The 72,089-nt window shown below is 41.2% G+C and overlaps 2 protein-coding genes across 7 annotated transcripts in view; one reads left to right on the top strand and one right to left on the bottom strand.

Moving 5' to 3' along the window:
- The first annotated feature begins 21,950 nt into the window (after window positions 1-21,950).
- Window positions 21,951-43,630, top strand: MIOS (meiosis regulator for oocyte development). 4 transcript variants are annotated; one of them, XM_030550639.1, is made up of 11 exons: window positions 21,951-22,137; window positions 22,921-24,291; window positions 26,018-26,116; window positions 28,103-28,360; window positions 28,879-29,048; window positions 32,961-33,026; window positions 35,240-35,398; window positions 36,496-36,648; window positions 38,051-38,255; window positions 41,039-41,168; window positions 42,639-43,630. In XM_030550639.1, the coding sequence occupies exons 2-11, from the start codon at window positions 22,995-22,997 to the stop codon at window positions 42,733-42,735; spliced, it is 2,634 nt and encodes an 877-aa protein (XP_030406499.1). In that variant the 5' UTR covers window positions 21,951-22,137; window positions 22,921-22,994; the 3' UTR covers window positions 42,736-43,630. The 4 variants fall into 4 exon arrangements, with proteins under 4 accessions (XP_030406499.1, XP_030406500.1, XP_030406502.1 ...); XM_030550640.1 differs by having other exon boundaries at window positions 21,951-22,083; XM_030550641.1 differs by lacking the exon at window positions 21,951-22,137 and adding an exon at window positions 22,144-22,394.
- A 23,063-nt stretch (window positions 43,631-66,693) lies between these two features.
- The window catches only part of RPA3 (replication protein A3), an 11,055-nt gene continuing 5,659 nt past the window's right edge, over window positions 66,694-72,089 (bottom strand). The window contains exons 3-6 of one of the 3 annotated variants that reach the window (XM_030550650.1): window positions 71,999-72,028; window positions 70,598-70,672; window positions 69,267-69,375; window positions 66,694-67,374 (exon numbers count right to left, since the gene is read on the bottom strand). In XM_030550650.1, the coding sequence (XP_030406510.1) occupies window positions 67,292-67,374; window positions 69,267-69,375; window positions 70,598-70,672; window positions 71,999-72,028 (297 nt within the window). In that variant the 3' untranslated portion in view covers window positions 66,694-67,291. Of the gene's footprint in view, window positions 67,375-69,266; window positions 69,376-70,597; window positions 70,673-71,998; window positions 72,087-72,089 lie in introns of all 3 variants that reach the window. The other 2 variants (XM_030550649.1, XM_030550648.1) reach the window with 2 other exon arrangements.

A 72,089-nucleotide genomic window follows, 5' to 3' on the forward strand; every position in this document is an offset into this window, starting at 1 on the left:
ACCTCAGACAAACCAATGTCCCTATTGTTATTGCTGCTTGCTCTGTGCTCCACAATCTCTGTGAGAGTAAGGGAGAGACCTTTATGGCGGGCTGGGAGGCTGAGGCAAATCACTTGGCCACTGATTACGTGCAGCCAGACACCAGGGCGATTAGAAGAGCACACCAGGAAGCGGTGCGCATCAGAGAATCTTTGAAAACCAGTTTCATCACGGGCCAGGGTATGGTGTGACTGTTGTGTTTGTTTCTCCTTATGAAATCCCCCACCCCCTTGATTGACTCATTCTCTGTAAGCCACCCACCCTCCCCCTTCAATTACCGCTTGCTTCCTAAGGAAATAAAATCACTCTCGTTTAAAAATCATGTATTCTTTATTAATTAATTATAAAAAGAGGGTGAGAACTGACAAGGTAGCCCTGGTGGTGTTTGGGAGGAAGATAGGAGGGAAGGAAAAGGCCACTAAAAAAATTTCAAAATGATGACAGCCTTTTGGTTGGGCTGTCCACTGGGGTGGAATGGGCAGGTGCACAGAGCCTCCCTCCACGCGTTCTTTGTCGTCTGGTGGGTGAGGAGGCTAAGGAACATGGTGAGGGAGGAGGGCGGTTATACAGGGGCTGCAGCGGCACTCTGTGATCCTGCTGCCGTTCCTGAAGCTCCACCAGATGCCGGAGCATGTCCATTGGATCACACAGCAGCCCCAGAGTTGCATCCCGACACCTCAGATCTTCCTTCCGCCACCACTCATCTCAAGCATCTCTCTTCTCCTCACGTTCATCCCTCCTATCCTCACATTGGTCCCTCCTGTCCTCATGGTCACTGGCATCTTTCCTGTACTTTTATACTACGTCCTTCTGCTCATTCAGATGAGCTCTTTCATTACGGGTCACTTCCATGATTTCCGAGAACATTTTGTCTCGCGTCTTTTTTTTCCACCACCTTATCTGAGATAGCCTCCGGGATGGAGGAGGGAGACTTGAAAAATTTGCAGCTGCAGGAGGGAGGAAAAAAAGGGAGAGAAGTATTTAAAAAGATACATTTTACAGAACAATGGTTATACTCTTTCATGGTGAACAACACTATTCACCTTACATAGCACATGTGATCTCACTACAAGGTCGCATTTTGTATCTTAATATTGAGTGCCTGCGGATTTAGTTTTAGAGATCACAGACGCAGGTCCAGGCCTCAGAATTCGGCTTGCATGTGGCCATGGTAAGCCACTGTCTTTCAGCTTCTGCAGCCTTCATATATCCAGCGCCCTCCTTTCCCAAATAGCAAGCAAAGCCCGTTGAGTGCTGCTTCTTTCCTGTTAATGTGCAGCACCAGAACCGTCCCCATCCAATTCTCTGGGATGATCACTTTACTCGTCCCCACACCGCATGGCTCGTATCATGTAAGATCGCTGCTAGCCACCCTCCCCCACAACGCGTGGCTTGTAGCAGGGAAGATCCCAGCTAGCCAAACGCGAAAAAGCTCAGCGCCAATCACCCCCCCCCCCCGCTTGGCTAAATGCAGGGAAGGATTTCGTTTAAGCCACAGGCAAACAGCCCAACCATCTCTGTCCCCTTAATTAAATTCCTGAATTTCAACCATGTTACCATGAACGATATCACTCTCCTGAGGATATCACAGTGAGATAAAGAACGGATGTTGCTTGAATGTCAGCAAACACCCGGACCATACGCAGCTAGGCTTTGTCATGCAATGATACCAGATTACTTGCTACATGCATGGCGTGGTCAAGTGTCCTACCATGGAGAACGGAATAAGGCTGCCCTGCCCAGAAACCTTCTGCAAAGGCTTTTGGAGTACCTCCAGGAGAGCTTCATGGAGATGTCCCTGGAGGATTTCCACTCCATCCCCAGACATGTTAACAGACTTTTCCAGTAACTTTACTGGCTGCGAATGTATCCCAAGTCCTCAGGGCAAAATAATCATTAAAAAAAGCTTGCTTTTAAACCATGTTTTACATTTACAAAGGTACACTCACCAGAGGTCCCTTCCATGGCTTCATTGTCTGGGATAGCGGCGTGGGAGGGCTGGGAGGGTAATTCCGTCAGAGTGAGAAAAAGCTCCTGGCTGTTGGGGAGAACGGAGTACTGTGTGCTGTCTGCAAGCTTGTCCTCCTCATTTTCCCCATCCACAGAATCCTCAGGCATGGCTGAGATTACCACCCCCACCTCAGAATCCACGGACAGGAGTGGGGTAGTGGTGGCAGACCCCTCTAGAATTGCATGCAGCTCAGCGTAGAAGCGGCATGTTTTCGGCCCTGCTCTGGACCTTCCGTTTGCTTCTTTGGTTTTCTGGTAGGCTTGAGCGCCTTAACTTTCACACGGCACTGTACTGAGTCCCTGGTGTGGCCTCTCTACATCACGGCCTTGGAAATTTTTTCAAATGTTTTTTCATTTCATCTTTTGGAAAGGAGTTCTTTTAGCACGGAATCCTCTCCCCATACAGCGATCAGATCCAGTACCTCCCATGCAGTCCATGCTGGAGCCCTTTTTCGATTCTCAGGAGACTGCATTGTTACCTGTGCTGATGAGCTCTACGTCGTCACCTGTGCTGGTGAGCTCTCCACGCTGGCCAAACAGGAAATGAAATTCAAAAGTTCGCGTGGCTTTTCCTGTCTATCTGGCCAATGCAGCTGAGTTCAGATGGCTTTCCAGAGCGGTCACAATGGTGCACTGTGGGATACCGCCAGAAGGCCAATACTGTCGAATTGTGGCCACACTAACCCTAATCCGACATGGCAATACCGATTTGAGCGCTACTCCCCTCGTCGGGGAGGAGTACCGAAATCGGTTTTAAGAGCCCTTTATATCAATATAAAGGGCTTTGTTGTGTGGACGGGTGCAGGGTTATATCGGTTTAACGCTGCTAAATTCAGTATAAACGCGTAGTGTAGACCAGGCCTAGGAGAAGGGCATCTGAAAGAGACAAAAGGAAAAGAAAAGGGAATGAAAACAAACAAAAAAATCTATATGGACCTTTCCTGTCTTTTTTGGTCTTGAGACTTCTGGGTGTGGTTGGTTTATTTGGCTGAATCTGAATGAATCCTTTGCTTCTGTGAACAATATGTGTCATATATCTGCAGCAGAGAAGAGACTACGCAAGCACTTGCAGAATGTTGTAATGTCCTTCTAGTGATGGTTATTGATCTGAGGTACACATAACTACATTGTTAAAATGACAAGCGTTCCAAACGATGCTAAGGCAAATAAGCTTGATGCCTTTCACAACAATACCCTGCTTCAATTTTTAGGCCCCCTAGAATGCTGCCAGAGTGCTCCATTATAGTACACAAACTGATTACCAGTAAGAACATCCTAGTCACCTGATTAAAAAAATTCCTACACTTCCATTATTAAGGCTGGTTATTTGCCACAACAAAAATGGAAAACTGTCATGGCAAAAAAAGATCAAGTAATAATTTTAGATAAAAAGATAGAAATTATGGCACATTTTAAAATTAAGTTGTTTCTCATGAAAAACTTTACTATACTAGAATGCTAGTATACTACTACTATACTATACTTTATATATACTTTACTGAATAATAAAAAATGTGTAGAAAATTAAAAAATATATAACTGATAGTTTAAATCCACTTAAATACTTCTATTCAATGCACGCAACATATACAGAACTCTGTAAAAAATAATTGAGGAGTCTTGCTCAGTGGCAGGCTGACTGAGATGAGACATTGAGAAACCATGATTTTCTCTAAAAGTCTCATTTTTTGGTAGTAAAAGTAATGGCTGTGACAAACATAAAGCCTTACTTACTATGGACAAAAGTATTACTTTGTGCTTGAAAGAAAGAAAAATACTGTAAGTGGGGAGGGGAGAGAATCAATCCTTCTATTAGAGTAACACCATTTATAGAGTTCAGATTGTTCAGTATTCTTCAGTAGGAAAAACTGTGCAAAGAAAGGAAACAAATTACTTGGCCTTTTCCAGTCAAACACATAGCCTTCCTAGTAGTATCAAACATGAAAGATGAGGATTTAACTCAAAGAACAAAGATGAAACTTCTATACATGTTACCACTTGGGGCTTTTTCTAAATGTTAAACTATTACTCATGATTGTGTTTGACTTTCTTGGCAGCATGAACTGCAGCAGATGGTGTTTGACATGCTACCGCCTCTGTAATGTAGTATGGATAATCCTGTCTCACTGCCCCGTTTCTGGTTCCCTTTAAGAGAACTGTACAGCAATTGTATTGGATGGGGACCACCCAAATGTGCTTAAATTTTTTCCTCCAATGTTTAAACAATAGTCAAGGGACAGGCTAACTTGAAGCCTTTGCATAGCTAAAGTTCATTTCATGAATTTTTAATATAAACTTTGATGTGGGATATTTTGGGAGGAATTATGTACGTTATTAACCATAGAGCCAGACCACTGGTTATTTGCTATGAAATGTGTCATGGTGCTTACTTTCACCCTATGACATCATTAGTGAATTTTTTTATGACCTCTACTTGTCTACTGCCCTCGCCTGCGGGTAGCACCCCTGAAGGTCCCATTGGCTGCGGTTCCCCGTTCCCGACCAATGGGAGCTGTGGGGGGCAGTGCCTGCAGGTGAGGGCAGCACACGGAGCCCTCTGCCCTCCTCCCCTAGGGGCTGCAGGGATGTGATGCTGGCCACTTCCAGGAGCAGCGTAGGGCCAGGGCAGGTAGGGAGCCTGCCTTAGCCCCACTGTGCCATGGGCCTGGCAATTTCAGACCCGGCCTGTAGGCTGTAATTTGCTCTCCCCTGACTTAGAAAGGTAGGAATAGGGGCAGAAAACAACAAAATGAGATTTAGCATAGAAAAATATTTCAGGGAAATAATCCAAAACACATGTATTCAGTGAGAGGGAAAAATGTCAAAACCAGTTACGCTAAAAGACATCAACCAGTATGGGAAAAAGTAGACCACAAATTACACGAGTCTGTGTTATGTTTCCAGGTCAAAGGAAGCCAGACATGCCTTTTTAATGAACTACACTGAATTTAATTAGGTGAGAATAAGAACAACAAGAAAACATTTAACAAAAACAAATCAAGATGGACCACAGATTGGTACCATACTTTGAAACTTCATCCAGCCCACTGCATTCATAAGTCAGTCTCCAACAACACCAGCTGCAATTTACAAGTCTTTTAAAATGTGGCACACAGACTGTTCCAGACACCAGGGTTTGCTAGGTGATATAGTAGCCAAAAAGTCCAAATCTATCAAGTTGTGTAATAGTCTCCCAAGAAAAACAGTGTAAGCCCCATCACCTGAACCACTTAAAACTACTCAAGAGAGAGAACATTAAAAATGTATTGTAGGTAACAAACCTGCATTGGCAGGGAGCAGGCCGGGATAAACTTTTATCTGTCTCTGATTTATATGGTCTAAATGATTTTCCTGCCACCAATAATGAATGCACACAATGGACTTTTCTATGTTATATGTAGCATGGCCACTTAATCTTGCAATACTTTCTCCTCTTCTTTATACTTTGTTTCTTCCTCTTTCTTTCTACCTTTTCTGTTCTAAAGATTAATATTACATAGTAATACTATGTAGTATTAATTACTAATAGAGGCCAGCATCCAACATCTGTTGGGATAGTGATGATATTAGTGATGATTGAGATACAATCCATATAACTAAGTAGTATATATATCACCTACACCAGGGATTGGCCACTGCTGCTCCAGAGCCGCACGCGGCTCTTTGGCTGTCCCCTTGTGGCTCTCGGCCAGTGTCACAGCAGGGCTCTGGCCCCACACCACTCCTGGAAGCAGCTGGCTGCTGGCACATCTCTGTGAGCCCCTTGGGGGAAGGGAGGCAACAGGTTTCTGTGCGCTGCCTGCGCCCGCAAGCACCACCCCTACAGCTCCCAATGGCCGACTCCTGGCCAATGGGAGCTGTGAGGATGATGCTGGGGGTGGGGGCAGCATGTGGAGCCACCTCCCTTCCCACCAGGGGCCCGCAGAGACTTGCCAGCAGCCAGACATTTCTGGGAGCGGCGTGGGGCCAGAGATCTGCTGCACCACTGGCTGGGAGCCACCTGTGGTAAGTGCCTCCTGGCCAGAGCCTGCACTTCACACCCCCTTCCTGACCCCAATCCCCTACCCCAGATCAGAACCCCCTCCTGAACCCAAACTCCCTCCCAAACCCCGGACCCCCTCCTGCACCCCTATACCGTGCCACAGCTGCAGCCCGGAGCCCCCTCCTGTTCATATTCAAATTCAAACTCCAGAAGTCTCATTAAAAGTATTGGTGAGTAGTAATAACTTTAATATGTTCAATTATTATTAGTTGATACATTCTAACTTTACAAGTAGCTTTGTGTGTGATGCGGCTCTCGAAATATTTTGGTCAAAGACAAAAACAAAAAAATGGCTCTTCTTCTTTGAAAGGTTGCTCCTCCCTTGACCTTCTCTATCAACATATTTTGTAGTATGTAGTAGCATATCCATTCAATCAACTCAACCCTCGTAGAGAAAATCACTGTATACTTTTGACTGTGTTCAAGAGTTATCTTCACTGCCAGTAGAGTCAGAGGAGAGTTGATTTAATGGATTTTCAGCCCATCTCCAATAGTTTTTAGCTCATTTGGGGCACACAAATCTAATCCTTAACCACACAAAACTCAGGAAATATTAAAATTTACAATTCTTGGACATAATGTCCTCCAGTTGTCAGAGTGTTTGTAAAATCTGGCATCCGTCGCAAACATCTGATATTCTGGCAACGATGTCAGCATTGATTGTATTTGTGTATCTGTGGCTGGGCAGTCTGTAAATCTGTTTCACATATATGGGTCATCTTTGTAGTTCATGAAACCATTCTGTAAGGATAATCCCAGCTCTTGCCTTTCTTCTCAATTTGCTACTCCAATGAGCTATATATTTTAGACATTGATTTCCAAGGATAAGAGCTTTACAGTTCAGTACTTTATTTTCTTTAGCTACTCAGCCTGATCAGGTCTTTGCATTTAAAAAAAAATCAAATCTGATGTGAAGAGTGTCCATCTCCAGGTTTAAGATCTGGCTTTAATATTATTAATTCTGTTTACTACGCTATCAAGTGTAGCAACCATGTTTGCAATAGCTGTCTGCACCACATCAAATATTCTTTTTAATTCATCTAGCTAGGGCTCTCTGCATGCTCGCTCAGATTATATGATCCCACTAAGTATCTGTCATCCACACTGACCAGTGGGTTATACCTGTACCATATGTTGCTTCTCCTGTATCAAATGCACAATGTAACCTCTTGGTATGAAAAGTTAGTCTCTAAGTTTATTTCCCTTTACTTCTCACATTATTTGTTGTTTTGTTTTTCATAATCTATGTTTGGGTGAATGAACACTTGAATTACATTTTTGCAAATATAGGTTATGTGATAACATATTATATGCTGCTTGTAGCTATCTTCAAGCTCCTCTTCACTCAGAACCTTCTTTTTGTTCCAGCTAACTCATATGTGGATTAGATATCTGTAATGTATTGCCCTCCTTTCTTCCCTATTTCATTTCTAACCTGTAGTAAGCGACCCTGATACGGTTATTATGCTTTAGTATTTCAACCAAAATCTTCCTTTGTAAATCTTTAGTGGTAAATTCTATTATTCTACCTATTAAGAAAGTTCTAAGGATTTAAGTAATTGGATACTTAGATACTATTTGTCCACTAACTAGTGACTTTTACTTTTATATTTTGGCACAAATGACTCACTTCAGGATTGTTTTTTCCTTTATTTCATAGAGCAGATAAGATTATGTAGCTCTGTTGCATACAGATCTGTCTGACAGATGAAACTGAAATTGCTGATCACTTATTCAGGGCCCAATTTTGCTCCCAATTAAGTTGATGGTTAAACTCCCATTGACTTCAGTAAGACTAGGCTAAAATCCTTCCTTGAAAATATATCCTTTTGACTTCTCCTAGTTCCTGGCTAAATGGCAACTGAATCCTTGTTTACTTAGAGATTGTTTATGCTTTTTTAAACCTAGATTTGATTTTTTTCAATGCACTGTACTTGGGACTAAGCTATTGTCAATGTATGTTGGACCTCTAGTTCTTACAGTGGAAAGATATTATAATTTCCTGACCTGGACACAACTAAGACTTCTTCTCAGGTCACTCTGAGAATTACTGAAAGCATATATAAAAATTGGTCTGCTTTTCTTTTTTTGGCTTTCTGAAGCACATGTTAGCTTTAGAATGTAGTTTTAAATATAAAATGATATAAACCAAGAGGGATTTATTTAAGCAACTTCATCCATATTTGTTTATACTAATTGCTCTGTTCCACCTTATGTGACTGTACTAGGCCCCAGGGGAAATTTCTGGATAATTTTAAAATTACAGTGTCTAAAAGCTCTCCTCCTTAACTGCAAAATTCCCTTTTAGATTAAGAACTGGGAAATTTGATATTTTCACATCAGTTTTAAGACAGTCTGAATATTATGTCAAATTATATTTTGCTGATACTTTCTCCAATATTCAGGACTGATTGATCAAATTCATTAGTAGAAAAATGCTTTCTTATTCAGTCTTGCAAAAGGAGGAGATTGGGGCTCCATCTTGTGGGTTTAGATTGTATATCATTTGATTATCACATGAGCTATTTAAGTGCCTTTCAAGGACTGGTTCTCACAAAATTTCTTTTTTATTAATCTAATGAAAGTCATAACTTACCACCACACATGCAAAACTTTGTATTTTTTATTCAGGTGCACAAAATAAATAGTCTGAAAATTAATTTGAGAGCTCAGTCCATTACAGCGGGCTGATTTAAAGTTTCATCTCACTTCATTCAACATACATCTATACTAAAACTCTTTTAATACTTGATTATTTTGACAAGTGATGTGAACATGGTGTACTTGTATCACCATCTAAAACAAAATTCTTGTCTCAGCCCCCTAGCACTGTGACATTGCACTCCATATGTTTATGGAAATATGCTTATGCATGTAAATAATGTAACTGGAATATGCTTTATGCAAAAGGTCTCTTTTAAGGTATCATTACAAATCTTATAATCTACTGAGTGTGTTCATCCTATTTGTATGAATGTATCATTCTTGTATCTGAAGCTAGAAATATGAAATATTATTCTGAATTACTATTTAACTATGCAAAGTGTGGGCCATTAATGGTGGTTTAGAATCTTGATGGCTCCCATTAACCAGGAAAATTGGTTATAAATGGCTCTGTTTACTTGTAAGCCTTCCTGTGTTTATGTGAGTCAGGCCAGAAAGAATGGAGGCTTGGGGTCTCACAGGACATCTGAGCATGTCAGCTGATACTGGAATCCATGTTAAACCTGGTGCTTTTCCATTTAGGAGGAGGAGCGGGGTCCCAGGGAGACAAAAGATTCCTGCCTTGTGCCAAAGCCATAGAAGGGAGTGGAACAGAACAAAAGGGGCTGCCAGTCATGAGAAATCCCTTAGTTACCACCTGAGCTGGAACTAACAAGAACTGTACCGGGGAAAGGATTGGGCCCAGACTAGGAAGGATTGGGCCCAGACTAGGAAGGAGTCTAGTCTGTGAAAATATCTGTAAAAGCGGCAAAGAGTTCTGTGGCACCTTATAGACTAACAAACGTACTGGAGCATGAGCTTTCATGGGTAAATACCCACTTCGTCAGATGCATGCATTCCGCATGCATCTGACGAAGTGGGTATTCACCCACGAAAGCTCATGCTCCAATACATTTGTTAGTCTATAAGGTGCCACAGAACTCTTTGCCACTTTTAGTCTGTGAAAGAAGCTTATTGGAACATCTCTGAGGGTGAGATTTAGCTGTATTCAGTTTCTTAAATGTATTAGGCTTAGACTTGCATGTTTTGGTTTATTTTGCTTGGTAACTTACTTTGTTCTGTCTGTTATTACTTGAAACCCCTTAAATTCTACTTTTATACTTAATAAAATCATTTTTCTTTATTAACAAACCCAGAGTAAATGATTAATACCCAGGAGAGCAAACAGCTGTTCATATCTCTCTATCAGTGTTATAGAGAGCAGACAATTTGTGAGTTTACCCTGTATAAGCTTTATGCAGAGTAAAACGGATTTATTTGGGGTATGGATCCTATTGGGAGCTGGGTGTCTGGGTGCTGGAGATAGGTAACCTGAGTGGTTTTCAGTTAAAGCCTGCAGCTTTGGAGGTGTGGTTCAAACCTGGGTCTGTATTGCAGCAGACTGGCGTGTCTGGATCAACAAGACAGGATTCTGAAGTCCCAAAACATCAGAGAAAATAGACTCAGAGATAATTCCAGCACATCAGGTGACAGTCCCAAGGGAGTCTCTGTGACCAAACCCGCCACAAGCACCCATTCAGAAACATCGGTCAGTTTAGGTTCCTTGATATATAAATGTGGAGATCAAAGTTTGGGTTACATATTATCAGCAACACATAAATAGTCACGCCCCATAAATAATAAAAGAAGAAAAATCTTGCTAAATTATTGGCTCAATGGCATCCTTTGGCAATGAGTTTCCAGTCTAATTCCACATAATGTGAAAAAATATTTCTTTTTATCAGTATTGAATTGGCCACCTTTTAATTTCATTGAACGTCCCCTTGTTCTGTGTTATTAAACTGGGAGAGCATTTGTTCTTCCTATCTACCTTCTCCAGACTATTAATTATTTTATATATTTCATTGTGTCTTCTGTTATTTGTTTCCTTTGTAAGGTAAACAATCCCAATCTTGCTACAGATAAGTCACTCTATGCCGCTAATCATTCTTGTCACCCTTCTCTAAACACCCTTTAATTCTGCTGCTGGAGCTCATCAGAGAGAGATCGCCTTGGGATATTGGGTGGCATAGTCCACAATCACCAGTATGTATTTGTATTCAGCTGCAGATTTTTCTACCAGGCCCACAAGGTCCAAGCCTATTCTGTCAAAGGGCACCACTACAGTGGGCAGTGGCACCATAGGGATCTTTCTCTGACCTGTCCTCTGACACTTAGGCATAATGCTTAAAAGACCTACTCTGAAAAGTTCTACTCCAGTAGAAATGCACACTCATTCTGCTGAGTGTCTTTTCTCTCCCCAGGTGACCCTCACATGGTATCATCACATGGCCCAATTGGAGCATCCCCCCTTCAGAACTTTCTTGGCACTAGCAGCTGCATTTTCATGTCTCCCATCTTGGAATCCTTTGCAGCCCAGTATGCCCTTTCCTCATGCAGCTCAAAATCGTGCCACTGTTTCAATTGCTGAGGGTCTAGTAGTGTTTCATCCGTTCAGGCAAGCTATTCAAAACTTGACCTAAGGTTGGGTTATTCCTTTGTTATTCTGTTAAGACTGCCTCACCAGATAGTAAGTCCATGTTGAGAGGTATGACACTGAGGCAACGAGGGTTAAGGAACAAACAGGCTAAGTGACCCAAAATCAAGCTTTATGTACATGTTTGAAAAGTACTGAAATGGTAAAAGAGGCCCATTCCCGGTAGATAGTTACCAAAGCCATGTTAAGTAGACTAAATTCTTTAATTTGTATGCATGTATTGTTAGAGAATCAGTGGATGTCTGTGTTTACCTATGTCTTAGAAGTTTAACAATGTGATCTAATTAGCTTGTAGATTCTAAACTTCAGTTCCTGTCTGTAATGTTTCATTATTATGTTCTATTGATTCAGAGATCAAAAAGAAATATTAACATTTATGTGGAACTGGTGGTGTAAAAATATCTTCATTTCTCTTCAAAATGTGTGATGCCACATTGCAAAACTATCTGTGAACTGCTTGAATGATTAATTGCCTTTTGCTAATGAAGGCAACTAGTTACCAGAGTGTGTCTAGGAAATATAAATTACTTCAAAGCAACAATATATATTACCCATTCTTCATCCAAAGAATGTCTGGTGTGGTCACTTGCTGCCAAGTGGTTTATCAGCTGAGCTTCAGCTACAAAAGAACTTTGGGACCTGATCCTTACTATCTCCTATCTGCTTAAACTTTGTCAGGTTAGTTCAAGTCACAAGACTGAGGTCTCCAGGTCTACCCTGGATTATCCCTGCAAATTCTCATGGAAGAATTTGAACAATCTCTGAACATGGACTGCCTTTTGGAATATAACCTATTGAACCGACTCTAGAAGGGCTTTTACAAATTAGCAGCCTTGCCATCTCTACTATGAAATTGACCTAAGAACTTTATTCATATCTGTATGTATAATGATCTCTTAATCATAGTAACTGTTGCTGGGCTGCCTGCTATTGCTGGTTTTCCACGATCCACTTCAGCAGTTTCTCTAAATCCATTTCTCCTTTTTCTTTTCCTTTCTTCTCTGGCCTACTTTCAGTCCTGGGATACTAATCTGCCTACATTCTCCACCATGTCTGATAGGGTGCTCAGAAGGCCAGGCAGCCTAGCAGTTAGTGCACCTGACCTCTGGCTCCTTGCCTTTCTGTCAGATCAACAGACAAGTCCCAGGCCAGGGCTCTGTGGGAAGCAATACCAGCAGGGTCCTCCCTGCAGAGAATCTAAGTCCACTGTCCTGGACTACTTCCCCATAGGTCCCTTTAATTTGGAGCATGGCCCCTTTTCACCAAACAGTCAATTGCTTAACAAAAAGAGTCCAAATAAGCAGGGCCCTGCAGGACCTGCAGATTCCTAAAAGTGGTGGTGGTTGGAGAAGGCACTTCAACCATCTGTCTGGCTTCCTGGAGAAGGATTCATCTCTCCTGCAGCCTCTCCACCTCTCTTTGCCTGGGCTTCTGAGCTCCTTTTAACCCACTCCTCCAGTGGGAGCATGCTCAGCAGATCTTTAGGGGGAGGGCTACTTGGGCCCAGTATTGATTTTTAACCCCTTTGTGATGTTGCACTCTATACAATTATATGAAAATATGCTAATGAGTTTAAATATAATGTAACTGGAATATGCTTCATGCAAAAGGTCTCTTGTAAAATATTATTACAAAGCTTATAATCTACTTAGTGTGATCATCCTATTTGTATAAATCTACCACTCTTGTATCTGAAACTAGAAATATGAAATATAACTCTAAGGGCTTACTGTAATTATGCAAAGTGTGGGCCATTAATGGTGGTTTGGAATCTTGATGACTCCCATTAACCAGGACAATGGTCTGCAGATGGCTCTGTTTTACTCGTAAGTCTCCCTGTAATACGTGTGTGCTGGCAAGTGGGAAATGAAGTCTTACAGTGACATGTGATCACGTCACCTGAACTAGAATCCACCTTTAACCTGGTGCTTTTCCATTGGGAAGGAGGGGGTGGGAACCCAGAGAGGGACAAAGGATTCCCACCTTATGCAAAAGAGATATAAATGGGTGGAACAGAACAAAGGAGGCAGCCATCATGAGGAATCCCCTAGCTACCACTGAGCTGGAACAAGGGCTGTACCAGGGGAAAGGACTGTGCCCAGACTAGGAAGGTGTCCAGCCTGTGAAAGAGACTTATTGAAACATCTCTCAGGGTGAGATTTTATCTGTACTCATTTGTGTGTTTTATTTTATTTCACTTGGTAATTTATTTTGTTCTGTCTGTTACTACTTGGAACCACTTAGCCTTGGTCTACACTACGAGTCTAGGTCAAATTTAGCAGCGTTAGATGAATTTTACCCTGCACCCGTCCACACGACGAAGCCATTTCTGTCAACCTAAAGGGATCTTAAAATCAATTTTGTACTCCTACCCAATGAGGGGATTAGCGCTGAAATCGACCTCGCTGGGTCGAATTTGGGGTAGTGTAGACACAATTCGACGGTATTGGCCTCTGAGAACTGTCCCAGAGTGCTCCATTGTGACAGCTCTAGACAGCACTCTCAACTCTGATGCACTGGCCAGGTAGACAGGAAAAGCCCAGCAAACTTTTGCATTTCATTTCCTGTTTGCACAGCGTGGAGAGCTGATCAGCACAGGTGACCATGCAGAGCTCATCAGCACAGGTGACTATGGAGTCCCAGAATCACAAAAGAGCTCCAGCCTGGACCAAACGGGAGGCACTGGATCTGATCACTGTATGGAAAGACGAATCCATGCTATCCGAACTCTGTTCCAAAAGATGAAATGCCAGAATATTTGAAAAAATCTCAAAGGGCATGAAGGACAGAGGCCATAACAGGGACCTGCAGCAGTGCCACATGAAACTTAAGGAGCTGAGGCAAGACTACCAAAAAGCCTACCAAATGGCTACTCCAAGGCAGAGCCCCAAACATGCCACTTCTATGATGAGCTGCATGCCAGTCTAGGTGGTGCCCCTAGTACTACCCCACCCCTGTGCTTTGACTTCATCAATGGACTCTCATGCAACAGGGAAGCAGATTTAGGGGATGAGAAAGAGGAGAAGGAGGAGGACGTTGAAGTTAGCGCACAGCAAGGAAGTGGAGAAAACATTTTCCCTGACAGCCAGGTACTGTTAATCATCCTGGACCCAGTACCCTCCCAACCCACCAAAGACAGGCTCACAGACCTTGAAGGCAGTGAAGGCACCTCTGGTGAGTGAACCTTTGTAAATATTGTACATGATTTAAAAGCAAGTGTGTTTAATGATTAATTTGCCCTGAAGATTTGGGATGCATTTGTGGCCAGTACAGCTACTGGAAAAGTCTGTTAATGTGTTGTGGCAAATTGCCAGTACTGTTATGCTGGGTCTTGTGCTTTCTTTTCCTTGGGAAAGTTCAGGGCGCCATTGCTTGCCTCTGAATCAGTATTTTAATTACCCCACTAGTGTCCTTGAGGAGGGGAGTGAAGAGGGAGGGACCTGGGCCCATCTTCTTCTCCAGGTCCCAACTCAGGGGCCCTGAGGATAGTGGTAAACCACTTGAACTGACACTTCCTTCCCCTGGGCTACTTCCCTCTCCTGCCCTTCAGCTTGTGAAGGGGCTTCTTGCCCTCCTTCTACATAAGCCAGGTGCCCCTTACCTAGGGGTTTTTTTGGATTTCTCAGCCCACCTCAGCACTCCTCCAAACTTTCCTTTTGGTCTCTCTTCAAAACTGCTCTCTGCTCCAACCAAACCTTCCTGCTCCAACTCCCACACTGTCTGACTGAAGCAGAGGTTTTTATCACATGACCGACTGCTGGTGCTCTAATTGGCTTCAGGTGCTCTAGTTAATCTATAGCAAACCTTCCTCCCCTTGCAGGGAATAAGGCTCCCTGCTAACACGCTCCTGCTGCCCTCTGGCCATGCTGTATCACAGTGTATGGGGACGGAGCAGAAATCCTCCAGGGACATCTCAGTGAAGCTCTCCTGGATGTACTCCCAAAGCCTTTGCAAAAGGTTTCTGGGGAGGGCAGCCTTATTCCATCCTCCATTACTACACCAGGCCAGTAGCATGTAGTCTGGAATCACTGCAAAACAAAGCATGGCAGCATATGGTGCCGGTGTTTTCTGGCATTCAAGCAACATCTGTTCTTAATCTCTCTGTGTTATCCTCAGGAGAGTGATATCATTCATGGTCACCTGGTTGAAATAGGGGAATTTTATTAAGGTGACATTCAGAGGTGGCCATTCCTGCTGGGCTGTTTGCCTGTGGCTGAACAGAAATCATCCCTGTTGTGTTCTATGCGGTGCGGGGAGGGGTGAAGCGATCATCCCAGAGAATAGGGTGGGGTGGAAGGCTTTAGTTGGGTTTGTGTTGCACGTTAACCTGAAAACTGCAGCCCCTCCTTTTAAATGGCCAAATGTTTCAACGCTCGCTGTATCGTCTCCATCCCAGAGGTTAGTGAAGATTAGAAGGTGAAAAAAACGCACTCGCGATGACATATTCTCTGAGCTCATGCAGTCCTCCCACACTGAAAGAGCCCAGCAGAATGCATGGAGGCAGACAATGTCAGAGTGCAGGAAAGCACAAAATGATTGTGAGGACAGGAGGGACGCACAAGAGGACAGGGGGACCAGCAAGAGGAGATGTGTCAGCATGATGAAAGGAGGCAGGAAGCAATGCTCAGGCTACTTGAGGATCAAACTTATATTCTCCGGCGTATTGTTGAGCAGGACAGGCAGCAGGAGGAACAGAGACCTCCGCTGCAGCCCCTTTGTGACCAACTGCCCTCCTCCTCAAGTTCCATAGCCTCCTCAACCAGACACCCAAGAACACGGTGGGGTGGCCTCTGGCCCCCCAACCACTCCACCCCAGAGAACTGCCAAGCAACAGAAAGCTGGCATTGAATAAGTTTTGAAGTGCAGTGTGGCCTTGTCCTTCCCTCCTCCCCTCCCCCACCACCCCAACTGTTGCTTCCCTCCTCTCCCACCCCTCCGAGACTACCTTGGCAGTTATCCCCCCATTTGTGTGACAAAAAAGTAATAAAGAATGCATGAATTTTGAACAACAATGACTTTATTGCCTCTGCGAGAAGTGATCAAAGGGGGGAGGAGGAGAGCAGTTTATTTACAGGGAAGTAGAGTGAACCAAGGGGGTAGGTTTTTATCAAAGAGAAACAAACAGAACTTTCACACTGCCCCTGACCAGTCATGAAACTGGTTTTCAAAGCTTCTCTGATGCGCACCACGCACTGCTGCGCTCTTCTAATCGCCCTGGTGTCTGGCTGCGCATAATCAGAGGACAGGCGATTTGCCTCAATCTCCCACCCCACCATAAACGTCTCCCCCTTACTCTCACAGATATTGTGGAGCACACAGCAAGCACTAATAACGATGGGAATATTGATTTTGCTGAGGTCTAACCAAGTCAGTAAACTGCACCAGCGCACTTTTAAAAGTCCAAAGGCACATTCTGCCATCATTCTGCACTTGCTCAGCCTATAGTTGAACAGCTCCTGACTACTGTCCAGGTTCCCTGTGTACGGCTTCATGAGCCATGGCACTAAGAGGTAGGCTGGGTCCCCAAGGATAACTATAGGCATTTCAACATCCCTAATGGTTATTTTCTGATCTGTAAAGTAAGTCCCATGCTCCAGCTGTTGACACAGACCAGCGTTTCTAAAGATGCAGCGTCATGTACCTTTCCTGGCCATCCCATGTTGATGTTGGTGAAACGTCCCTTATGATCCACCAGTGCTTGCAGCACCACTGAAAAATACCCATTTTGGTTTACGTACTCACAGCCTTGGTGCTTCAGTCCCAAGACAGGGATATGCGTTCTGTCTACCGCCCCACCACAGTTAGGGAATCCCATTGCAGCAAAGCCATCCACTATGGCCTGCACATTTCCCAGAGTCACTACCGTTGATAGCAGTAGGTCAAAGATCACTTTGGCTACTTGGATCACAGCAGCCCCCACAGTAGATTTACCCACTCCAAATTGATTCCTGACTGACCGATAGCTGTCTGGCATTGCAAGCTTCCAGGGGGCTATCGCCACTCGCTTGTGAACTGTCAGGGCAGCTCTCATCTTGGTATTTTTGTGCTTCAGGGCAGGTGAAAGCAAGTCACAAAGTTCCATGGAAGTGCCCTTATGCATGTGAAAGTTTCGCAGCCACTGTGAATCATCCCAGACCTACAAAACACGTACCCAATCCCCGTTCCCCGTCCCCGACCACCACCCCCAAACCTCTGCTCCCTCCAGCCACTCCATGCCCCTTATCCAACCCCTCCTCCCAGCCCCTGCCTGGATCCCTTACCATACTGCTCAGGGCAGCGTGTAAGGATGCCGTGTGGCCCGCTGGAGCTCGCAGGGCCCCCCCTTACCTTGCCGCTCAAAGCGGCAGGAGCTGCAGCTCAGCACGCTGCAGCTCTGCGAGGGGGGAGGGAAGCAAGGGAGGGGCCAGGGAGCCTCCCCAGGTGGGAGCTCAGGCGGGCCGGAGACAGGCCGGTCCTGCGGGCTGGATGTGGCCTGCGGACTGCAGCTGTTTGCCCACTTGTCCGCCCCTTTAACAGCCGGTTCTACACCGGCTTCTAAATTTAACAACCAGTTCTTGTGAACTGGTGGAAACTGGCTCCAGCTCACCACTGCATGAGGACCCATTCAGGAACCAACCCTCATTCTCAAATCCTGTAGATTTTCTCAGTGAAGCTCATCACCAGGATATACTGAGATTGATATGCTCAGTCCCTAACTCTGGAATTCTGCCTCATGAGAAACTATTATCCACAAGCAGCACCATGACTCCTAGGAAGAGGTCACATATTTAAAGGAATGTATCTCCTGAACCTGCAAGAGTTGCAGCCCTGAACTATGCCATAATTTTCCCCTAGCAGGAGAGTTGGGGCACTTCAAGACCCAACGACTAATATCCTGTGCCTTTTGGAGGCGCCCAACAATACAGTCCTCATTGCCTTTTGTGATATTTATATCCATGCCAAGGCCCTTGCATAACCCTTCTCAATCTGGGCAGCCATCACCATAGACTTTATTATAGAATTACCAGAGTCCAACTTTACGTCAGTTTTGACAGTAGTGGACCACTTTAAATTAAATTAGGCTTGAATAAAGACTGGGAGTGGATGGGTCATTACACAAAGTAAAACTATTTCCCCATGCTAATTTTTTTACCCTAAAGTTACTCACACCTTCTTCTCAACTGTTGGAAATGGACCACCCTGATTATCACTACAAAAGCTTTTTTTCCCCTGCTGATAATATCCCACCTTAATTGATTAGTCTCATTATAGCTGGTATGGCAACACCCATTTTTTCTTGTTCTCTGTGTATATATATTTTCCTACTGTATTTTCCACTGCATGCATCCGATGAAGTGGGTTTTAGCCCACGAAAGCTTATGCCCAAATAAATTTGTTAGTCTCTAAGGTGCCACAAGTTCTCCTCATTCTTTTTACCAAAATGGCCCACGTCAGTGTTTTCCCTAGGAACTGAAATTCGAGCTGTTCAAATTTATGGGGAGGGAGTGGAAGGGAGAGAGGGCAGAGGGGTGAGACTGTGAGAGTGAAGGTGAGCTGTATGGCATCATAGTAAAACCTGAAAAATGTTGCACGACCATTTTATTAGATTTAACTCATGTTTTAAAATCATCACAAATTAAAGTTGGCTACTCAAGCCTTCTTGGTTTCTTGTTGTAATTTTGCACAACTCTGTTAGTGATCTTCTTGAATACGTTCATCTTTGGTCGCTTCTCATGTGTCTGGTACTTCCAGTCCTTCAACTGATATGCTCATTAGTTTATTCACATGATCAGACAACAGATGACTTCTTTCAGAACACAAAATTCTATTCAATGACAAAAAAGAACATTAACTGTAGCTGTTGTGACTGGGAGGATCAAGAGATGAATTTCTACTTCTTGCATCCTAGGAAACATAGCACAAAGATCAGGTCAAGCCACTAGTGATAATAAAAAAGAACAAGTCGAAATCAAATCTTCGTTCATTTGTCATATGACATATGTGTTCAAATTCTCTATTCTGTCCTGATCACATGACAGCCTCATTGCTGGTAGTGCCTTGCTCCACTCAACTGTCCATGTTTTATAAGATAGGCATCTGTAAAAGCTACACAGAGACTGAGTAGAATCCAGAAGTCGCTGTTGTAGATTTGTAAGAATCAAGTCTGTGTATTCTTTCAACTGGCTTAACAAACAGTTCTATGTCATCTTCACTTAAGGATTCATTGGTCAATTTCTAGAATGAAGTCTTTGCATCTTCCAGTATGTTTTTAATTGATATCTCTCTGATTGTTCCAAGTATAGCTTGTATTGCTGGACAAAGATCTACTACTGTTGTAGCGAATGCCTGGATGACATTGTCTAATGACCCAAGTGGTTTCAACAGTAAACCTACAAGAGAGAGAATGGTGATTGTCTTCTCTGCAATAATGGTTGCAGTAATTTTAAGACACCAGCGAAGGATCGCTCATGAGAAAGCCAGGGATTTTTTGCAGATTGGCCTAATTTAAACTTCAGGCCCAGAGCATCATCTATTTTTTCCATAATGTTCAGTCTTTTTAGATTTTTCTTGAAAAAAGACTATAACAAAGACATTAAATGTATGGCTTTTAAAATGTCTTTTGAAGATTCTGCAGCTCATACTAGTGTGATCTGGAATAGATGTCCTTTGAAGTGTGTATAGGAGAGATTAGGGTTACACTTTTTTCTGAGCAAAGCTTATTCTCCGTGTCTTCCAGATAAATTTGCAGCTCCATGAAATGTACAAGCTGACATCTGTTTGGAGTCCAATTCACAAGCATTTAACTCTTCTAAGATGTGGGTTGTCTCAGATGCAGCCAGTGTGTCTTCTATAACCTGAACATCTAGAAATGCATCTACTGACTGACAAACATCAGGAAGTGCCTTTAGATTGTGGTGACACAGTTTCTTTACTGGATAGCTGGATTTGTACTTTGGGCTGTTCAGATGTAGATACACCACTAGAACCTTCAGATGACATGTTGGCATATTCTTAGTTCTTGGTATGTTCTTCATCTTGGTTGGTTTTTGAAGCCTTTGAGTGGAAAAACTGTTGTTTTTTGTCTTTTCGTTTTCATTTTTATCTGCAACATATAAAACAGATATGAATAAATTAAATGTTTTGATAGGGTAATGCAAATTAAACCAAAACACATAAGTAAATACATAAGTTTTAGATTTCTAAAACAAAAAATATTTAAGAAATTATTTAAATTGACTTGAAAAATTAATTATAATACAAATGTTTAGTACAGAAACTCCCTGAGAGAAGACCTCTTGAGATAGTGACGATGCAAGATAATGACCTTGGCAAACAATGCATTTTAAAAATCTTGTCTGACTAGGAAATATATATTTACATAAGTTTTCCAGACATGAATCTAGCATTCTGGAGCAAATTCACTAATATATGCTAAATCAAGTTGTCCCAAGAATGAGAAAGTACATTAATTCCTTCTATAGATGTATAAACTTTCATGACATATCAATAAAAAAAGACATAAATAGGACATTAGGAATGGTAACATACAAAAGCCAGTAAGTGAACACTTTCAATCTCCCTGGAAATTTTATAACAGATTTAAAAGTCACTATTTTTTAACAAAAAAGACTTCAGAAACAGACTTCAAAGAGAAACAGAACTAATATTCATTTGCAAATTTAACACCATTAATTTGGGCATGAACAGGGACTAGGGGTGGCTGGCTCATTACAGAAGCATCTTTGCCTCTCCTGGAATTGAAACTTCCTCATCTATTTTTGGGAGTGGACCACATCCACCCTGACTGAATTGGCCCTGTCAACACTGGATCTCCACTTGTTAGGTAACTCCCTTCTCTTCCTGTGTCATTATAATGCCTGTATCTGTAACTTTCACTCCATGCATTTTTTTACCCATGAAAGCTTATGCCTAAATAAATCTGCTAGTTTTTAAGGTGCCATTGGACTCCTTGTTGTTTCAATAAAAAAGAGGAGTTAAACTTACTGTGGCTGTTTGGTTGCTGTAAGCAAGTTTTGGATGTTTTCACTGGCAAGGCAATTTGGTGCTATCTCTCAGCCCCAGATTTGAAACATCAGAAACACCAATAAACATCAGCTTTGAGTTTGATGATTTACTGTTTATAAATGATGATTTGATGTTTATAAATCATGATTTGAAATTATTAGGCAAACCAACATTGTCGAATCGAATGTGCCCTTGTCATAACAAATGCAGCTGTGTGAAGAAGCCAGTCTTCGTTCATGCTTTTCATTTCCAGAACTACTATGCTTTTTCCGATACAAGTATTTTATCATATATGTGCTTTTAAAGTGTGGATTCATGCTTCAATGTCAACTAACATTTCCAACCAACAACTAACTGGATTTTTTCCCAACCAGCAAACGGGCTTCCCGAGGTGCTGAGCTAAGCGGCTGGTGGCGACGCAGGGCGCGGCCCTTCGTGCACATCCCCCATGTGGAGCGGTCCCGAGGCTCGCGCCGCGGCCCCGCCCCCCGCGACAGGCCACAGAACCCCTCCAGCGGCGGGAAACCAGCACTTCCACTCTCCGACGACTCCAGCAGTCGCCCTGGCAACAGGGGCGGTATCGGGGCGGGGCTTCCTCTCAGGCCGCCAATCGAACGTGACAATACCCGTTACCGACGCCTTGGTGACGTAGGCAAACGGCGCTGCTGACTGCGTAGAAAATGGAGGGCGGTTGTGGTCCTTATGTGGGGGCTGCTCGGAGACCGAAGCCGGAAGCGAAGGCGCTGGTGGCAGTGTCGTGTTCGGTTCGGAAGAGCGATTGAGGCGGGTACGCGGTGAAGGAGCGGAGCGGGCCTGAGCCTTCCCCGCCGCGCGCCGCAGGGTGGGTTTCCAGAAATGCGCACGTTGCTCTGGGGGAAGGCAGATTTCCTCGAAATGATACACACAACGAGTGTCCCCGAGGAGGGAAAGCTACAAAAAAATCCTCCCTCTAACGTGTGAAGATTCTTTGTAGCAGAGTAATAGTAGGTGGGAATTAATGTTTGAGTTAAAATCCAGTTCTGTGTTAAAAACCTCACCGAAACTCTGTATTGCAACACAATCAGCAGAAGGGAAAGAAACGAGCTGCTTAAGAGTTTTGTAAGTGCCTTTGACAAGATCAAAATATGTGTATGTGCGCCTAATACTTTAGCCTGTATATGAGTTGGTTTCTTTTAAGTCTTTTTTGTGTCACAAAGAAGACGTTTGTGCTTTGACAGAGTTTTTTCATATTGCCCATGAGATGAACTAAAGTCTGAGATCATGTGGTCTGAGATACTTCAATACTCATGGTAGTATAATAAAGGAGTAATATTCACAGGGATTCATACATATGGAAAATTCTGTTTTCAGTTCAGAGAAGACTAGCTGGATGTTTTTTCTCAGTAGATAATGTTTTCACCCCTATTACATCAATAACACACAGAAGAGGGTTGAGAATGGAACCTTGGGGTGATGGGGGAGAATTTTACAATCTCAGCTTAAGTGTATACAATGCTTGAATGTTTGTTTGCCTTAGAAATAACTCAGGACCTAGTCCTAGTTTTAATTTAAAGATGAGTTAGGCAGCTAAAGAACGAATATAAAAATGTGTTCACTAAAACCATTACAATTCCTTTCTTAACAGTTTCCATGTGGATGGACATCACCTGAGTCTTCCTACAGAATTTTAGATCACTTGCATTGATCTATAATTGCAACATGAGTGGCTCCAAACCTGATATTCTCTGGGCTCCACACCATGTTGATAGATTCGTTGTATGTGACTCAGAATTGAGCCTCTATCACATTGAGTCTGCTGTCAGTTCAGAACTCAAAGCAGGATCCTTGCGATTATCAGAAGAAACTACAGCTATGTTATTGTCAATAAATTCAGACACGCCATACATGAAATGTGTGGCTTGGTATCCAAAATATGATCCTGAATGTCTGCTAGCCGTCGGACAAGCAAACGGTCGAGTTGTCCTTACCAGTCTGGGCCAGGATCACAACTCAAAGTCCAAAGAGCTGATAGGAAAAGAATTTGTTCCAAAACATGCACGGCAATGTAATACCTTAGCGTGGAATCCATTGGACAGCAATTGGCTTGCTGCTGGCCTGGATAAACATCGGGCTGACTTTTCAGTATTGATCTGGGATATAAGTAGCAAATACACTCCAGAGAGTGCAGTTGCCACAGAGAAAGTGAGACTTTCAGCTGGAGATACTGAAGCTGGGCTGGTAGTGACGAAGCCGCTTTATGAATTAGGACAGAATGATGCTTGTCTTTCTCTTTGCTGGCTTCCACGGGACCAGAAACTTCTTTTAGCTGGAATGCACCGAAACTTGGCTATCTTTGACCTTAGAAATACAAGCCAAAAAATGTTTGTAAATACCAAGGCAGTTCAGGGAGTGACTGTAGACCCATACTTCCATGATCGTGTGGCTTCCTTCTATGAAGGTCAGGTTGCCATATGGGATCTCAGAAAATTTGAAAAGCCTGTTTTAACCCTAACAGAGCAACCAAAGCCCCTAACAAAAGTAGCTTGGTGTCCAACAAGAACTGGACTGCTAGCTACTTTAACTAGGGATAGTAATATTATTAGATTGTATGATATGCAGCATACTCCCACACCTATTGGAGATGAAACTGAACCTACAATAATTGAACGAAGTGTGCAACCCTGTGACAATTATATTGCTTCCTTTGCATGGCATCCCACAAGTCAAAATCGAATGGTAGTTGTGACTCCCAACAGAACTATGTCTGACTTCACAGTTTTTGAAAGGATTTCTCTGGCATGGAGTCCAGTTACATCTCTTATGTGGGCTTGTGGCCGACACTTGTACGAATGCACAGAGGAAGGAAAGGCTAGTTCCTTAGAAAAAGACATAGCCACCAAAATGCGTCTCAGGGCTTTATCCAGGTATGGCCTTGATACTGAACAGGTCTGGAGAAACCATCTTCTAGCTGGAAATGAAGATTCTCAGCTGAAGTCGCTTTGGTACACTCTGCACTATATCCTTTAACTTGTAAAATAAGGGAAGTTGTAAAGGAACCTTTTATGCAGATCAGTCTCTATAAACAATTTATATTTCACACTTAGTGGGTAAAGAGCTTATAATGTAAACAGTGCAAGATATTGCACATACTTTCTGAATATTAAACATAGGAATTGAAATTCTACTTTTCCAAATCCCAGAGGAAAAAATAATGGAGGAAAAAACATATTGTCCTAGTAGTTTTCTTTCCAGACGTGTTTATGTCCTTCATCTCCCCAGGACACTTCAAAATACAGTTACAGAGGCAATCAAGTACCTATTTGCATGATCAGGGTAGTGCTTATATTTCATTTAAATTAAATTAAATATGGTCTCTCTTCTTCCTTTTTTTTTTTTTTTAAACTTTATTTTTAGGAAATGTTTCATTTTTACAAGTGAAATATCTACTCTTCAGAGTGTATTGTAAGGACTAACTAATGTTTGTAAAGCACTTTGAAGATTAAAAGTATGGAAGTGCTAAATGTTTATTTTCATGCATTATTGCATAGGACTCATCTACCTGAATAGTTCCAAACCTTTTAGACAGTTGTATACTTTTCCTGATTTAGGGCCCAGTCATATTTACAAACCTGGAGGCAGTTAAATATTTCAGAATGTAGAAGTACCCCCCTGCCTAGTGGAAACTGGGTCCATTCCATGCTATATCCTTGGCTACCATTTGGGTGAAAAGCAACACACATTTGTGGACAAACTGTAAAAAGCAGTCACCTTTTGCTCATTGTACACTTTCACTAAGGGCTTGTCTAAATGGGAAAATTTACCAGCATAGTTATACAAGTATAATTATACCTGTAAATTTTCCCATGTAGCTAAGCACTAATATTTACCAGCTATGGAATTGTCTATACATACAAGCAGCAAAGAGTCCTGTGGCACCTTATAGACTAACAGACGTATCGGAGCATGAGCCTTCGTGGGTGAATACCCACTTCGTCGGATGCATTCTTCAGTATTCATCCACGAAAGCTCATGCTCCAATACGTCTGTTAGTCTATAAGGTGCCACAGGACTCTTTGCTGCTTTTACAGATCCAGACTAACACGGCTACCCCTCTGATACTCTATACATACAGTTATTCAGAAACAGCTCTTCCAGAATATGCCTTCTTTCTGTTTAGCTACATCCACTTTGAAAGTGGGTTAAGATAAACAGGAACAGGGCACTTTTGGAATAGGAGTGTCTACACATGGTCTTATTCAGGAATAAGTGCTAAATGTTGAGGTCTCTGACACTTTTGGATGCTGGGTAGGCACTTAAGGGGATAATCCATTAAGTTTCTTGTTGGAGACTTGACATTTCTCCATTCACCCTCTCTCTAACTTTAGCCCTTTAGATTTTTGCTGATGTAGACTGTATCTCCCTTCATTTTATTGGGGGAGTGCGGGGGGGGTGCTATTCAGAATCCTAGTGAGCTGGGACCAGCCAACCCATAAACAAATTAGCAAGTAAGGAAATCTTCTTTGACAGCTATACAGTCGTACTGTTTTCTTTTGTTAATTTATTAAAATGTTAATACATTTTGCTTACAATGGTCCATTAGTATGGTGCTCTGCAGGTGACCATCCTATTGTGGAGAGGCTGGTACGTAAGACTACTTGAATAGAAGCATATTTGAAAGAATGAGGTCTTTCTCCTGTAATTAAACATTAAGACTTTTTCATGTTTCCTATACATGTGAATACTTATGAAACAATATACTGAAGATATGGATCAGAAGCTTACAGGAAACAAAGGGTCCTTAGTTTATGCAGGCATTAAATCAATTGTGAAGTCATCTTTGGGTAAGAACATTACTACTTTAATAATTATACTGTAGCATGTTTACAAAAACTTTGTGGAGACTGGTATGCTTTTTGTCATACAAAATTGTTAACTTGTTAGAACAGACGTTACAGTATATGGAAAAAAAATAAATATGCAGAAAGATGATTCAGAAGCACAAGTAAACATTAGTTTTTAATTTGGCTCTTAGATAAATGCTGTATATGCTCGATCATAAGCCAGTTTGTTTATAAGCTGACACCCCCAAGATGCAGAAGCAAAAATGGAAATTTTCAATAACCCATTCATAAGCCAACCCTGTAATTCAGGGGTCAGCAAACTTTAGCTCCTGGGCCATCAGGATAAGGTGCTGGTGGGCTGAGATGGTTTGTTTACCTCAAGGGTCTGCAGGCACAGAGGTCAACCTAAGTAAACAAAGTGTCTCAGGCGTGCCAGCTGCTTACCCTGACAGGCTGGGACAGCAACTGGTGGGGAAATTTTTTTGTGGAGGAGAAGCTGGGGGTCAGGGGAGTAACCCCTGTGACCACCCTGCACATGACCCCCCCCAGCCTGGGACCCCCACACTCTCCCCATCCCATCCCTTCCCACCTTATCTGGGGAGGGCTGGGGCAGAGGGATAGCTCAGTGGTTTGAGCGTTGGCCAGGGTTTTGAGTTCAATCCTCAAGGGGGCCATTTAGGGATCTGGGGCAAAAATCTGTCTGGGGATTGGTCCTGCTTTGAGCAGGGGGTTGGACTAGATGATCTCCTGAGGCCCCTTCCAACCCTGATATTCTGTGTCTCTGCCTCTCAGAGGATGTCTCTGACCTGGCCAGAGCCTGATCTGGCGTGCCGGGCCGGGCAGCGGAGCCTGATCTGGCGGGCCGGGCCGGACAGCCATGGAGCTGCAGCTGCTTTGGGGGAGAGCTGTCTGGCCAGAAGTGGAGAGACTCTGGTCCGGCCTCTTCCCTTCTGGCTGTGCTGCCTCTCCTTGCTCCCTCTATTGCGGGGAGGGGCTATGTTCCCACCTCTCCCTCTCTATACCCGTTCATAAGCCAACCTCTGTCTCTGGTGCTTCCCTTTTTTACTAAAAATATTTGGCTTATGAATGAGTATATATGGTAATTTGAAATGAAACATAATTTTTCTTGCAATAGCACCCAGAATTTCTGGTGTGCTTTGAAAGTCCGTTAACATAGAGCAAGATGGGTTTCAGCTTACTTGAAAGGTCATGAAGATTTATTTCAAACATTGCTTTTCCTGATGTTATGTAAAAGCTTGAAAATGATTCATTCTTTTTCTGTAACCATTTGACAATATAGGGTTTTGTTTGTTTTTTTTCTGACTAAGAATGCAGCAGCAGTCAAATAGACTTTGTACTGGTTACTTCTTTGTATATGTCAGAATAATATAATCAGTGATGTAAACCAAAGTACTGAGTAAGTCCTTCGTGTGTGCGAAAGAGAGAAAGAGGGATATGTGTGTGTGTGTGTGTGTGTGTATATGTGCATGCCATGTGCTTGCTTAGCTGAATAAAAAGATGTTTCACTTATATCGGTCTTGCTTCAAGGAACTTATAGAATGTGTGGCTAAGCGCCTTGAAGAAAGAATCATGTCTTTTTATTCTGGGAAGCACCTGGAACGTGTTTGGCTGCTGAGAGAAATAATGAACAATAGAATACTAGTAATAACGGAAGCATGTGCTGTTCTGTCACCTCTTTCCTTTTTAAGCTCAATTTTTGCTTTTTCAAATCTGAATCTTGTTACAAAGTTCATAGGAGCAATGAAGAGTTTCCAGAATGTTGTGTTGGTAAGAAGACTTGACTGGAAATAAGTATCAGTTTGATGTACATACTAAGAAGTCATGTATTTACACCAAATTCTATTCTATACGAATGCTAAAACAAAAGTTTAGTAAATGTTCTTTTGTAAATAACTTTGTTTTCAGTGAAGCTTGAAATTAAAATGTTGCAAATTGTCTGTCAATTTAAATTTTGTTTCTTCTTAGGGACAACAGAGAGTCTGAGGCATAGAAGGAGTGGGTCGGATAGGCAGGCAGATATTATTCAGTATCTAAGTGAGGAGAGGTCATTGGCGTTGCAGCTCTGTGGGTGGATAAAGAAGGGAATGGATCTAGATGTGGAACCCTTTCTAAATTCTTTGGAACAAGAAGGAGACTGGGAGAGAGCTGCTGCTGTGGCACTTTTCAACTTGGACATACGGCGAGCAATCCAGATCCTAAATAAAGGAGCTTCTTCTGGAAAAGGTATATTTTTGTACCTTCCAATTTTTTTATTTTTTTTGGTTGCAGATAACTTGCCTTACTGTTGCTAGATCAGTTTTCCCTTGCATAGAAACCCCATCAGGGCATTAATGGCAGCAAATGAATACCCACCCTTGATGCACTTAATTCAGTGAGGGTTGGATTGGGCCCCATGTTAGAGAATTTAACAAATTCTGATCTGTCACTCCTTTCTTTAATGCATTATTGGTCTTAATCTCTTAAAAGAGCAAGGGATGATCTCATGCCCTGTACAAAATACACCCACTAGAACCCTAGAAATGCTGATATCTAGTCCAATACCCAAGATCAGTCTTTTTTTCTTTTATGAAGGTATTTGTTTTATATTATTTAAATAGATTGCTTTTCATTAGTTTTTAATGTTTAGTGATGCAGGGAGCGAGGAAAATATGTCTGAATGTCAGCATATGTGGGCTATTTCAGATTATTGGACAAGTGCTTCTGAATTTTTATCCCTGTACTTGGCGGTTTTTGTTAATCAGGTGATCTGAACCTCAATGTAGTAGCAATGGCTTTATCAGGATATACAGATGAGAAGAACTCCCTTTGGAGAGAAATGTGCAGCACTCTGAGATTACAACTAAACAACCCCTACTTGTGTGCCATGTTTGCTTTTCTGACAAGTGAATCTGGTTCGTATGATGGAGTTTTGGTAAGCAATTTTTTGTCACACTAAACCTCCTTTAACTGTATACAGAGGTCTATACATGAATTCTTTGAATTTAATTCTAAATAGAATGTATTCTTGTTTACTTCCTCCTGATGCTCACTGTTTTCTTATGAATATTTCCTTTAAAAAATCCTATGATATTCATGAATCCATAAAAGATGGAATAAAATTCTAGCTAAAAATGTCAAAGTTCTCTTCATAGTAAAACTTTTAAGAGGTAATTTAGGATTTTTTCTTTAATTGTAAACTTACTGTAAAACTATACAAAACTACATGAATAACCCTTTAAATTTATAGTTGGGATCTTCTCTCTTTCAAACACTAAAAGACAATGTAAAGAAAATACTTAAGCAGGTAGGGAAGCAAATGAGTGAAAAGATGGTAAAAGGGGAGGGAAGGGAAAGCAAAGCAAATTGAGAAAGCAGAGAAGTTCATCAAATTTCCCTTCGTGTTTTCCCTTAAGTTAGCATTCGAATTCACTCAATTGTCGTCTTTGCTGTTTTATAGCAAATTTAGAAAACTGATCTTTTAAAATATTTAAAAGATTGACAACCTTGCTTAGGCTATCTTCTGGAAAAACAAATCAAAATTTCTTAAAACAACTGGCATAGTGGAATAGGGTAATCCTATGCATAGGGCCATGCCAAATTCACAGCCATGAAAAATGCGTGTCAGACTGTGAAATCTGGTCTTTTGTGTGCTTTTACCCTATACTGTACAGATTTCACTGGGGAGACCAGCGTTTCTCAAACTGGGGGTCCTGACCCAAAAGGGAGTGAGTGTGAGTGTGTGGGGGGGGGGGCGGGTCCTGGTATTGCCACCCTTACTTCTGCGTTACCTTCAGAGCTGGGCAGCCAGAGAGCAGCGATTGTTGGCCAGGTGCCCAGCTCTGAAGGCAGTGCCCCACCAGCAGCAAAGAAGTAAGGATGGCAGTACCATACCATGCGACCCTAACTTCTGCGCTGCTGCTTTCAGAGCTAGGCAGCTGGAAAGTGACCGCTGCTGATGGAGCAGGGACCCAGTCTGCAGGCAACAGTGCGGAAGTAAGGATGGCAATATTTTACAATACTATGCTTGCTTCTGCACTGCTTCTGGCAGCAGCTCTGCCTCCAGCACTGGGCTCCTGGCCAGTAGCCACCGCTCTCCAGCTACTCGGGTCCGAAGACAGTGCTGCCCCCAGCAGCAACGCAGAAGTAAAGGTAGCAGTACTATTCTTCCCCCCCCCCCCAGCGCACGCTAACTTGCAGCCCCACCCCCTACAACTCCTTTTTGGGTCATGATCCACTCAATAACACCTAAAATCATGCAATTTACTATTTTAAAAAATCTTATGACTGTCAATTTGACCAAAATGGAGCATGAATTTGGTAGGGTCCTATCTATGTAGGAGCCCCAGGATCAATTCCCATTTGCCATTTCTTGTTTCCCCAGAGCACAAGGTAGCTGAACCATTGCAGAGGCAACATATTTAGTCCCTCAGTGATTGGGGGAAGGGAGGCAAGAAAGTGGCGTCACTCAATGGAAACTGTTCTGGCCAGTGTATGGATCAGTGTTAACTGGCATCAAAGGGATAGCTGTCCAGACATTGTGAGGAAAAGCAGTCATGACTTAAAGTGAGGCTGAGATTAATGTTCTCCCTTTCAGCAAATGTGCACTCTCCAGGATGTGGGGGAATAAGAGCAAATCTAAGGAGGGTTAGCAGTTCATAAAATAATCCACTAAAAACCAGTCACAGGGGTCTAAGAAGGGATTGGCAAAAGGTAACACAAACAGGACCAACAAGATAAAGAGAAGGATAATAAATAAGTGGTACTTTTTTTTTTTTAAATAAAAAAGATATACTTGAAAATTAATTCTAATTTCCCCTGCGCCCCCCAGTTTACCTTAAAATAAAAAAAATAAAAAATAAAGACAGGTTGGGATTCCTGATGAAAAATACTGTTTCTTTTGTTTATCATTTTTACAGTGAAAATCTTTGTAATAAAAATAGAGTGAGCACTGTACACTTTCTATTCTGTGTTATTTAAATTAGGGCTGTCAATTTTAATTGCAGTTAACTTGTGATTAAAAAAATTAATTGCAATTAATCAGTTTTAATCACACTGTTATACAATAGAATACCAATTGATTACAAATATGTGCACTAAAAATGATGATTGGTATTTTTCAGTTCATCTCATACAAGTACCATAATGTAATCCCTTTATCGTGAAAGTGCAATTTACAAAATCTAGATTTTTGTTGCTGTTACATAACTGCACTCAAAAACAAAACAATGTAAAACTTCAGAGCCTACAAGTCCACTCAGTCCTACTTCTCATTCAGCCAATTGTTAAGACAAACAAGTTTGTTTACATTTAGGGGAATTAATGCTGCTGGCTTCTTACTTACAATATCACCTGAACGTGAGGCATTCGTATGGGACTTTTGTAGTTGGCATTGCAAGGTATTTACATGCCAGATATGCTGAACATTCCTATGTCCTTTCATACTTCAGCCACCATTCCAGAGGACATGCTTCCAGGGTGATCTCAGTCGTCTTTGTTTTTTTTTTTTTTTTTAAAGTTAATTTTAAATTTGTGACTGAACTCCTTGGAGGGAGAATAGTATATCTCCTGCTCTATTTTTATCTGCCATATATTTCATATTATAATAGTCTCAGATGATGACTCAACACATCTTCATTTTAAGAATGCTTTCGCTGCAGATGTGACAAAATGCAAAGAAGGTACCAATGTGAGATTTCTAAAGATAGCTACAGCACTCAACCCAAAGTTTAAGAATCTGATGTGCCTTCTAAAATCTGAGAGGGAAGAGATGTGAAGCATGCTTTCAGAAGTCTTAAAAGAGCAACACTCCAATGCGGGAACTACAGAACGTGAATCCCCCCAAAAAAGAAAATCAGCCTTCTGCTGGTGGTATCTGACTCAGATGATGAAAATAAACATGTTGGTTCGCACTACTTTGGATTGTTATCGAGCAGAACTTGTCCACAGCATGGACACTTGCCCTCTGGAATGGTGGTTTGAAGCATGAAGGGACATGAATATTTAGCGCATCTGGCATGTAAAAATCTTGCGACGCCGGCTACAACAGTGCCATGGGAATGCCTGTTCTCACTTTCAGGTGATGAGAACAAGAAGCAGACGGCATTATCTCCTGAAAATGTAAACAAACTTGTTTTTGTCTGAGCGATTGGCTGAACAAGAAATAGGACTGAGTGGACTTTTTGTTTTTGAATGCAGTTATATTTTGTACATAACTCTACATTTGTAAGTTCAACTTTCATGATAGAGATTGCACTACAGTATTTGTATGAGGTGAATTGAAAAATACTATTTTGTTTCTTGCAGTGCAAATATTTCAAAAATAAAGTGTGCATTGTACACTTTGTATTTTTTGCTGTATTTGAAAATAAAGGAAAAACATCCAAAAATGGTTATTAAATTTCAATTGGTATTCTATTGAACAGTGCGATTAAAACTGCGATTAATCACAATTAATTTTAGTCGTGATTCATTTTTTGAGTTAGTTGCGTGAGTTAACCTTGCATGTTTCCCTGCTGCTTGGATGTATTCTCCAGTATACATGCTGGAAGCACTGTGGACCAGCACTGTAACTTGCCAGCTTTTCATAGACTGAAGTGCAATTTGTCGGGTCAGGCTTTCTTGCCATTCTGGTAGATTGCCCCTGGTAATCGTTTTATGACTAAGCATAAAAAGGTACCTGGTACTTGAAAGAGTTAATATCACAATGCGAGGACACCTCTTATTCATATGCATAATGAAATTCATGGCATTAGTTATACAGTAAGCGTACTGTTCTGTTTGGAAGCAATGAGTGATTTGGAAATTTGAGCTTTATATTGCCATATGTGTCTGTCTTTCCTCACAGTATGAGAATAAGGTAGCAGTACGAGACAGAGTGGCATTTGCGTGTAAATTCCTCAATGATGCACAGGTGAGTGTGTGTTTTGAATAGGAGCATAAACTGATATGCCATCCTGTATTTTTAATCAGAACCTTTTATAGAAAATTCTAAAAGTGTGAATAATGGACGTAATGATACAATGTGTTCCTTTCCTGAAAATAAAAAGGAATAAATTAACTATTGTATAATCTGAAAATCAGATTATACCTTCAGTCTGATTTCCAATTGTGATAATTAGGGTCAGTATTAATACTTTCACTATTTTTATAGCATGTTACTACGTTAATAGATGTATTTCTAACAGGATACACATACTGTTAATGCCATGTATCTTTACTAGCAATCTTATAATTATAGGATCTTAATCCACAACTGATTCTGCATAGGTGATTGCCCACTTAATTCAGTGGTGCTTCATGCTGACAGAGAGTTCTGTTTGCATGGTGTAAATGGCTGGATCAGGACCAAACTCTGTAGAGGAAGTTTTCACAATCTGTCTCTTGGTTGCCCTTCTTTCTCCTTTGTCTGGCTCACATACCCATGGTCAGGTTAGCAAACAAAAATTAAGCATCCTTCAATTAGTGATCTTATCTAGGCATGTAAATTTGTTTAAACTGTTTTCATGGGAAAAGTTGGGTAAACAGTTTTTCATGCCTGTAACAAACTAACCTGATTAAGCTGCACAAACTCTTTCTTTGCTGTTTAAATGCTCCTTAAATTGTTGTCTAATTGTGAAGAAGCTCTTTCAAAGAGAATGTGTGTTAATCTCTAAGGGTATGTCTACATCTACAATTTTGCAGCGCTGGTTGTTACAGCTGTATTAGTACAGCTGTATAGGGCCAGCGCTGCAGAGTGGCCACACTTACAGCAACCAGCGCTGCAAGTGGTGTTAGATGTGGCCACACTGCAGCGCTGTTGGGCGGCTTCAAGGGGGGTTCGGGGAACGCGAGAGCAAACCGGGGAAGGAGACCAGCTTCCCCGCGGTTTGCTCTCGCGTTCCCTGAACCCCCCTGCAAACCGCACGGAAGGAGACCTGCTTGCTCGGGGGTTCGGGGAACGCGAGAGCAAACCGCAGGGAAGGAGACCTGCTTGCACTGGGGTTCGGGGAACGCGAGAGCAAACCGGGGAAGGAGACCAGCTTCCCCACGGTTTGCTCTCGCGTTCCCCGAACCCCCCTGCAAACCGCAGGGAAGGAGGCCTGCTTGCTCCGGGGTTCAGGGAATGCGAGAGCAAACCGCAGGGAAGGAGACCTGCTTGCACTGGGGTTCGGGGAACGCGAGAGCAAACCGGGGAACGAGACCTGCTTGCACTGGGGTTCGGGGAACGCGAGAGCAAACCGGGGAAGGAGACCAGCTTCCCCGCGGTTTGCTCTCGCGTTCCCCGAACCCCCCTGCAAACCGCAGGGAAGGAGACCTGCTTGCTCGGGGGTTCGGGGAACGCGAGAGCAAACCCGGGAAGGAGACCAGCTTGATTACCAGAGAGGCTTCCTCAGGTATGCTGGGATACCTGCTTATTGCACGGAGGTCAAGAAAAGCGCTGGTAAGTGTCTACACTTGATTACCAGCGCTGGATCACCAGCACTGGATCCTCTACACCCGAGACAAAACGGGAGTACGGCCAGCGCTGCAAACAGGGAGTTGCAGCGCTGGTGATGCTCTGCAGATGTGTACACCTCCTAAGTTGCAGCGCTGTAACCCCCTCACCAGCGCTGCAACTTTGTGATGTAGACAAGCCCTAAGACTTGACTTCAGAGCACGTTTTGTGCTGGTAGAACAGCAAACTCTTGTAGTCTTTAAGGTCAGAAGGGACCATTAGGATCATCTAGTCTGGCTTCCTGCACAACACAGGCCACAGAATCTCACCCACCCACTCCTGTAACAAATCCCTAACCTATGTCTGAGTTATTGAAGTCCTCAAATCGTGGTTTTATATTCCAGCTTAGGTTAAGAGAAGTCAGATAGGTTGTTTGACAGTAGGAAAGGGTATTTTTTAAATTACCGAAATGGTGGCTCATCTTTTGTTTTCCCACCATGTGAGGAAACTTGAGTACGTTTGCCAGGATTTTGACTCCGATGCAGTGAAATGGATGTTTCTGTATTTTAGACTCATTTTTCTGCATAAATTCCAGCAGATACCTCTAAGGGAGAAAATTAATCAAAAAGTTGATGTGTTAGCATGTGCTAATTGATCACATTAAAAGGTCATGAGAAAAACATGAAGGTGGAAATCCTTTATTTTTGTAGCTGAATAGATTCATTGAAAAGCTGACAAATGAACTGAAAGATGCTGGGAACTTGGAAGGAATTCTTCTGACAGGACTGACAAAAGATGGAGTGGACTTAATGGAAAGTTACGTTGATAGAACTGGGGATGTCCAGACAGCAAGCTATTGTATGCTCCAGGTTAGTATTTCTCTCTGAAGTAATTTCAGGTTACTCCATTATTCTTCAGCACTATAGTAATAAATCTTATATAGTGAACTAAAAAGTACTTCTTAGCATGTACTAAAAAAATGAGATATACCATCTAGAGCCTATGTAGTTTTACTTTCAGTGTTTCATTTGGCACCTTAGAAGCAGAGGTTCTCATGGAGTACTCCTTTCCCCTTCCACTAGCTGGGCTGGGCACACCTAGCCACAGTCTGATACTGATTGAGTTCCCGTGCAGGATCCTGGGATGGTGCTCTGTTAAATGTCCCAGTACTTTCCTTACTTCCCAGAAACTGGTGGCAGAAGAACTTGGATCCTTACCATGTCATTGCTTGGTGCGCTGGTGCCTGGAGCCGTCCCTAATCATGCTCCTAGCAAAGCGTTGTACAATTATAAGATACATGGGTTTCTGAACAGTACTAAAGCATAGTATTGTATTATAGCTCATGTTTGGTGAATTTTTTTATTTAATAGATAATCTTGAATGTTTCCTTTAGTCATACTACTTTGTGTTGCTTCAGATATCTTTTATTAAATCATGTGAAACCTTCTGAAGAAAAGTTACTTCTATTGTGGGATGTAAAATATTAAATACTAACCAATAAGTATTAGTATTACCGCTAATACAGGGGTAGACAACCTATGGCACATGTGCTGAAGGCAGCATGTGAGCTGATTTTCAGTGGCACCCATACTGCCTGGGTCCTAGCCACCGGTCCTAGGAGCTCTGCATTTTAAATTAATTTTAAATGAAGCTTCTTAAACATTTTTAACCCTTTGTTTAGTTTACATACAACAATAGTTTAGTTATATATTATAGACTTATAGAAAGAGACCTTCTAAAAATGTTAAATTGTGTTACTGGCACATAAAACCTTAAATTAGAGTGAATAAATGAAGACTCTGCACACCACTTCTGAAAGGTTGCCGACCCCTGCACTAATATATTGCGGTTAATGTTTAAAACAAATTGACAGCAGACCCCAACCCCAGACCCTGACGCATGTCGTGTTAACAATTAATTTACATCCCTAGTATTCTGTATGTTGGTGGTTTATTTCATGCTTTAGGGCTCTCCATCTGACGTACTTAAGGATGAAAGGGTTCAATATTGGATTGAGAATTACAGGAATTTGTTGGATGCTTGGAGGTTCTGGCATAAACGAGCAGAATTTGACATCCATAGGAGTAAGCTGGATCCCAGTTCAAAACCTTTAGCGCAGGTAAACATGAATTATATTTTTGTGAGCATTTAATAAGGTAAAAAGTTAGTCCTTCAGCACCTCATCCATAGGGTTTCCTTTTAAACGTTCATCACAGCGTCCGCTCAGACCTAGCACAGTCTTATGTGCCTTCAGTAGGTCCAGACCATCCAACCCTTTCTAAAGGATTTGGGACCTTCTTGGACTCAGGGATCCTATCCATTTGCTGAGGAAGAAGGTTGTGAGGCATTTTAAAAAAGGCCGTTTGTCTAAAATTTCTGTCTTTCTGTTAGTCCCTGAAAAATGGAGTGTGAACTATATGTATACCTCTCCAGAGGGTAGCTTCAAAGGGCTGATAACAGAGGAAGTGCATTAGCAACCCTCCTCCCTATAAGAGAGAGTACATACTGCCACAATAGCACATACACAATTGCCTTTTTAATACAATGTACCCCAAAGGTATTCAATAAGGTTTAACTTAATTCATAAGATTTGTTCAGGATATTGTCAGTCTGTCACACTTGCATAGAGAAATGAGGCACATACTCATTGTTAGCCACATCTTGGCCTCTACCAGCAGAAAGGAAGGCCTGGTTTAAGGCCATGCTGAAAATGTTGCTGCAAGAGCCTGTTAAATGTACATAGGGCAGGCAGGGTGGCGGTGGTCTGACAAAAGCTGCAATCTTGATTGTTAGATGATGGAAAATAGTACTGAAAAAATCCAGTTTCCCTTTACAAAACAGTGGAAATAAGCTTTCAAGTCTTTTATTAAAGTAAGCTCATTTTTGTTCAGTGTATTTTAGCAGGTGTTTATGTAATCGTTTTATAAGAGTAGAAACAGGCCTTTCAACAACTTTGATTTCCAGCACTTTCTATGGTGAAAGCAGGTGCCTTCATCTCCTGCTAAAAAGAATCATTCAAACTGCAGCAGTGCGTTGAGCTCCACGCTTGTCCCATTCACTGTAAGAAAATACTGACACACACAATGACAAATATTGATTAAAAAATGCCCTGAATTTTTTTGTGTAGCCATGTAAGGCATTTTATATCTTACATGCAAAGACACAATCAATACTTTTTCCTTAAAATAGTGTCCTGTACAGCCCTATAGCCTTGTATCTCTCAAGATTCTAAACTTTTGTATCTGTTAATCTTCATGTACTGTTTAGAATCTCAGATGGGCTCTCCTATGTATATTTCAATTCAGATACATTGCTGTTATTGACTTAAGGTGGTGGTTTTTTTTTAAATTCTGTAGCTTGTAGCCGACTGTCTATTCAGGATGAAATTTTAGCTTTTTATCTTAAATCAGCAAAGCAAAAACTTCTCAATTCATGAACATAACTAGAATTTATTGGTTGTACCCTGTTGCAAGTATCTCATTCCTATTATTAATTTTGGCTTTTGTCTTGTGTTTTTGCAGGTATTTGTGAGTTGCAATTTCTGTGGGAAATCAATCTCTTATAGCTGTTCAGCCATACCTCATCAAGGCCGAGGTTTTAGTCAATATGGAGTAAGTGGCTCACCAACCAAGTCAAAGGTTACAAGTTGTCCTGGTTGTCGGAAACCCCTTCCTCGCTGTGCACTTTGCCTAATAAATATGGGGACTCCAGTTTCCAGCTGCCCTGGTATGGCACAATTTTAAGAAACTCCTTTTTAATCTTTAAAATGCTGTACTATTTAAAGGCGCATGATTAGCAGCCCATGTTTCATGACACAAATGCAATGCAATATCTCTTTCTACTCTTATTATTTTGAAATACCTCTCTCATTGAGTGAAAGATTCACTGGTTCAAATCCCACCCGGTTCAGTGATGAGATCTCTGATTACAATTGTTTGATACCTGATAGTATGGAAATTGTTCCTGACTGTTTCCCTGTAAGATACCAATTCCCTCTATGAACATGGAGGTTACCCTCTCACTACTAGAGAGTAGGCTCTCCCAAGTAGATGAAGTACTTTCTGGCATCGCACCCTACTGTTCTTCGGTTGCTGCCACTGCCCATGAAGATGTATGTATCCTATGACTCAAGACTTCAGTCTTCTGGAGCCCAGTCATATGTGAGAGAAGTGTAAGTCTAGTACACCTCTATCTTGATATAACACTGTCCTCGGGAGCCAAAAAATCTTACCGCGTTATAGGTGAAACCGCATTGTATCAAACTTGTTTTGATCTGCTGGAGTGTGCAGCCCTGCCCCCCCTGGAGCACTGCTTTCCCGCAGTGTAAATCCGAATTTATGTTATATCGGGTTGCATTATATCGAGGTAGAAGTGTAGTCAGAACACAGGACAGGGAAGAACTAAGAATTCCTGATTTCTAATCCTGACTCTAATACAGTTTTCCTTTATGGTCCTGAGCAAGTGACTTGATCTCTCTGCTTCAGTAAAATGAGAATAAAACTTAGTTATGTACTTCACAGGGTTGTTAGGATTAGTTTGATGTTTGTAAAGTGATCCCAAGATGGAAATATACTATAGAATTGCTAAGAATTTCATGCTATAAACAAAAAGTAGGTAAAAAATACAACTTTAGTAAATATTATAGTATCTTTCTTTCTTGTTGACAAATCTGTCAACGAGTGTAGGGTGAAGAACAAAGACAATGCAGCAAGTTAAAGCCATTAAATATATCCAAGAGAATATGCATTTCTTACTTTAAACTTTCAACTGTTTACATTTTCCTGCAACATGAAACATGAATAAGATTAATCCATGCCTTGAAACTATTAAAAAAAATAAAATAAAACCAAAGCACTTTATTTCTAAAATGTAATTATAGTAAAACTTATTCTCTCTTTCTCCTCTCCCCTATGACAGGGATATGTCCTTGATCATGCCCCCTTTTGGCCCTGCAGATATACAATCACTCACTGAGACTCACCCTACCCCATCCCTTGTTGTGGGGGCTCATTAACTTTGTTTTAAAAAAAAAAAACAAAAAACACCTCATTTTTAGTCCCTCTAGTCCAACCCTACTGCTGGTACTGTGGCTAATATTGACAAGTGTCTTCTCCCAATTTCAGGACTCCACAGACACTCTTCCTGGAGCAGACTTATAGCTCAAATGGCTCACTCTCCTTAAATCAAGCTTTCCTGTTGCCGGGTTGTATTTCAAAACAAGTTCACTCTCCCTAGGTCAGGAATTCCCCACTGTCATCCTGGAGCTGGGTTCTCCCCAGCTGGGCCCCTCTTTACTCAGTCCTTTCACTTATCACCTTATAGAAGTTAACAGGCAAGCAGTTCTCCTGCTAGAGTCTCTAGGAGCTACTCTCTCCAGGAGCACCCTCCTCCAGCTGAGCTCTAGTAGCCTCCTGCCAGGTCCAGGTGCTCATTAGTTAGCTGCCAACCACACCCTCTTGGCAATTAATTGCTTACAGATTGACTGTTCTCCTTAAAGAAGCCTGTCATGGGTAGACTGGGTCCTGACTCCCCAGAAAGGGCCAGCCATCTTGTGATGCTCCCCCATATGTACAATGTATAATGTGTATTGCAAAAATTTAATTGCTAACTAGCAAACTAATGTGTCCTCCGCTGTGGTGTCATGAGGCTTATTTCATGGCTGTAACAGCCTTCAGTCTTACTGGTTAAATGCTAAACAAATTGTGTTGATGCTTTCTCTCACCAACCATGCTTATAGTTCAGTATTGTGATATTACAGACATGGAATATAGTATTGTGTTGTCATACATACACACATCCTTTCCCAACTGTTTCACCAGTCCATTTTAAAACTTCTTTATTACAATTGTTTCCATTTATAGCTTATTGATGTGTTACTATGTGGTTCTGGAGTAACACTCTTCCAAAGCAGAAGAGAAATCCTGGCAATGAAATAGGTAACATTAGAAAATGTAGCAGTTATTGCAAAAGAAATAGTGTGAAATAAAGCTATTAATAGGCAAGCAGAAATTACTGTGACCAATAAGAGCTAAAACAGTAGCTTAGCAATATAATTCTATTAGTTTTATCCTTCCTGGTATATTAACATTTTTTTCCTGTTTATTAATTTTGCTAATTGTCTCTTAGGTAGTGATTTTATAAAATCTGAAAATAGAACTGCAAATACTCTCGTTTGAAACCTACTGAGAAGCCAGAATGTAAGATCTCAGTAGTATTGGGAGTACCAAAAAGTCATGGAAAATGCACATGGTAACACTGTAAACATCTATAATATTTCAAAATATTTGTGCTCAAATGAGAAATACCATATTGAAGAAAAATGCTGAAGCTTTCAAGATAGACTCATTGGTTAAATAATTTTCTTAACTAATTTATCACTGCAAAATAAATGAAAATTACAGTTATCAGTTTATTTCTGCTTCCAAATCAAGCTCCTAATTTGAATTTTAAGTTCTTTAATACTCCAGTATAGCACAGATATTGACTGAAAGTTTCTTTCCTGTCCATAGGAGTATCAAAGTCAGATGAAAAGGTGGATCTTAGCAAGGACAAGAAATTAGCCCAGTTCAACAACTGGTTTACGTGGTGCCACAACTGCAGGCATGGTGGTCATGCTGGACACATGCTCAGCTGGTTCAGGTAAACTGGCAAAATTAAACATGTATCCTCTCATATAAATTATATCTAATGTGCCATATCGGACATACCTCCTTGGCTGTCATGTTTGTTAAATATAGTATTTACTTGTCTGGTATTATGTAAAACAAGTGAACCACACTTAAGGTTGAGATTTCAGCTTTAACTCTGCATCTCCTGATTTTGAATCCTCGATTTCCAAATCTTAATATTGCATTAACACTAGCTTTTGCATGGAATGTATATATCAGCAGAGCCATTTTTCTGCTGTCATTCCACAGTGGAGAGTCTGAGCATTTGCTTGAGATTCAAGATAGTTGTGTGTGATTGCAAGACACTATAATCAGTAATGGCCAATTATCCAATTAACCCCTGTGCCATTGTGCTGAAAGGCATGCCCTATCTAGAAACAGCTGTAAGTGTGAACAAACTTTCTGTTTTCCAAGACTGTCTTGGTATATTGGTATTGCTTGATGGTTCTATTTGGAAAGATGTAGGGGAGATGTTTCCTGATATAGGGATCAAAGAAATGGAGAATTCCTGTGAGGGACAGCCATTGTTAGGGGTGGTCCAATGGAAAGGGAAGCTGGCAGCCTATGGAAGCAGTCTGATAAAGTGGAGAACTTGCTAGCTGGACAAAAGGCTGCTGTTTGTCATGGTACTAGGGGTTAGCTATTGCTGAGCATCTGGGAGAGTGTTAATTTCCCAAATGTAAATAGTGATTTCACTTTGACAGTCCTGAGGTTTTTTTTGTCTTGTTTTTAAATTTTGTGTACTGTGTTAAAAACTTATTCCTTTCTGTTTTCTCATGTTGTGATGACAGGTGTCAAATGTCAGGTTCATTGGAGTTGTATTTTGACAGTTTAGTAGCATAGCTAGGATTAGTTTCTAGGTTGCCTCGTGATTTATTGCAAGATGTGGCATGTTGCCCATTAACTATTCTGTGTCATGCACAGTAAGTAGCCTTTTATCCCATTAAACTGTAGGATGTTATTAAATTAGGGTCTCCTCTCTCTAGATGTCATGCTATACCTCCTGCAGTTGGTGCCTACTACTGCTGGGGATATTTGAGCCCAGTTTGTCACACTATATTGGATTTCCTGTCTTGAATTTAAACTTTGACTGTGTCACCATTTTACATATTAGAGAGAGCATTTTCAAAGATACAGACAGGACAAGGGGGAGAATGTTGTTTTAATTTTATCTACTTCAAGTTGACAGTATAAAACTTACTTTCTGAGCTCCTATGTCCTTTCTGCCTATATTTTCATAGTTAAAAGGATTGATCCTCTGCTTTCAGATAACTAATTGCTGATTTATTCTGTATGTTTTATTATTATTTCCAAATTATGTTCAACTGTTGATTTCTTTGATCGTGTTGCTGCACAGATTTACATTTTGGGAAATACAGGACTGAGATTACAAAGCTGTTCCTTTACAATTTTATAATCCCGTGTTTCCTTTCTCATCCAGGGACCATACTGAGTGTCCAGTTTCTGCGTGTTCATGTAAATGTATGCAGTTGGATACTACAGGGAATCTCATCCCAGCAGAGACTGTTCAGCCATAAAACAACCAAGTTTAAAAATGTGGGCCTAATAAATGTCCTTCACAGCCTATACATACCTCAGAACAAGTAACTCATGAATCGTCTATAGTGGAAAAATAAATCATTCTGTTGGATCAGCAGTTTTGGCGTGTGAATAGTTTAGATGTGCTTCACAGAGCCAGGTGTTGCTGGAATGAACCTTTTTAAATGTGCCTTTTTAAATGTGCCACTATAGTCAGTTGTTGAAACAGATCCTTTTAGAAATACTTCCACAGGTTTTATTGAAATTCAGTAAGATTTTTTTTCAGAGCAGGCTATTCTCTTGTAGCTACTATATTAATTCATTATGTATGCTGTATATACTCTATCATAAGCCGCCCCTTCCCCCCACCCCCTCCCGCACCTCCTGAGGTCACTTCCAACCCTGATATTCTATGATTCAGAGTAACAGTGAACAATCCATGAATTCGCCATCTGAAATGAGCCAGTATTATATACTGTTTTAATATGATTTCTGGGCTTTCAAAATAGATAATTGAAGACTGTTATTGAGCAAATCCCTGAGTTATGCTGTAGCTTTCTATTTTCATTCATCGCTGCTCATTATATACAAAAGATACTCTTTCTTTGAAATTCTTTCAGGAGTCCAGCTATTAAAATGTTACATTTCTGCTATAGATTTTTCTTGAAAGAAAAGTTGCATTCATGTAATTTTTTTCTGTATTCACATTTTGTTAATACTAAGACTATTTCAATACAAGTTTACCTACATATCTTGCTGTTTGAATGTAAAACTTTTGATTCGGTTTTTTCCTAACAAAGTTCTTCAAACTGTTTCATTTAATAAAAAGAGGAATATCAACTTCAAAACGGAATACAAATAAATCCTGATTTTTATGAAGGGTTCTTGATGATATTTTGGATGCACACAAACTGAGGTTTTGTAAAAGTTAATCAGATTCAATTCAAATTATGATTACTGGACCAATATAAATTTCAGATAACATGGAGATTTGAATATTCAGTGTTTAGAAAATCAGGGTTTACCTGCTCTTGTAAAATGTGTTGAAATGTGAAAGGCACCTATTCAAATTATGCTACAGATTACCAGTGGACATTGGCCCTCCTCATAAAATTGAACAATTTTTAAAGTTTCTGGTCAAGAACAGTTTCATAACCTGTTGCTAGTCAGGAATAAAATTCATTAGTGGAGCACTGAGTGTCATCTGGCCACATCATACTTGGCTCTAGTGAGTGTGTGTTTGTCCTTGATTTTTATAAGCAACAAAAATCACACAGAATTAGAAGAAACTGCTTTAAGGTATGTGACAATAACATCAGTTTATTTGGGTGTGTGTGTATGGGTTTTTTTGTTTTTGTTTTTTAAACTGGTGAAGAAAAATTGATACTTAACACTCTTACTGTCACCCCCCCCAATGTTAGAAGATGGAACACTAGCAATAAAGTGGTATCTTATTGCCAGTATTGTGAAAAATTGGTCTTTAAAAAACAGAACATACTGTAAGATGCAACTGGTTACCAGTATTCCACAGTATTGGCAATAAAGTAGAAGCCAAATGTAAATTATGTTGTGTGGCAAATTGCTGGCACTACTATGATGGGTCTCGCACTTTCTCTTCTAGAGGGGGGTCAGGGTGCTGTTTCTTGCCCCTGAACTGGGATATTAACTGCCCCACTAGTCCTAGAGGAGGGGAGTGGAGAGGGAGAGACCTGGGCCTGCCCTCTACTCCGGGTCCCAGCCCAGGGAACTGAGGGATAGTGGTAAACCACTTGAACTAGTGGTTCCCTCTCCTGCCCTTCCTCTTGTGGGGGCTTCCTGCCCTCCCTCTGCACAAACCAGGTGTCCCTTTACTTAGCGTCTTGGTCGTCTTAGCCCACTGCAATGCTTCTCCAAACTTTTCTCTGCTTCCCTCCAAACTGTTCTCTGCTCTAACACCAATCCAATCTGCTTCAACTCCTTCTCCTGTGTGATTGAAGCAGGGGTTTTTTATCAGGTGACTGGCTTCAGGTGCTTTAATTAATCTATAGCAAACTTTCTTCCCTCTAGAGCACTGTTTCCTAAACTTGGGACGCCGCTTGTGTAGGTAAAGCCCCTGGCGGGCCAGGCAGGTTTGTTTACCTGCCGCGTCTGCAGGTTCGGCCGATCGCAGCTCCCACTGGCTGCGGTTTGCTGCTCCAAGCCAATGGGAGCTGCTGGAAGTGGCGCGGGCCGAGGGATGTACAAATGGCGTCCCAAGTTTGGGAAACACTGCTCTACAGGGAATAAGGCTCCCTTCTAACCCTCTCCTGCTGCCCTCTGGCCATGCTGTATCATAGTATATGATGCCTCACCAGGGACTATTTTGTTTTGTTTTGTTTTTTTATTTAAACCTATTGTTTTAATACATTAATTACTTTACCCTACCCTAAAATTGTTACCTAATTGGTAGTCTTATTTTTAAACTAATTTGTAAAAGGTGCTTGATATTTGATTATTTGTACAAAGGCTTACTTGGAAGGGGGAAAGATGTTTGTCTTATTAGCAGGAAATATTTATTTCTACCTACCCAATTATATTTTGTACACTTTGTTTTGATTGGTTTCTGCCAATCTGAAATATACTCCATTAATAAATGTAAATTTGAACTTAATGCATAAGTTATTGTTCTGATGATATAGTGCAGGCAATGTAATATTTAGGTTTCAGTTTCACAGGAATCTGGATTTTAGACTGTCAAGAATTTTATTTTTGTTTTGTCACTACTATTGTCACTATAGTAGTGACAATTCATTGATTTTTTTTTTTTTTCTGGAATATCCAGTATAAACAACAGCATGACTACTTACTGTCATTTTTCCCTCATGTAAAAGTATTGTCAAATCCTATCATCATGAAATTAGAAGCTTACTTTATGATTCTCTTCATATCTTTAAATCATATAAGTTAAGAATGTTTGTATATTCTAATACAGTATAAGCACATGTAGTCAGTGCTCAAGCTTTCAGGAAAATGCATTATATTTTAACACCCTCATTTCAGTACAGCACAAGAAGTGCAATTCTTCAACATTTTAATCTTGTTAATCCTTATTATTTCTCCTGTGCTGGTTTTAAAATAAAGTTGTGGTTTGTCTGTCTCTCTGATTTGCTGCTTTAATGTGAATTGCTTCTTTGTGGTTTTTATCTTCATTGTTCCTTAGCATTCTACTGACACCACAGCCCATGAAGGTAGGAGTACAGTAAAGAATAAATACATGCAATTTCTGTTTAATGAAATGTTTTTTCAGTATTATTTTTGGTTTATTTAGGCTTCTATACTGGATTCATATCCATTTGATACCAAATGTGAATATTTATATATAATAAGAAATTCTTATAATTAACATGAGATGGGGATTGCAATTTGTATGGAGTCTGACAACATGATACTCAAATAGAGAGGGAAAAATCTTTGCCTCAGTCCTCAGAAAAAGCCACTAAATACAGAAGCTGTGGAGGGGAGTTGCAAAGAAACAGTTTGCAATGCCAAATCCAGGTGGCCATTCCTATCCCTGGAATTCTTTAGGGTGGCCTCAATGCTGGCTATAGCTCCAAATGTCAGCCAGAGATAGAGTACAATGTGCTCTGTCTAGGCCGCCTCTCTCCTACAGCCATATACCTTCAGCTAATTGCGTGTAACTATAACAAGCCTGGTGGTCTACTACATGTTTTTCTGGTTGTACAGCTTCAATAGTTACTCTTCCTGAGTTTGGAAACAGCTGTTGTAACAGATTTGTTACCAATCTGCCTTCAGGGGATCGGGCTGAGGCCACAGGATCTTTAGGGGAGGAGATGAAGTGACAAAGTTTTAAAGCTTTATTAACCAATTAACAGCGGTGAGTGCTGGATGCACCCCTCATCACTCAGAGAGAGGAAGAAAGCATTAGTGCCCAAGCCCTAACCCATTTTCATACTTACACACACACACAACCCAAGGCTGGCCAAGCCTGGGTGTAACGTAAGAAGAAGAGGAGGAAGGGTAGACAAGAGTTCTGCCCTATGCACAGGTCGTCTAGGGTCCGCTGTAAATCTCTGACTTGCTTCAGCTCTCAGGAGGGTTTTAAGCCCTGGGTTCTTCTGGGGGTGTTTTCATCCAGGGACCTTTGCCCCCCGTGCTTCCAGTACCAGTCCAAACCAGCTTTCCGTGGCTCCCTTAGTTTCCCCAAAACACACTGGTTTCAGGGTCATGAGACTTTGTTTGTTTGTTTTTTTCAACTCACTGGTCTTCACAATCTTGTTGGTTTTGCAACCCCTTCAGTTCTGTCTGGCTCAGTTCTCCCTTTCTCATGGCTGGCAGTGTTTTTGAGATACAGGCGTCTGGCTGTTAGGCAGCAGAGAGCTTGTTTGTGTGCACTGGCCTTGGGCTGCAGTTACGTTCCTTATCTTTGGGCCTAGCAGGATTGTCGAGTTAACCCATTCCTTTCTCCCTTCCTCCTGCTTTGGCCTCTTGTAACTTGCAAGGGAATCTTCCATTCCACACTCACACCTTTAACCCTTCCCAAGATACTTCTCAATGCATATAAAGGCATTAGCAATATATAATGCTCGTGCTTATCCATGGGACCCTGGAGGGAGGAGGGGGGCGTTTTATTGTGACACTGTGATTATTACTTACTTGTATTTCTCATATGATTTTGGAAATACAAATAGTAGCAAACTTTATGACAGTTTGCTGCGATTGCCTAACCCTCTTTTTCTGCTGATTTTCCTTCCAGGTCTCTGTTTTATGTGCGTGTGTATAATATTTATTTATTACACACACATTTAACTAAAGTTTACACACAATCTAAACAGGTAATATAAAATGGCTTTTAAAAATAGCAATTACAAGATTTTGCGTCTGCAAACCGGTTTGCCTGGAATGCTTTTGGATGATGTGTGGCTGGTATATTTAACTTAGAACAGGCATATATTCCTAAATTCTGCACACCTAAATTGTCAATTAAATACACTTTAAGTATGAACTGGCGTCACATCCATTTATAACAGATTTGATTGACAAGTAAGTTTCAGCTCTAGGCTCTAAATGTCAAAGCTGTGGATAGCAAATGTGTTTTTGGCTGACAGTTTTGACAGTAGTAGTAGTGTTTCATCCTTTGAAGATAAATACAGAATTCATTTATGGCTTTTCAGAGTGCCTTAAATAGTCTCTTCATAGAAACACGACAGGTCCCTGATCCTGCAAACACTTGCACCTACTTAACTCTAGCCTCATGAATCGTCCCATTGACTCCATATGAATAAGTTTTTTTAAGCAGTTGGCAGAAAGTCGTGTGCCTAAATGATGGTTTGACAAGAAAACAGAGACTATAATGTACATATGTACAGTGAAGGACATGTTACAAAAATGAGTATGAGATAACTAACTTCAGGTAGACACCAAACTGTTAATATTAAGCAATAAATTTTTCCCACAAAAATGCCATTCCTTACTGGTGCTCTATCAATCCTGAGTGCTAATTACTTTTCACTTAGAACTTGTAAAGAACAGAGCCTGCCCTCTGCTTTTTGGGTGAATAGGAGTGGGGGTGCAGGGACACATGGGGGGATGAGGGGGTGGCTGAGTGGGGGTGGATCTCCCTCTTCAGTGCGCTATTTGAACACAAGGTTGGAATCCCAGAATTCAGCTGTTACATTTCAGGCCAACTGCAGCTATGTTTTCCCCTCTGTGGTTCAGCAAGGGTACTCACTCAGCTTTCAGCTCTCCAGCCGTTTCCTCTCTCAGTGGAGAACTATGTCTCTCCCCCTTCTGACCAGGACATTTCCAGGCTGAACGGATCCCTGCCTTCCCTGTGTCTTTACCAGCACAGAGAACTTGCTCAAAGACATCTGCTTGTTTTCTCTTCATAGACTGATAGAGTGACTGTCAACAGTTATAAATTACCATACAGCACTTCCAACGCAAGCCTATTTTATTTTTAAGGTAAAAAGCATTATAGAGAAAAATCTTATAGAGGAATTCTGCACCAAAACATTAAATTCTGTTGCAAAAAATTAGAAATTCTGCACACTATTTTAAAATTCTGCATATTTTATTTGGCAAAATAACAATATAATCATGCCAGTTTCAATTATTTTAGTAATTTATTTTGAAATACCTGTCAGCAAGTATGTCTGTAACAATATAGACCACAAAAGAGATGCAGGAAATGGTTTTTGTTGTTTTTTGACATTCTTTTCTAGGTGTATTTAATACAGAACTGAGTTGTGATGTTTCACCCCGTATCCTCCATAGAAATATGGTTATGGTATGAATATGGCATAACTTAGATACTTTATGTAAGATGGCTCGTAACATCAATGGAAAGGTTATGGTTTACTGAATGTGATTATCCAATTTGTATGCATGTATCCTTTCTGTATCTGAAGTTAGGAATATTGACTATAACAATTACAGTTGTGCATATACTTGGGGAAATGCCCACAAGACAGTAAGCAATCAGACTTAATGGGCCATTAGAAAAAGACAATGAGTCTTTGAAGATGTGGATCTCTCATCTGCCTGAATTGCCTTCTTGTGGACATTTGCAAATAAACCTGGTTTCATATTTGCTTTGACACTGCAAGTTCAGGTGATAAGATCATCTGGTACAAAATACCACCTTGGACGCTGCTGGTACTTTTCCTCTGTAGGGGGATGGGGATCAAACAAAGGTTTTCTGCCTTAAGTAAATCCTTTTTAAGGCTGGGGACGGGGTTAATCTGGACTCTCCTCCATTGCCTACCCAAGAAGAAAGACTGCTGAAAGTATCTGAAGGGACAAAGAAAGTAACCTGAGGGGAAAGGCAGAGGTGAGTCCAGACTGAGGCTGGGGTCCAGTCTGTAAGAAGAAATAAACTGGAACTCTAAGCTACAGAAATTCTGCAACTTGCCTAAAATAACATTTAGGGTGAGAAATTACTTCTTGAAACTAGTCTCTTTTAAGATCTTAAGCTTGGTATGTGTTTGCTTATTAATCTGTTCTGATAAGAGATAGCAAACAGCCTTTTATACGAAATGACAGTCTGGACCTATACATTGAATGCTTCCCGCCGATGTGCACAGGCAGAAATTGTGGAAAAACAACATCGCTTGCCTCATAACCTAAAGTCATGCAGAACGCCATGCCATCCACAGCCTCAGAAACCACCCTGACATTATCATCAAAGAGGCTGATAAAGGAGGTGCTGTTGTCATCATGAACAGGTCTGACTAGCAAAAGGAGGCCGCCAGACAACTCCAATACCGAATTCTACAGGCCACTTCCCTCAGATCCCACTGAGGAATACACTAAGAAACTGCACCATCTACTCAGGACACTTCCTACACTAACACCGGAACAAATCAACATACTCTTAGAGCCCCAACCAGGGTTACTCTATCTACTACCCAAGATCCACAAACCCGGAAATCCTGGACGCCCCATCATCTCGGGCATTGGCACTCTCACTGAAGGACTGTCTGGATATGTGGACTCTGTACTCAGACCCTATGCCACCAGCACTCCCAGCTATCTCCGTGACACCACTGATTTCCTGAGGAAACTACAATGCATTGGTGACCTTCCAGAAAACACCATCCTAGCCACAATGGATGTAGAGGATCTCTACACAAACATCCCACACACAGATGGAATACAAGCTGTCAGGAACAGTATCCCTGATGATGCCACAGCACAACTGGCTGCTGAGCTCTGTGCCTTCATCCTCACACACAACTATTTCAAATTTGATGACAATATATATTTCCAGATCAGTGGCACCACTATGGGCACCTGCATGGCCCCACAATATGCCAATATCTTATGGCCGACCTGGAACAACGCTTTCTCAGCTCTCATCCACTCACGCCCCTTCTCTACCTACGCTACATTGATGACATCTTCATCACCTCGACCCATGGGAAGGAGACTGGAAAAATTCCACCATGATTTCAACAGCTTCCACTCCACCATCAACCTCGGCCTGGACCAATCTACACGGGAGGTCCACTTCCTAGACACCACGGTGCAAATAAGTGATGGTCACATTAACACCACCCTATACCGAAAACCTGCCGACCGCTATGCCTACCTTCATGGCTCCAGCTTCCATCCCGGGCACATCACACGATCTGTTGTTTACAGCCAAGCATTGAGGTACAACCGCATCTGCTCTAACCCCTCAGACAGAGACCAATACCTACAAAATCTCCACCAAGCATTCTCAAAACTACAATACTCGCACGAGGAAATAAGGAAACAGATCGACAGAGCCAGACGTGTACCCAGAAGCCTCCTACTGCAAGACAAACCCAAGAAAGAAACCAACAGGATTCCACTGGCCATCACATACAGTCCCCAGCTAAAACTCCTCCAACGCATCATCAGGGATCTACAACCCATCCTGGACAATGATCCCACTCTTTCACAGGCCTTGGGTGGCAGGCCAGTCCTCGTCCACAGACAACCTGCCAACCTGAAACATATTCTCACCAGTAACTGCACACCGCACCATAGTAACTCTAGCTTAGGAGCCAATCCATGCAACAAACCTTTATGCCAACTCTGCCCACATATCTACACCAGCAACACCATCACAGGACCTAACCAGATCAGCCACACCATCACCAGTTCATTCACCTGCATGTCCACCAATGTAATATATGCCAGCAATGCCCCTCCGCTATGTACATCAACCAAACTGGACAGTCTCTACGGAAAAGGATAAATGGACACAAATCAGATATTAGGAATGGCAATGTACAAAAACCTGTAGGAGAAAACTTCAACCTCCCTGGCTACACTATAGCAGACCTTAAGGTGGCCATCCTGCAGCAAAAAAACTTCAGGACCAGACTTCAAAGAGAAACTGCTGAGCTTCAGTTCATCAGCAAATTTGACACCATCAGCTCAGGATTAAACAAAGACTGTGAATGGTTTGCCAACTACAAAACCAGTTTCTCCTCCCTTGGTTTTCACACCTCAACTGCTAGAACAGGGCCTCATCCTCCCTGATTGAACTAACCTCGTTATCTCTAGCTTGCTTGCATATATATACCTACCCCTGGAAATTTCCACTACGTGCATCTGACGAAGTGGGTATTCACCCACAAAAGCTCATGCTCCAAAACGTCTGTTAGTCTATAAAGTGCCACAGGATTCTTTGCAGCCTTTTATAGTTAATTTGTTTTGTTTATTATTAAACCCAGACTGTGCAATTTCTAACGGGGGGAGGGGGAAAGGAGGTTTGAATCTCTCTCCTCACATTGAGGGAGAGGGTGAATTTTTATGCTCTTGTGCTGTGCAGATCTTTCTGTACAGCACAAAACAAAAGTGTGTTTGGTTTATTTCCCAAAGGGTGTGTGCATGTGAGGGCTGGGTGAATCCTTTCACACAGATCTGAGTGTGGTCTTGCCTAGGTGTATGCTGGAAAGGGGCTTGAGAGCCTGGCACAGCTACCCAGTGCAAGGGAAACCCAGGCTGGCAGGGCCGGAGGGCTGAGTGGCACCCCAGCACATCTGGTGGCACCCTAGAAGGGGACCCAAACTGTCACAATGGTGTAGTCAGCAAGAAAATGTGCACAGCTTATTGCTCTGACACATTGGTGGTGATTTTAAGTGAGTTTTAAGTGTGTTGACTAGAGAACAAAGTGGTTACTGGTTTGTTATTTTTTGTTTGCTTATTTTGGGTAAGGGAAGTAGGGACAGAAAAGTAGGAAAATGAGTGAAAGTAAAGCTACCAAAAAGTTGGAGCTCCACAGGTTGCAAGTAGAAGAAAACAAAAGGATATATAAGAGATGGAATTAAAACAGATGGAAATTAAAGCAGAAGAAGTCAGGCAAAAGATGCACATCAGAGAGTCATAGAACTGAGAAAGCTGGAGGCGGTGGGTGTGCAAGTGCTCCATGCACCTGGAGTTGGAGAATTCTTGTAAGCAGTGTCTGGTCTGTGTTTGTGTCCTTGCTCTCATGCCCCAAACCAAAGGCATAAAGGGCAGAGTGGACTGACTACCTCTCTAGTTCCTTCTCTACCACAAATCCAGGAATGATCCAAATCAGAGGGCAGATAGTGGAATACAGATAGGAATCATGCATCTATACGGTAAGTAACTTACTCTTCTTTGAGTGCTGGTCCCCACATGAATTTGACTGTGCGTGACTGACACGCAGTATTCAAATAGAAAGTGGGTGCAAGGATGCAGATGGCAGAGCCCTCTGAAGGACCGCTGTCCTAAAAGATACATCAGCGGAGGTGTCCTGTATTAGAGCATACTGTGATGGAACTCCACATATCTGCCTTGCAAATGTCAAGTAGAGGTACTTCCTAAAGTGATGCCACAATGTCATTTGTGCTCTTGTAGAATGAGACCTTACCCCATAAAGGGGAGGAAGATGTGACAGCTGGTAGTAGAGTAGGATACAGCCTGAGATCCATTTACAGATCTTTTGGGAAGATACAGCTTGACGTTGGAGGAGTTCTGCTCTGGGGAGAAACAGTCTTGGTGATTTTCAGATTGGTTTTGTCCTCATAGACTTGAAGGCTGGAAGATACCATCATGATCATCTAGTCTGACCTCATACACATTGCAGGCCACAGAACCTTGCCTACCCACTCCTTCATAGGTAAAGAGCCAAGGCTCGTCGCATGTTGAGGGAACTAAGTTGTCTCCTCTCCTAAGATGAATGTAGTTTCATAAAAAACAGGTAAGTGGATTGGCTCTGGAACTCTGAAAGTACCTTGGGGTGAACTTCGAATGTAGTTGTAATGAGACTTTTTGTCCTTATGGAATATAGCACATGGCGGATCCACTGTTAGGGTTCCAAGCTCATCTGCCTTTCTGGCTGAGGTGATGGCCACAAGGAATTCAACATTTATCAATAAGCGATACAGGGAACATGAGGCTATTTGTTTGAAGGAAGGCTTAATGAGTGCTGAAGCAGGAAGGTTCTGATTAGACCTTTCAAGAATCTGTTAGTGAGCGAGTGAATGAAAACTGAGTAACCATCTGATAGTGGACAGCAGCACTGATTGATGCCAGGTGAATTCAAATAAAACAGATTGAGCTCAGTAATTTTGAGACAAAGAAGATAGTCCAAAATAAGGGAAACATCTGCTGACTCAGAAGACGTTTCAGTTGTGCCTACATAGAAAAACACTTCCACTTGGTTGAACAGCATTTCTTAGTGGCCTCTTTTTTTGCTGTTAAGGATGGCTGGTATGGCTTCAAAGCAGGAGTGTTCTTGGGTAAACACCCATCAAAAACCAAGCCATGAGATGAAGTGCTTCAGGGTTGGGATGTTTGAGCGTTCCATTCTCCTGGGTTAAGATGATCAGAAGATATTAGAAGACTTGAGAACCAAAATTGTCTGGGCCAATTGGAGGCAAGGAGAATGACTTATGCCCTGTCCTGCCAAATTTTCTGTAGGATGCAAGGCAGGAGTAGTAAAGGAGGAAAGGCATACTTCAGATGTCCTGACCAGGACAGAAGAGCATTGCCCTGAAATTATACAGTTAGCGCTCCCCTGGAACAGTAGATTGTTGCATTTCCTGTTTGGTTTTGGAAACAAACAGCTCCTATATCGGGGGTCCCCACTGAGGGAACAAACTGTTCACTGCCAAATCATGCAGTTCCCACCTTTGATGGTGAAATGCCTTTTGAGGGTATCTGCAAACACATTCTGAGTTCCTGGAAGGTAAGCGACCGACAAGGTGATTCAATTCCTGATACACCAATTCCATAGGGGTGACTGCTTCTGTGCATAGTGGGGTCTTGACCTTCCTTGTTTGTTGATGGAAAAGACGGTACTTTTATCTGATTATTATGTTGAACAATAAATTGCTGAAAGGCCTTGCGAGCTTCTCAGACTGCCTGAAATTTCAGAAGATTGATGGGCATCCTGTAATCTTGGGGTGTCTAAGTGCTCTGTGCCATATTGCTGTCCAGGTGGACCCCCCCCGCAGCCCAGGAGAGAGGCAGCTGTAATAATTTGTCCAGTGAGGGAACACAGAGGGAGTGCCCATACTTATTTGATGGAGATCCTTCCACCACATTAGAGATGACGTAACTCTGGAAGAAATTGTCAGTATGATATTCATGATGATTGGTAGGTAAATACGCTGTTCGGAGCTATGCCTGTAGGCAATGCAAGCTGAATCTGGTGAATGGGGTAATATAAGTGCATGAAGCCACACAACCCAGAAAGGAAAAACCAGTCCTGACTGGTGTTTGAGAGACCAGATTACATGTGAAGACATATCTGGCTTCAAGACTAAGCTTGATAGCCTAATTTTGGCAATTTAATTAGTCTTTGACTACTAGCGGTAAATATGCCCAATGGCTTGTGATGGGATGTTGGATGGGGTGGGATCTGAGTTACTACAGAAAATTCTTTCGTAGGTCTCTGGCTGGTGACTCTTGCCCACGTGTTCAGGGTTTAACTGATTGCCATATTTGGGGTCGGTAAGGAGTTTTCCTCCAGGGCAGATTGGCAGAGGCCATGGGGGTTTTTTGCCTTCCTCTGCAGCCTGGGGCACGGGTCACTTGCTGGAAGGTTCTCTGCACCTTGAAGTCTTTAAACTATGATTTGAGGACTTCAGTGGCTCAGACACAGGTTTGATACAGGAGTGGGTGGGTGAGATTCTGTGGCCTGCATTGTGCAGGAGGTCAGACTGTTACATAGATCATCTAATCAGGTCATTCATGGTGCTAAACCAGTCCTTTGGTAGATAAACTAGGATAACATAGATAAACATAGTAAGAGGCCCAAAAAAGTGCCACTGTGGGTAAAAAATAAAGTAAAAGAAGCAGTTAAAGGCAAAAAGGCATCCTTTAAAAAGTAGAAGTTAAATCTTAGTGAGGAAAATAGAAAGGAGCATAAAATCTGGCAAATAAAGTATAAATATATAATTAGGAAGGCCAAAAAAGAATTTGAATAACTAGCCAAAGACTCAAAGTAATAGGAAGAATTTTTTTAATTTTAATTTAATTTTAAGTACATCAGAAGCAGGAAACCTGTTAAACAACCAGTGGGGCTACTGGATGATCAAAATGCTAAAGGAGCATTTAATGAAAATAAGGCCACTGAGGAGAAACAGAATTAATTCTTTGCATCTGTCTTCACAGCTGAGGATGTGAGGGAGATTCCCAAACCTGAGCCATTCTTTTTAGGTGACTAATCTGAGGAACTGTCCCATACTGAGGTGTCATTAGAGGTGGTTTTGGACAAATTGATAAATTAAGCAGCAAGAAGTCACCAGAACCAGATGGTATTCACCCAAGAGTTCTGAAGGAACTCAAATGTGAAATTGCCAAGCTACTAACTTGTATGTAACTGGTATGTAACCTATCATTAAATCAGCTTCTATCCCAGAGAATTGGAGGATAGCTAATGTGATGCCAATTTTTGAGAGGCTCTAGAGGTGTCCCAGCAGTTACAGGCCGGAGAAGCCTACCTTCAGTAGTAGGTAAATTGGTTGAAACTATAGTAAAGAACAGAATTATGAGACACTGATGAACACAATTTGTTGGGGAAGAATCAACATGGCTCTTGTAAAGGGAAATCATGCCTCAGCAACCTACTAGAATTCTTTAAGGGGGTCAACAAGTATGTGGATAAGTTGATATAATGCACTTAGATTTTTGGAAAGTCTTTGACAAGGTCTCTCACCACAGGCTCTTAAGCTCCTCCGAGAGTTTAAGGGCTGGTTCCTTTATCATCTTAAGTGAAAAAGAGACCGTGAGAGATGCTTTGGGGGTGTGTGTTTGTCCCTCACTTTTATAGTCTTGTGACCCTTTGAAATGGATTCTTCTAGGGATTACCCCTCAAAGTGAAGTTTATTAAAATAGTAAAGAAGGCGACATAGAGTCCATTGGCAAAGGAGTCTCCATGCACTTTCTTCTTCCTTGGGTATGCTGAAATGCGGATTTGTCTTGTGTCCTGCCATTTCCTCTTGCTGTCTCAAGGACCCTGTTTACTACTTATATGGAAATTGAGGTAAACACACATTCCTTTGTTTAGGATAGACCTGTATAACAACTTTTGTCTAGTTAGGCTGTGTGGGTTTGAACATGTGCTAACAACATCATACATGGGAATTCATAACTTTACATATAATGTTGTACATACGTTTCACCATGATATTGACCAGCAAGTTTAGTTTTTCAAATGATACTTCACAAGGTAAATTTTGTATGTGTATTATTACAATAGTGTGTAGAATGTGAATACATGGGTGCCTTTGGTCACAATGGAAACAAGACTTACACTCCTCATAAAAGACAAAGGGTGCAGAAGATCACTGATGGTAAAATTGTTGAATAACCAATCTAGGTTTGTAGACCTGCCTGTGATATTTTCTCTTTGGAGCAGGTAAATTATATTTCCAGGGAGCATAGACAGTACTCTGAAGGACTGCAGAGCCAAAGTACTCATCTGTCTTTTCTCTCTGAAAAGGTGGGCTTCATCGAAGTGCAAGTCCTTCAGTGTTTTGGAATTCCCTGGGAAATCCCAAAGCATGTTGCCGTGACTCATGGCTCATTGCAATGGCTTTTGCCACTGACCTTGATGTGTTTGCTGCATCAACCACTGACTGAAGTGTGGTTCAAGCCACCAGCCAACCCTTTTCAATAAGAACTTGGAACTGAGCTCTGTCTTGTTATGACCTTTATCTACAAAGTCTGTGAACTTGGAATAGTTCAAATGGTAGTACTTGGCTAACATCACTTGATAGTTCACTATTCTGACCTGAAGGCTAGTGGATGCGAAGCGACTTTTCTCCCTAACAAATCTACACATTTTTATAGCCTCCTTGTCAGAAGCAGTGAATCCTGAATGTTGTCTAGATCTCTCCAAGGCAGCCTGGATGACCAGAGTTAGGAGTGGGATGGATAAAAAGGAATTCCGCTCCCTTGGCAGGAATGAAACAGCATTTCTCTTCCCTCCTGGAGGTAGGAGCACATGTGGCTGATGTATGCCAGACTTCTCTAGCAGATTCCAGAATAGCTTAATTAACTGGCAGTACTAATCAACTGGATCCGGTAGTGTGTAGTATATCCTACAATTTGCATTGAGGGTCCTGGATCTCCTCTAGGGAGATCTGGAGTTCCTCTTCCCTGTGCATAATAATTCTTGGAACTGTTTATGGTATTCTGGAGGGGACAGAGATACCAGGGTCACTGCTTCATTGGGAGATTAAGACAATCTTGATGGAATTGGCTCAGAATCTTCCTCTTTCGTGGGGGTCAGGAAGGAATTTTGGCTCTTCCCTCTGGAGGAAATGGTGGAGTGACTCCGTAGCAGAATGGACAGGCGCTGCATATCTGGCATACAGATCCCACATTCCCCAGTATGCCCCACAAGATGGGTCAGAAGAGAGTTGTGAAGGTTCCCAAAGCATAGGGTACAACTGGTCCTTAGGTAAATGCTTTAGTGGAGGTTGGTGCCAGAGGCTCTGAATCTCCTGTAAAGGCTAGAATATCTTGGATGAGGAGATTGTGGTTCTTTTGGTGGCTCAGATTCTCACAAGGAAGAGAAAAGGGGGTCCGGATCTATTGGCGATGCCTACTGTTCTGATGGAGAAAAACAAGGCTGGTAGATAGAAGAAGGAATAGACTTCTCATAGGTAACATCCCCTGGTGGAATTATGACTTCTTTTGTGAGAAAAGGTCCAGATGATGGGGGAAATTGAGGATTGCAAGAGCAAAAACACGTTCTGGTATAGTATAAGTCTCTGTCCTCCACTGAGTTTGAGGGATCCTGATTCACTGGTGCTGATGGTTGGAGATACTGTCAGTAGTTGAGGCTCTGTTTAGGTGTTTCTTGCTGGGAGTGACGGCTCCTAATGTTTCAACTTGGATGGTACCAGTGGAATCAGTGGTGCTGGTATGGGGTCCAATACCAATAGAAGCCTGATTTTATGGGCTTTTGTGTCATGGCCACGGGACTTAAGATGGTCTAAGTCCTCATGTGCTGAATGAGCAGGGTTGCTTAAGTTAGGCAGAATTGTAATGGTCACCTTTGAAGCAGACTTAAATGGAGTGTTCCCTGCTTTCCTGACAAGAGTCCGTGGATATGGATTCCCTTTCATCAGTCACACCTCATGGCAGGAAACACACTTCATGTCGATTCGGGCTGATATAAGTGGGGGAAGGGAGGCCTCTGCCTTGGTCTGATTGCAGCCTCAGTGCATTTTCCATTAGGTGCTTTCTAAGCCAGAGTTCCCACACCTCACGGGCATACAGCTAGGGAAATTGCATCAGAGATCACATTTATCCATGACATTTGCCCCCCTGGGACAGTACAGACAGCATGGATGGGTGTTGCTGACAAAAGGAATGAGGGCAGAAATTTAGTTTTTGAAGCCTAGCGTTCCAGGCATAGTCCATTACCCATGACAGGTATGTTTAATAGTTCCCTGCTTGGGAGCTATGTACACAATTCACTGAAGGCAAACTGAAATATTTTCAGACTGAAGCATGACGAAGCAGCAGCAGCTCCAGACACTGGACGTTCTGACCCAGGTGGACAAGGGTGATCAGTTGGCTCTGCATTATATGCACTATGTTTTGAGGCACTAGGAGAGCAAGGGTGCATGTACGGACTAATGGATGCTGTTAGCAAGAAATCTCTAACTATCGCTGCATGCAGCTCATGAACACATAGGAACTAGCACTTGAAGAAGAATGAGTGTTAGCAGGGTGGCACACTCTTCATCTTCAATAGAGCACCAGTATTTTCTTCATCTTGCTTTCCCCATGGAATTCTATGCTACAGACCAGACGACACACCTTGCTGGAATCCTTGTTCCCTCCCCAGTGTTGGCCATAGCAGGAGTTGGTGCTGAGACATGACTGTTTAGCATTTCTTTCCTCTTTAAAGGAGAAGATTGTTACTCAAAAAATATTCTAAACTAGAGGATAGAAATTCAACATTAGTAATGTTATATGGGTGGGTGATGTAGGGAATTCAGCCTGCTCTTGACAGCATTTTACATGTCACTTTATTAATTTGCCTACAAAGAACTTTGGTAGCTTTGTAACAAGTCAACAAGTAGTGTTGGTGGAGTCTGTTCCTAGTGTGAGTAAAAGCAAAATTTAAAGACAGAAATGTTACATTTTAAAATATCAGACTTCCCTCCTTCAACCAGTGGGGGCAGACCATAATTTTTATGTTAATGTTTCTATAAGTACATACCTTTCATCCTGAAAAATCCCAAAGCACTGCTGAACCTTCCCTGCTTCCCTTTCATGAAACCTTTCATGCTGAGATAGGCAACCTTCAGACCTCTGTTGTTTAAATTTAAGACTTTGGATCTAGACAAAATATTTAAGCATCCTCCTAATCTGAAGAGAAGATTAGACGTTTGGAAAACAGATCAAAGAGGCTGCTGGTGCTTGGGCTATTCCAGCTGCTAACATGTCCTGTTGCGTTTAGAGAAAATGTATTTCTACTTTGCTAAACTTGCATGATGATATTTTAAAGAATACTTGATTTGTGTATTATACTGCTTCCTAATTCCTCTCAAATTGCTGTATATATTTATATTCAGACAAAAATTTATTCAAGTACATTACAAAGACGACTTAATAGCCCTAACTCTGTATTATGAACCCAGAAAATTCAGAATTAAAGTTAAACCTAAAGAAAATCCAAACATTCAGGTATGGACATGTACATTTCTGGCACCCAAACAACCTTAAGTCAGTCCTGTAGCTATATCATGCAATAACTATATATGATTAAGGCATTTTAGTGTTTGTGGTCCCATAGCTGATTACACTGATTTTTTTTTAAAGACCTTGTTCTTCCCTCCATGGTATTGTTAAAGGGGGAGGATGTAATTTGAAATTAACTCCTAAATTATTTATTTGACGTGTAAAGTCTCAAAATTAATCATTTAAAAATACATGCTATAAATTTGGAGAGGACATAAGAGATTGAACCCCTGATTTTTTGGTGCAAACCTTAACTGTAGAGCTGCAATTGGTGCCTTCATAATAAATGTATATAATGTGAAATGGACATTTTCCTACCTCTATTTTAAACTTTTGAGGCACATTCCAAAGATCTTGTCTCAAGTAATGAAGCCGTAAATAAAAATGGATAATTCCAAACAAAATACCTGCAAAATGTCTACTGGCTAAATTGTAAGAGAAGGGTGATAGATGCATCTTCAAAGAAACTTGAAGTGCTGTAGTTTTTATGCATAAAATTTGACAAATGGTATTTTTCTCATTTCAGTGAACAATGCTCACCTGCACCACCCTATCAAAAAATGAACATATTCATCTAAATGATGAATGATAGGCAGCTCATTAATCATTCATATTTTTTAATGTTCCAAATGAGAGGCTTCAATAGATCATATAGAAGTCATCAGTATCACTACTGAAATTGATTCCATCATGGTGAGTCTGAGCTAGAAGTGGTTAGCATTTTAATAAAGACATGAAGACAGAGCTTTTAAACAAATAATAAAAGCATTAAAAGGTCACAGTATGTAGTGCCTATCTAGGACCATGAAATTAAATAAGGTGGTTTAAAAAAAAACAACCTACTATACCAAGTACTAGAGAGAGAAAATGAGTGAGGTAAATATCTTTTATTGGACCAACTTCTGTTGCGGAGAGAAACAAGCTTTCAAGCTTATACAGAGCTCTTCTTCAGGTCTGGGCAACTTATTCTGAGTGTCACAGCTAAATACAAGATGGGACAGATTGTTTGGCAGAAGTAGTTACGCATATTTCAAAGGGTCATTCAGGGTAAAGGTTGACGCTCCTCCAGTCATAAGGCGAGAAAAGCAGCTAGGAGGCTTGCTAGTGGGTTATAGACTGTTTTAATAAGCCATAAATCCAGTTTCATTCCATGATTTTTAGAGTTTAGCAAAGTTATGAATTTAAGCTCCCATCTTGTATTTAGCTGTGACACTTTTAAGTAAGTTTCCCAAACCTGAAGAAGAGCTCTGTGTAAGCTTGAAAGCTTGTGTGTCTGTCTCTCAGCAACAGAAATTAGTCTAATAAGATATCACTTCACCCACCTTGTCTCTCTAATATCCCAGGACTGACATGGCTACACCACCACTGCATATACACAGTACTGACATTTTCCATTTAGGGCCCCAAGATCTGCCTACTGTCATTCCTTGAGGATGCTATATAAGGTTATACTAAATGTAAGGCTTTTCTTTTGAGGGAGTTCTAGGGTGGAAGATGCTGCTCAAGGGTAACATTTAGGGTGAGTGTTTTATATTCTGTGCTGTGCATGGCTTATTTTATTTGTCATTCCATGGGATTGCTGCTCATTCCTTCATTTATTGTGACTTTAAATCATTATTGAAATAGCAAAGAGCGAGAGAGAACCAGAAAAGGCACCTTACACATCTTATTAAATAAATTCTATGCAGTCGAATGCTAGTTTTGTTTTCATTGCTCAGTGAGGGAAGGGACATAGCTAAGAAGAGGTACAGTGACGGGGAACTAAGAAAATATGGTGAGACAATAGAATAGGAGTAGGGTTACTTAGCCTGGAAAGAAGTAAACCAAAGGCGCTTGGTTGAAGTACTTAAATCGCAAAGGGTATAGGAAAAACAGAAGTCTTTTTTCACCACTCCACATAATACAAGAAGGGGCAGTCGCTGAAATTAAAATTCAGTAAACTTAAATCTCATAACAAAGTTCTTCTCTATACCCAATTTATAGTCTTCAGCACATGGTATTCACTGCAACTGAAAGTTACTGAGATACTATGCCAGGATTACAAAAGGAACTAGTAGTGCGTCTAATGGTTAAAGCAGGAAACTAGGATTCAGAACTCAATGACTTTTCCTAAATCTGTTGCTGATTCATTAGTGTTTGCAGTGTTGTTGTGGCCATGTTAGTCCTAGAATATGAAAGACACAAGATAAAAGCTATTACCGCAACTCTTAGTCCAATAAAAGCTTTCACCTTGCCTATCTTCTAATTGATTCATTATGTGAATTTATGGAATCTTAGCTTCTGTGCCTCCATTTACCCATACATATAATGGTTATATCATACTTAACTATCTCAGTGATAATTATGTTACTTAAATATGCAAGTTGCTTTATAGGGCCAATAAGGCAAAGTGCCAGACCCCCAAAAATGATACTTTAAGACACGATACAATCAGTAAGACAAAGGATAAGGGTTACAGTAGCATCAGTGTGAATATGAATGTGTGTACAGCACCTTGGAATGGAAGATGTACAGTAACTATTAAATATGATTAATTACTACCCACTTAAGCGGTTTGTTTTATGACTGCTACCTTTTGTCACTGAAGGAGTGCCTTCTGTGTAAATCAACAAAAGCAGCCAGATCCCTAATGGACAACATGAAGTCTCTGGAACATCTCCTTTGTAGGGTAAAAACTCTGCATGAGGTAGATTCTATTAACTTTAAGGTTGAGGTTTTTTTGAGGTTAGAAGGGTGAACTACTGCTAAAGTTTATAGCTATGCAAAACAGGATAAAAATAAATCTTAAGATTCAAGGCATAAAATGACCACTTAAAAGGGGTCAGGAAGGAATTTTTTTCAACCAGTTTTTCCCTCCCTTGATAATGCTCTCCAATAATCAAGGACGTGTACGTGAAGAGGGGAGAGGACAGGTGATTCTCCATGCTCAATTCTTGGCAACTGAAAATCTTGCCATGAGGTCGAGTTATTAGCATGAGTTACAAAATCAACAATTTTTCCTTCTAGAAACTAGATTAAGACCAAATATTTCATCGCGGACAAAACAGAAGACAAGAAGTTTATCTGATCTAGGCATGATTTAAAATCAAAACAATGTAGCAATGAAAGGCTCTGTATCCTCTCCCCCAAAAGGTGATCTCACTACTAGATTACGGGTCTTTGTAATAATCCCTAAAATATGAATTGCTTTTAGTAACAAACTATCTGAATCTATAAAATATTTTGAGCTACTAAAGTAGTTTGATCATAATGTTCAAGTGAACATTATCCCCATACCTCAACCGCAGTATTTACTGTTCCCTACTGTTGGCTAAATGTATGACAAACCAATCCAAGTAACATACAAGGTGGGATTTGGTATCATAAGGAAGATTTACATGAACAGTTTGTTCCATGGCTGAGGCATGCAGCCACACCCAGCACTCAGGAGGGTGTATTTCTAACTATAGTAGACAAGGCAACAGTGGCTCCCTGTATTGTGTATGAAGTGCTGTCATTATATAGCGGTGGCAGGCGCCATTTATTTTGTTCAGTATTTTAGTCTGCATACTGTTCTCATGTAAATTGTACTGAAAGATGAGACTTTTGCATTCTGTTCAGATGACTTTATCTATTGCTGTAGCACAATATTCACGTATGCAACAAAGATCAGCTTCCAAGCCTTGACAGATAATAAAAACAGGACTCAAATGCCTACAGGAACAAATACAGTAGAGTGAAGACAAGAATAGCAGATATTTCTTCTGCACTGTTGAAAGTGGTTGACTGAAAGTTGCTGGACACTAAAGAGCTACAGCAACGAGAATGGCAGAGCCAGCTTTTCTGCATTGCATGAGATGACTGATCCCTGTCCTAGAAGAACCATCTCAGGGATTGAGAATAGTTCACTGTCCAGTCTAAGGATGTATAAGTTTAACCAGTTAATGGATAAGCTTGATACTCATCAGTTTCTGTTAATGATTGAACTCCGTACAGGATCATGGCTGCTATCCTGCGCAGAACCCTGGGGATGGGTTGGCAGCCAGGATCTCACGTGCACAGCTGGGACCCTAGGCACAGGGCCAGCAGCTGGAACCCCAGGATGCTAGGCATGGGGCTGGCAGATCTCCCCCTAAATGTGGGGGTGCTGCAGCATACTCCTAGTTCCCCAGTTAAATGTTTAACCGAGAGAATCAATCGGTTACACGGTTATTGTTTTTATGTTATATACATCTCTAGTCCATTCATTCCTTGATCTCTAAGAATCTCTCCACTTGTACTAACTGAAATAGTTTGAGGTAGTAACACTGGGGATTGTGTTACTGTGGATTTGAGGGGTGTGTGTACCCCAGAATGTGATCAAGCTAATTGCCACCATATTATGCACATTCAGCCACCATTAATAAAATAGAACACCATAGAGTTAAGGATTAATTTGAATAAGAAGGCTTTTCAAGGTCAAGTCAAAACTAGCTGGCAGTTTCTGCCAAGCAGAATGGGAGGAGGGGAGAGAAAGTCAACAACTGAGAAAGAAAATAAGTGGATGAAGAACCTTGAATTTGGGCACCTTTGATATAGAAATATTATTATGATTAAGACGGTTAGGAATGTTAAGTAGTTTATTGAACATTAGGAAAAATGATTTCGTAGGTGTTACTATGACCTATGTGTTTTTAGAATTTAGTTATAGAAGATTAACAGTGTATTTTGGAGCAGTCCTCTGAAGCCATCTTAAGAAATGTTTTTCCTGACACCTTTTCTCCCCGGCCGGTAAACAACTGACCACTGTGAATCTGCTGTTAATTACTCAATACCATTCCAGATTTTAGTTAAATACTTGGAATGTTCTAAACCTTTTGCTTATGTCTGTGTGTGCTTAAAGCTAATAAACTTCAGTTTTAGATAGAGCATGCTTACTTGCATTAATCTTTCATCAGATGGAATTGCTGTGTTCCTAATGATTTATACTTGGCACTGTCTGGAACGAAACAGTAAAGTTACTACTGTGGGTTCTGAAAACACTGGGTAACAACTGAACCAGGATGGATTCATTTCTCACAGGTGACTGAAAAACTCTCAGATGGCAGTAACTCTTATTGCTGCTCTGATCCAAATTTGAACTAGTCATCTACAGGTGAAGAGAGTGTTCCATCTTATTTCAGTGAGCTACTCCCTCCAGCTGCATAATTTTAATTAAATTAACAGCACAGCTTCCAATAATTACTATATGGTTTAGGAAGTGTCATGAAAATTCAAACTGAGTGACTAGCCCCTGAAGAAGAAGCTGTCTTTGAAAACTTTTGTTTTCCCACTACCTAAATGTTTAAATGCAAAATGTTTAAAACATACCTCCTGCAGGTGGCAAATAGCCATAAAAATTGGCAAATATTTTAGTCTACATAGAACACGAAAAATTTAGAAAAGGTTGCATACAAGAGCTTATTCATCATGGACACACTTTAACAAGATTCATTAACCAAAATGACAATGAATTAGGGAGCAGACTATACAAAGTGTCAGATTTTTTTCCCTTTGAGACTTTGTTCCTGAAAACATGCTAACTTAAAAGCTCTGAAGACTCTTGTTGGTTCACAAAACATATATAACAGAGGTAGTGGCAGTGCAAACTTTCCTGCCAGTGTTAGTCTCAGGGCCACCTTTAGCAATTAAAATAGTCTCTCATCTTTTCAGTTCTTGGTGCTTATGCTTAGATTGCCCATAAGAGTGCAGGCTGTGGTAGGTTTTGTGATATGGTCAACTCCATTTGAAATTAGCAAAGACAACTAGAAACAATATTTTAAAAACCGTTTATCAACAGTGGTTATTAGGTATCTTACAGGTGCTCTCGCTCGTTTGTGTTGGAGAGTTAAATTAAAAATTACACGAGGCAGCCGTTTTAATGTGATTTATTTAGTTATTACTAAGAAACGGCCGACTCCAGGCCTCAGCACGCCAAGCGCGTGCTTGGGGCAGCATGCCGCAGGGGGCGCTTTGCCAGTTGCCGAGAGGGAGGCAGACAGCTCCGGTAGACCTCCCACAGGCGTCCCTGCGGAGGGTCCGCTGGTCCCGCGGCTCCAGCGGACCTCCCGCAGGGACACCTGTGGGAGGTCTGCCGGAGCCGCAGGACCAGCGGACCCTCTGCAGGGACGCCTGTGGGACGTGCAGCGGAGCCGCGGGGTGGGCAAGCAGCAGAGTGCCCCCTGTGGCGTGCCGCCATGCTTGGGGCTGCGAAATGGCTAGAACCGGCCCTGCTAAGAAATGGTTATGTTAAAAATAGACAAGTCGTAGCATTTAATTCAAGTCAGGTATGAGGCTTTATTGCCAAACTAAGGAAAGTGACTGTTTCCAAGACATAAGAACTCATACCCAAGCTTGCATACTCCAAGTTTAAAGATACTCTTTAAAGCTACAGCCCATAAAATGTCTTAATTTTAAATACACATTTCCTGCTAAGTATCATATAGAACACCTGATACATGTGGTATGGGAGGAAGCACACCGAAACTTAAACATTGATTTTTTTTCTTTTAAAAACACAAACCAATTTGCTTACTAAAACATTCCTCTGGTCCACAAACATTACACACAATATATATATAAAAAATGCCTGAAAAAAGTCAAAATAATATTTTACTTCTTACTGAAAAGATCTCAGTTCCAACAAAACTACATTTTTTTCACTGGCTGCACTTAGGATTGTTAGCAAAGACGCAAGTACGAAATAGAAGTCAGTAGCACCTTGCCACAGTGTCCAGTTCAAATAGCAGTTGGCCAACAGACATCTCTTGAGCACCTCCACGAAATAATTTCAGCCTCCTTGCTCAACAATAAGATTACACTATGCAGTTATTGTCTACTCTGAAGTTGGAAGGTGTGTGCCAAGAAGTATCAATCATTCCTTGTAACACCAAATGGGAAGTACTCAGGAAATTCATGGATAATTTTCAGTGCTTCATTGTAAAGCGCAAGATCTGAAAGATGGACAGAAAATATTAAGACATTGTGACAAATGGATTAAAATGCTAACTAGCCCAATAAAACAAGGTTGACACATTCTCTATTTTTACATTACGGAGTTTGAGAAAGTTCTTCCTCCTCCTTCAGCTGAGTCTTACCATTTTTAAGCCTCTTTAGCTATAATTTCCTTTGACAGATGAAAACAAATATTTAGAAGAGGTTGTAGTCCAGAGTGCACGAATTAGTTATGTGATGGGGAACAAAAAGATAATTCCTTAACAGCTATGCTGGAACTCCATGGTTTGGAAAAGTATTGTATTCCTCTTGCTAACTTTCAGAACCTTGTATTATGAAAGTGTCTACTACTGTTTATCCACTTTCTCTACAACGTGTTTATTTGACCTGCCTCATACTCCTCTTGGGTCTCCTCTTGAAACTAGGTGGGTTTTTTTTTTTTTTTTTTTTAAGTTCTTCTCTTGGGAAATCCTTGTCATGGTTAATCATTTCTGTTGCCCTCTCTCTACCTGGTCTATTTCTTTACAGAGCTGGGGGTGTGTGACCAAATGTAATTATTCTTATGTTATTCACAATCTTCTAGTCTTGACTAACCTACGTCATTCATAAATTTTGCTACCTCAATATTCGCCCTTCTATCAAGTCATTTATTTACTGATATCAAACCCAAGAAAGGGTGGGGGTGCACCCCTATTAGCCTCCTTCCAAGTCCAATGAAACAGACCAATAAATGAACCATACAGGTCTGTTGCATCTTACGCGTATTTAACATGCGCGATTTCAGCTTTATGCGGTCGGCAAAAACAAAAAAAAACAAAAAAAAAGAAAAGTAATTTAAATACTGTTTTTGTACTGTGGGCGATTCCGCCCACCATTCAACTCAATGTAATTTTGACTATACGCAGTTTTCGCTTTACGCGCTAACTGCGGAACGGAACCCCCGCGTAAAATGAGACAGACCTGTATATTCCTGCTGTCTCTCAAATTTCTAATCCGTGAGAAAGATTCACCTCATTATCTGACTACTGTTTCTTGACTAGCCTCTTGTGATGGACTTTACCAAAGGCTTAAAAAAAAACAAAAAACACCTATTGATTTCCCTTTATCAGCTATTTTGTGGACACCATAAAATAATTCTAACAAACTGGAGACACATTCTCTTTATGGAAGCCACGCTGGTTTGTACTTGTCATAAGTATCTAGGTGTTTTATAATTAAGAAGTAATCTTTGTAAATTCCTCTATTGTCCTTCAGCCTCACTTCCCCACACCATCAAAACACTATCCAGTGAATGGAGGATTGAGGGATAGTACTCTGTGTACAAAAGCAGGTGTGTGCTATGTTCAGAAACCAGAGCGGTACAAATGATCTACATAAGAATACTCTTTTTGGCTTGAACCAACTTTTGCATAGGGACATTAACATTACTGTATTTTATCTTTCTGCTTTCTTTTGTTCAAGGTTCTGTAATTAAGACAAGTTACTTATGTAGCCTCCATATCTAAGTCTAAGGACTTTAGGGTTTTTAGCAACTTTCTTGTTTAAGTTCTTTCTAACTAGCTTTCCCTAAATTCCTCTCTGCTCCCAAAGTTCAATACCATAATACTGCATTTTGGTATGATCTTTCCTGAGGATATTACATGTAATTGCATTATGGTCACTAACTCTGGAACAAAGCTCTGGCACTGCATGGAAGCCTCTGTATCAGTAGCAAAGATTTCTGGAAGCAGCTTGTGAACGTGTAGAAAGAGCTCCACTCAACACACTGGCAACTCCCAGACGGACCTGACTCACGAGAAAGGGTTAGCAGACACGCCCCTTCCTTCACTGTGGAAATGTTTATAATCTAAAAAGTTATGTACGTTATTTGTAAGGCTTATGTTTTACTTACCAAAAGCGCTTTTATCTTCTCTGAACTGGACATATGACATGCACAGGATAGTTGCCTGATTTGTAACTCTTCCCACTACTTCAATGACACCAGAGAGTTCTTCATCTAACTAGTGAATACATAGAAATTAAATAGTCACCAGAGTAGGTTTACTATTTTCTGCATGTCACTAGTTACACACCCAGCTACAGTTTAGGAAACAATGTTTGTTACTGTAATTTGTCTGTTCCATTTCTGACAATACAGTACTGCTGAAAAATAGGTCTACAGGTCTGTAGATCTTTTAATTTGTTATTTAAAAGATCTACAGCTTTATAAGAAAGAAAGGATTTAGTATTGTCTGTAACACACAGATTAGCAGCACCCCAAAGGGATCTTGAGTGGGTTATGTCCTTTACAGTACAGCTGGCTCACACTGCAGGTTGGTGCAAGAGACATGTAGGTGCCATGCTTACCAGAGGTGCAGTAGGAGAAGTTTTTGTACTCCAAGTGTGCTGCTACAATTGCAACAGGCTTTTGCCTAGACTGTGAAAGGAGTGATCTTCATGTGTTTCAGCTATAGGTGCCTATGCAGGAGTCACAACGTAGACCCTATGTTTAGGCACCTAAAAGTTAGTAGCTTGAGCCCAGGTAATGAAGATTAAAAACAGAAAAACTAAAATCATCATAAAGGTTGGCAATCTAAACGTAAGTGCTTCCTTAAGCCATTTCATTATTTCTGAACATCTAGAATTTATTGCTCACCTACCAATGAATCTCCTAGACTATGAAAAACAGGACTTTTGTTCCAGAAGGATAGATTACCTTAGGGGGCCTCTCTGGGCCCTACCAAATTCCTGGCCATGAAAAATGCACCATGGACCATGAAATCTGTATAATATAGGGTAAAAGACCAGATTTCACGGGAGAGAGCAATATTTCTCAAATTGGGGGTCCTTAACCAAAAGGGAGTTGCAGGGAGATGGGGAATGTCACAAGGTTATTGTAGGGAGGTCATGGTATTGCCACCCTTACTTCTGTGCTGTCTCCAGAGCTGGGTGGCCAGAGAGTGGCAGCTGCTGAATGAGGGCCTAACTCTGCAGGCAGCAGTGCAGAAGTAAAGGTGGCAATACCATCCCATGCTATCCTTACTTCTGTGCTGCTGCTGGTGGCAGCTCTGCCTTCAGAGCTGGGCTCCCAGCCAGTAGCCATCACTCTCCAGTGAATGGTTTCCAAAAAGGAGCAGGCCTGAGCTCCCTCTAGGCATTTACTGTCCTTTGAGTACATGACCGGGGGAAAGAAAAAAAGTTAGGACCAATAATGTTAACTTCCAAAATGACACTTAAACTTACAGGCTCGCTCAGTTCAACAGTTGTATTTTTTCCTTCTCCATCCGAAAGGATGAAAAGTTTCCCTGATGGGTGAATCTACAAAGAGATTATTAAGTGCATATCTTCGAACTATCAAAGCAAATTTTTTCTGAATTCTAACTTGATTCTGTACTGTACATATCATACATTCAAGAACAGTAAAAGTGCGTAAATTAGATTATTCCCCATGTCATTTAAAAAATATTTTTAAGATAAAAATTCTTACTTTTTACCACCAGTTTACATTTTTTTCCCCTTTTGGTCAGAATAGCCAATTAAAAAAGCATCACTTGTTTTTAGCTACTTTCAGGCTATGTCTACACTATGAGTTAGGGTGCGATTCCCCTGATTGTGTACACATATGCATGCTAATTCTCATCAAGCTAGCACAAGCATAAACAGCAGTGTTGCCATGGTAGTATGAGTAATGACAGCAGAGGCATAGCTGAGTTGTGCTGAGTACATACCCAATAGTTTCAGGCAGGTTTGTCCTCGGCACAGCTCAGCCATGCTTCTGCTACCGCAACCAGTGCTACTATGGCCACACTGCTATTTATACTCATGCTAGCACAATGAGAGCTAATGCAAGTATGTGTACATGAGCAGAGGAAGCACAACTAGTTTGTAGTGTAGACATAGCCTCATTTCTTAAAAAGCACAGTGCTTGTGATGCAAACACAACAGAGCATTATTTTTAAAAGTATGGTTTTCACTAAAAGTTTTTTTAAAAAGTCAAATATATATATTGATAAGCTTTGTAAAAACCTTTTAAACAAATCAAAATTATGACGTTGCTATAACAGCATAGCATCAGATACATTCACAATGAAGCGTTTCCTACATATGGAAGAAATGCAAGAGATGTTTTTGCTTTATTTACAATATTGTTATAATAATGCCATCTAACAGCATTAAATAATTTGTATTGTCGTTACAAAAATGTGACCTTTTAGATGCTAATTAAGAATTGGAAAAATTTTATCTTATATATTTATCCAAAACAGCTAGTAGAGATCACATTTTCTAACGTTAAGAAAAAAACCACGACTCATAAGCTATCCATTCTTAGGTCTTTGTTTCTGTATGAAGCATGGATTGTGTTTTTAAAACACAAGGCATGGATCATGCTCTGAAGGTCAGCACACCTGGATTCTATCAAACCAAAAAAGTAATAAATACCAGAGTGGAAAAGGTGCCACTGAACTTCAGACACAGATGTTCAACTTTATCAGCTGCTGAGTGCTTCCATTAACCTTAAAAAGTCACAGATCTCTTTAGTTCTTTTTAAAAAAAATTTTTTTTTAAATATTTTTTTTAAAAACTAAATACAGATGACAGCCCCTAAGATTACTACAACTAAAAATATTAGAGTATTCCCCTTACCCAGTGCACTGAAGTTATTTCATTGCTTCTCTTTAGACAGGTTTCACACAGCACCATGGGAGAGAGTCATTTTAATAAGCAACTCCATCTT

The sequence above is a fragment of the Gopherus evgoodei genome, chromosome 2, assembly GCF_007399415.2.
Source record: "Gopherus evgoodei ecotype Sinaloan lineage chromosome 2, rGopEvg1_v1.p, whole genome shotgun sequence".
Classification (NCBI taxonomy): Eukaryota; Metazoa; Chordata; order Testudines; family Testudinidae; genus Gopherus; species Gopherus evgoodei.

What these genes read in the sequence shown, in the direction of transcription:
- MIOS (XM_030550639.1), top strand. Translation starts at nt 22,995, where the DNA reads ATGAGTGGCTCCAAACCTGATATTCTCTGGGCTCCACACCATGTTGAT. An exon ending in GCTTTGGTACACTCTGCACT is followed by an intron (nt 24,292 to 26,017) that starts ATATCCTTTAAC and finishes ACATGTGAATAC; the next exon opens with TTATGAAACAATATACTGAA. An exon ending in CACATGCTCAGCTGGTTCAG is followed by an intron (nt 41,169 to 42,638) that starts GTAAACTGGCAA and finishes TTTCTCATCCAG; the next exon opens with GGACCATACTGAGTGTCCAG.